The sequence below is a fragment of the Arachis hypogaea genome, chromosome 6 (assembly GCF_003086295.3).
Source record: "Arachis hypogaea cultivar Tifrunner chromosome 6, arahy.Tifrunner.gnm2.J5K5, whole genome shotgun sequence".
In the NCBI taxonomy this organism is placed as follows: Eukaryota; Viridiplantae; Streptophyta; class Magnoliopsida; order Fabales; family Fabaceae; genus Arachis; species Arachis hypogaea.
Genome location: NC_092041.1, coordinates 5384306 through 5436318, shown reverse-complemented (window position 1 = coordinate 5436318; position 52013 = coordinate 5384306). Strand labels below are relative to the sequence as shown.

General features: G+C 35.4%; 5 protein-coding genes and 2 long non-coding RNA genes across 7 annotated transcripts; all 7 read left to right on the top strand.

The window, feature by feature from the left end:
• The first annotated feature begins 526 nt into the window (after positions 1-526).
• LOC112695562 (putative pectinesterase/pectinesterase inhibitor 22) lies at positions 527-3378 on the top strand. Its single transcript, XM_025747940.3, has 2 exons — positions 527-1725; positions 2440-3378. The coding sequence occupies exons 1-2, from the start codon at positions 780-782 to the stop codon at positions 3108-3110; spliced, it is 1617 nt and encodes a 538-aa protein (XP_025603725.1). The 5' UTR covers positions 527-779; the 3' UTR covers positions 3111-3378.
• A 7581-nt stretch (positions 3379-10959) lies between these two features.
• Positions 10960-13905, top strand: LOC112695561 (pectinesterase). Its single transcript, XM_025747939.3, has 2 exons — positions 10960-11954; positions 13198-13905. Exons 1-2 carry the CDS (start codon positions 10997-10999, stop codon positions 13875-13877), a joined length of 1638 nt encoding a protein of 545 aa, XP_025603724.1. The 5' UTR covers positions 10960-10996; the 3' UTR covers positions 13878-13905.
• Positions 13906-19196: 5291 nt separating this feature from the next.
• LOC112698059 (pectinesterase-like) lies at positions 19197-21171 on the top strand. The gene is made up of 2 exons (XM_025751477.2): positions 19197-20164; positions 20453-21171. Exons 1-2 carry the CDS (start codon positions 19198-19200, stop codon positions 21145-21147), a joined length of 1662 nt encoding a protein of 553 aa, XP_025607262.1. The 5' UTR covers position 19197; the 3' UTR covers positions 21148-21171.
• A 412-nt stretch (positions 21172-21583) lies between these two features.
• Positions 21584-24071, top strand: LOC112695560 (probable pectinesterase/pectinesterase inhibitor 21). The gene is made up of 2 exons (XM_025747937.3): positions 21584-22793; positions 22871-24071. Exons 1-2 carry the CDS (start codon positions 21743-21745, stop codon positions 23734-23736), a joined length of 1917 nt encoding a protein of 638 aa, XP_025603722.1. The 5' UTR covers positions 21584-21742; the 3' UTR covers positions 23737-24071.
• A 712-nt stretch (positions 24072-24783) lies between these two features.
• On the top strand, positions 24784-33466 carry LOC114927802 (uncharacterized). Its single transcript, XR_003818910.2, has 3 exons — positions 24784-25358; positions 25475-25709; positions 32985-33466. It is a non-coding gene; the product is annotated as an uncharacterized lncRNA (long non-coding RNA).
• A 1339-nt stretch (positions 33467-34805) lies between these two features.
• On the top strand, positions 34806-37430 carry LOC112695559 (uncharacterized). Its single transcript, XM_025747936.3, has 6 exons — positions 34806-35179; positions 36030-36105; positions 36180-36242; positions 36824-36868; positions 36954-37010; positions 37102-37430. Exons 1-6 carry the CDS (start codon positions 34974-34976, stop codon positions 37192-37194), a joined length of 540 nt encoding a protein of 179 aa, XP_025603721.1. The 5' UTR covers positions 34806-34973; the 3' UTR covers positions 37195-37430.
• A 772-nt stretch (positions 37431-38202) lies between these two features.
• Positions 38203-42202, top strand: LOC140173558 (uncharacterized). Its single transcript, XR_011862805.1, has 3 exons — positions 38203-38462; positions 38557-38744; positions 41934-42202. It is a non-coding gene; the product is annotated as an uncharacterized lncRNA (long non-coding RNA).
• Positions 42203-52013: the final 9811 nt, after the last annotated feature.

Sequence of the window (52013 nt, the reverse complement as noted above, 5' to 3'; positions counted from 1 at the left end):
ACCCACTGCTTATTATCAAAATTATATGTTGATTCTTCCGTTGTAAAAGTTCCATTTCTACAACTATCCATACAAGAATGATGTTATACATAATCTCAAAATATATCGGTGCAGGGGACTGTTATCCATAATTATTTTAGACCTGGTAAAAGACGACTCCAGATAATTAAGTTTCATATATTAAAAAATCTGAATTGGTTCCAATAGTAGGAACTAGATTACTTAGGCAGAAATCAAGCTATGCAATGCGAAAGCAGCTAAGAACCAGATGCAGCTCGAGTTTTTACGCAACTACGAAGCAAAGAATACAAGTATACAACTTTCGGAATGCCTTCACCTATCATTTAAAAATAAAATCATAGAGTATAGGCCTCAACTTATGTGCTGTCCCAACGGGACCTTAGCTTGAGAGAAACATAATAAGGTTGGTTATTCATTTAACTGTTTATTTTGACTTATGGTTGCACCTTGATACAAAAGAAGCCACGGCCTTGTATAAATAATAATCGATGAAACATCAAAAAGTGAGAAGCTCCAAACAATCACAAAACATGTATGGGAAATGGGGAATACCATGCCATGCCTCCATCAAAAGCAAGCTTTGGAATTACTTGGCACTTTTGTCCAGAGAAAAAAAGCACAAAGTGAATGTGAATAATATTACTCTCAAGAAAAGAACTTGAACTCCGAAAGCAAAAACTCGTGTATAAATAAAAGTTGGTTCTGAACAACACAAACACATATACCCTACTACCTTTCCACTACTCTGGCAAATAATAATGGCTTTGCTTAATCTCTTTTTCATCTTCATGCTTTTACCCTCATCATTTGAGGCTTCACTTTCATCAGGCATCGAAACCCAAGACCTGAACTCCATGATTGCACAAGCCTGCATGAACATCGAAAACCAAAACTCATGCCTCGCCAACATCCAAAACGAGCTCGTCAAGATCGGCCCTCCAAGCCCCACTTCCGTGTTGAGCGCAGCACTCGGTGCCACGATCAACGAAGCCAGGGGGGCCATCGACAAGATCACAAAGTTCACCACGTTCTCGGTGAGCAACCGCGAGCAACTAGCCATAGAAGACTGCAAGGAGCTTCTAGACTATTCCGTTTCGGAGCTGGCATGGTCCATGGGAGAGATGAGAAGAATCCGTGGCGGAGATACAAGCGCGCAATACGAGGGAAACCTGGAAGCTTGGCTAAGTGCAGCTCTGAGCAACCAAGATACTTGCATTGAAGGGTTTGAAGGTACGGACAGGCGCCTCGAGAGTTACATAAGCGGAAGCTTAACGCAAGTTACGCAGCTTATAAGCAATGTGTTATCCCTCTACACTCAACTCCATAAATTACCATTCAGCCCTCCCAGAAAGACTAATACTCTTAATGTCACGACGGTTGTTGATGAGTTTCCCGACTGGATGAGCGACGGTGACGAGCAGCTGCTTAAGGCGAAGTCGCCCCCGCATGGTCGTGCGGACGCTGTGGTGGCGTTGGATGGGAGTGGGCATTTCCGGAGCATCATGGAGGCCGTTAATGCGGCTCCGAGTCATAGTAACACGAGGTATGTCATATACGTGAAGCAGGGGTTGTACAGGGAAAACGTTGATATGAAGAAAAAGATGACCAACATTATGCTCGTTGGTGATGGTATTGGCAGAACCATTCTCACCAGCAACCGCAACTTCATGCAAGGATGGACCACTTTTAGAACTGCTACACTTGGTAAGTAACATAAGATCTGATACTTTTTTAGAAATTAAATAGTTTACGAAAATTTTCAAGTGTATCCTTATATCAGTATTTTAATAAATTTTAATTTTGATTTTAATTATAAAAAATATATATAATATAGGAAGAGTTTTAAGTATATCAGTAACACCAGTATTCTAGTTGTTATTTTAACTCTGAATTATAAAAAATATATATAAGATGAGTAAAGCCAATGACGTATTTATACAATGTGTACAATGAGTTATTTATTTGGCCTAATATGAGTTAAAAAATAAACATCCAAAGTAAAATATAATACACTCATACTATTCAGATATCACAGATAATAAACATCGAACATTTCTGTACTCTCATTATACACATTGTATAGATACTTCATTGACTTCTTATACTTTCTCATATAATATATATTAATTGAAATCAATAATTAAAATAACTAGAATATTAGTGTTTTAAATATGCTTAAAATTTTTTTTATAATATATACTTGATATATTTGAAAATTTTTTAATAGTTTATTATTGGTAAAAACTCAGTACAATTAATTTTATATTGATAGTTAAATTTGTTAGATAAAAATTTAGTTAAATCAGTTAAATTATCTAATTATTCTCGGTTATCAACTTCAACTTCACATAAAGTCGATTACACGTACGTTTTTAACTTTATTAATTTTTATGTAAAATGACAAAATTCACAATGTAGCTGTATCCGGGAAGGGATTCATTGCAAGGGACATGACATTCCGCAACACAGCTGGACCAGTGAACCACCAAGCAGTGGCACTTCGTGTGGACTCTGACCAATCAGCGTTCTACAGGTGTAGCATCGAAGGATTCCAAGACACACTTTACGCTCACTCACTGCGTCAATTTTACCGCGAATGTGAAATTTACGGTACCATTGACTTCATCTTTGGCAACGGTGCAGCAGTGTTGCAAAACTGCAAGATCTATACGAGAGTCCCTCTCCCGTTACAAAAGGTTACCATCACGGCCCAAGGAAGAAAAAGCCCACACCAAAGCACAGGCTTCACAATCCAAGATAGCTTTATTCTAGCAACTCAGCCCACTTATCTGGGCCGGCCCTGGAAGGAGTACTCAAGAACAGTTTACATAAACACCTACATGAGTGCGCACGTGCAGCCTCAAGGGTGGCTTGAGTGGTTTGGGAACTTTGCATTGAACACATTGTGGTACGGTGAGTATAGGAATTATGGGCCTGGGTCAGCCCTTGGTGGAAGGGTCAAATGGCCCGGGTATCATGTTATTAAGAATCCTGCTGCAGCTAGTTACTTTACGGTTCAGAGGTTCATTAACGGTAACTCATGGTTGCCAAGGACAGGTGTCAAGTTCACTTCAGGCTTGACCAATTGACTCATTTCTAATTCCACCTCTATACTGCTTAGCTAGCTATTTTACTATAATAATCTGGATATGTATCAATGGTAATACTAATATGTTTACCATTGTTAGGTTTTAATTAGGTCAATAATTTTACCCTTTTTCTTTGACTGTTGAAGGAAGAATAGGTTGTTTTTTTATTGGGGGGGATCATAGATTAATGATGATTGTAAAAAATGGTCAAATTTGTTTGGTGAACTATGTAACTTTTTGTCCTTGGTATTTTCAGGTAATTTTGTTATGCCTTTGGCCTTTCCCCCACTTTTATTTATCGCAAAAAAATTTTCCTTTTTTCTAATTGATATGACATGATTAGTTAGCTGTTTTCCATATTATATTCAATTAACCCGCTTCCTCAGCATGAAGAACAAGGCAAATTCTGCGGTGTCTATAATTTTAGTGTCGAAATTGTCGAACTTATTTTTTATAGTAAGATTTAAATATTAAAAATTTTATTTACTTTTATATTTTTTAATTTAAATACTAACTCTTATCTTTTTTTAATAAGTTAGACAAATATATATAAGCACCATAACATACACCGAAAAACAATAATCGTAAAGGCTTCTTGGTAGATAATAATGATAAAGGATTTGATTTTATAAACTAAGAGCGTAGAATATTAGTTTAAGCCACACAATTTAAAATAAAATATATTTTTTATTTTTAAAATTTTGTTATAAATTTTAAAAATTATTTTATTTTATTTTTTTATTTGTGTCAAATTTATTTCTATTCGAAAAATTTGACCAATTTAAGATTAATTTTACAAAAATAACTTTTAATTTAAGTAAATCAAATATATTTATTATATATTATTATTAAATTAATTTTAAATTTTTTTAAAAATTTAATTATCAAAAATATATTTAATACAAATAAAAAAATTTAAAATAAAATTTAAATATATTTTTAAAATTTTTAACAAATTTTAAAAATAAAAAATATATTTTATGCCGTCATTTATCATCTAACAGTGAAATTAAATGGATAGACTTAAGAGGTTGCCAGGTAGGCCTTATTGTAATCGTGGATTCCACTAAAGCTGAAAGAAATTAACTTGTTCACACATTGTCCGCTATTCACTCAAGTTCCGAGTGGTAGTTGTGTCTGATGGAAAATTTAAATAATCAACTAATGAATGGCCACACTAATCATTTTCAAATTTCAAAGAGTGACTATTTGTTGCTTCAAGTAATTAACTATCTCACGTGGCTTTCTTTCTGTTTTGAATTTTGGCAAAATAATAATTTTGCATAAGGCGACAGAATTTTAGATAAAAGACAAGGACAATTTTGGTGAAGAAAACAGTATTTAATGAAGAAAATTTTTTACTCGTATTTGATAATTAAAATGAATGTATAAGATAGGTGTAATTTGAATGTAATTTACAATTTAAAAAATATAGGTAAGTAACCACTTTTTTAAATAATATGTAAACCATGTGAATTAATAAGGTTAAAAAAATAAATTTAATTAATAATATTAATATATTATTACAGATAGTCATTGTTTACCTAATATTTCCTCTTACAATTTTGATCAAAGTTCCGGTGTCCAACGAGATTAAAATTGATTGTCAACAGACAATTCCTTACTTAGACCTCACGCATGATAGATAGAAGTCTGGGTGCAATTAAATTTCGGCCAGCTCTCTTTTTTTCATACAAAATTTAAGGATATATGAGTTTTGTTTACGTAACTTTAAACGCGTTTGTTTAGGTTTTAATTAAAATTAGTACATTTTTAAATAGTTGGATTTCTCTACTAGAAATACTAAATAACCAATAATTATTCAACCATCATTTAGTCAATATGATATAATTTAGTCAATGATAAAGGTTTACGTTTTTTATTATTTTATTACGCTTCTCTCCTATAAAATACAGATATTTTTTTTATTTGTCATGTTCCCGTATCAGACATATTTTAGATATGACGCATATTAACATTTGTCCGATACGCATATTATTTGTATTCAATCGTATCTTAATAAAAATAAAAAATCCTTTTTCAGGTATATTTTGACACACATAAATATCATCACGTATTAGTGTGTCTAATCTTATTCTTAACATATATTCTTAAAATGAGTTTAGAAATAGTATATATTATTAATTATTAATACAAAATATATTTTAAATATTTTATATAATTAAAAAATATATTAAAAATAATTAAAAAATTAATTTATATTTTAATATTATTAAAATATTAAAATATTATTTCAATTTATCTAAAAAATACTTTATATATATATATATATATATATATATATATATATATATATATATATATATATATATATATCGTGTCCTTGTATCTTATAAAAATTTTAATTCGCGTGTTTACATATCCTGTGTCCCATATTTTGTGTCCCATATTCGAGTCAATGTCCATGCATCGTAACTTTTATCTTTTAGACCATAAGACCGAGAATGAAACCTCACAAAAAATAAAGATAGGACAATATTCTTCTACGAAAATTGGGAGCGAAGATGGAGAATAAATCTAGGGCAGAAACGTGAAATAGGGAGGCATCTTCTTTCTCTACCTTGCCTCATTGTCATCGCCACATTACTTTGGTAAAATTTTTATTTTAAAAAATTGTAGTAATTATGACGCCGGGACGTCGCTTGGGCCACCAATCTTGGCGAGGTTAACAACCCACTATGGTGAAAATAGCCAAAAACCCACCTTGGTTGGCTAAGTCAAGGATGCACCTCTTACTCTCAAAGAGTTTAGAGGAAAATAAGCACACAGCTTATTTAAATATATAACTCAATTAATTCAACTCTGATGAATAAAAGGGGTACATACGCATATTTATACTAGTAGGGAAGGGGGAGCCTTCATGACTCGGGCGATGTGGGACTAACTCATAACACAATATAATAATATATGCTAAACTAGACTACTTTAATTAATATTTCTAATAACCTAATAGATGCTCCTGCATCATTCTCCCTGGGTTGGAAGGGGCTCGATCTTATCTTCTATTGACTCTGCATCTTCTTCATAGTAAGGTGACAGATCAGCCACGTTAAAAATGTCAGATACTCCATAGTCTCTTGGAAGCTCAATCTTGTAAGCATTATCATTAATGCGCTCTAAGACTCTGAATGGTCCATCTGCTCGAGGAGATAATTTCCCGCGAGACTTAGGAAATCGTTCCTTTCTCAAATGGATCCATACCAAATCTCCGGCATTGAAAATATTTGGTCTCCTATGTTTGTTGGCTTGGGTCTCATACCGAGCAGTCTGACGCAATATCTTCTGTCGTACCTCCTCGTGAAGCTTCTTGATTTGTTGAGCACGTTCATCGGCATTTGCACTATACTCTCGAGGAGTTGGTAGCGGCGGAAGGTCTAAAGGACTCATGGATCGCTTGCCATATATATACCACCTCGAACAGACATCTCCCTGTTGTTTGACTAATGGAATTGTTGTAAGAGAACTCAGCTTGTGGCAAAACAAGATCCCACTGGCGAGGGTGTCTGCCCACAAAACTTCGTAGCAGATTTCTCAGACTTCTGTTGACCAACTCTGTTTGACCATCCGTTTGCGGATGACTAGCAGAGCTAAACTGTAGGTGAGTCCCCATTTTTCTTCATAAAGTTCTCCAGAAGTGACTCATGAACTTCACGTCTCGATCTGAAGTGATTGTTTGAGGGATACCATGCAAGCGCACGACCTCTTTAAAGTATAGATCTGATACGTGGGAGGCATCATCTGTCTTATGACAAGGTACAAAATGAGCCATCTTTGAGAATCAGTCAACAACCACCATAACAGAATCCTTTTTCTTCTGTGTCTTAGGTAATTCCACAACAAAGTCCATACTAACATCTTCCCATGGGTCCTTTGGAACAGGCAACGGCTTGTACAAACCAGTGTTTTGATTTCTACCTTTTGCAATGTGACAAATGTGGCATCTCTGAATGTGTCGAATGATATCCCGCTCAAGTTTTGGCCAATAAAATTTCTCTTTTATGAGAGCCAACGTTTTGTCCCTTCCAAAGTGTCCTGCTAATCCTCCATTATGGGTCCCCCAGATAATTGATTGGCGTAGTGAACAACAGGGAATGTACAACTGATTGCCCTTGAAAAGATAACCTTCTTGAATGAGGAATTGTTGATAGGGTTGTTGCAAGCAGCACGTCCAGATTTCTCCGAAATCTTGATCTCCCTCATATAACTCCCTTACAACCTCAAAGCCAACAACATTAATTTGTAAAGTGGAAAGAAGAGTGTGTCGTCGGCTTAAAGCATCGGCAACCTTATTTTGAGTCCCAGATTTGTGCTTAAGGAGAAATGGAAAAGATTGTAGAAACTCACTCCAAGTTGCATGGCGTCGATTCAACTTTTGTTGGGAGTTAATATGTTTAAGAGCCTCGTGATCAGTATACAAGATGAACTCCTTAGGCAATAGATAATGGCTCCAGTGGCTTAATGCTCGTACGATCGCATAAAACTCCTTATCATAAGTGGAATAACTTAATAGATGCTCCTGCATCAAATTATATTTGATAAAATCAAATTAAAAATAATTTTTAATAACTACAAATAATAATAAATAATATATTTGATAAAATCATTTTTAAAATTTAAAAAATAATAATAATAAACATAAATATAAAAATAAATTTAAATATTTATTAAAATTATATTTAATTTTTTTATTTTTTATTAATACAAACTAATTTTAAATTTTTTAAATATTTTTAAAAATTACAAATATAAACACATAATCTTTTTATTTATTAAATATAAAATAAAATACTTATACTTTTGAAAAAAAGACCAATATCTCTTTAAAAAGATTTATAAAATCAAATTTTAATTTTATATATAAAAATATTATATATATATATATATATAATAACCGTTAAATTAATTATTATATATTTATGTATAAATATATGTATAATTTAATTTATTTTTTTAATATATATTTGATATTAATATTAATTTTAATAACTTATTTTAGTATATTCTTAATAGGGCAAAACACTAAAATAAGCCAAGGGAAAGAAATTTTTACGCAAATCCGCCAAACCAAAATTTATTTCATGAATCAACCAATGCATATTTATATGTAGTTCGAATCAACTAGATTCGAACTCAATCTACACATAATTCGAATCATATTGCTTCGAATTATACACAAAACTCACACACACACTAATTCGAATCAACTTGATTCGAATTACACACATACAATAATTCGAATCAAGTTGATTCGAATTACACCCTGATTTATTAAAAAAATTAATAATTTATTAAAAAAATTATTAAAAAATAATAATTTAAAATTAAAAAAATATATATTTTATTTCATGCATTAAAAAAAATCTAACAAAATATTTAATTACGAGACTTTTTTTAAATATTAATGAGCTATCAATTCAAATTCCATACAATACTCTTTTGTCCATTTTTAATAGCTCATGAATATTTTTTAATAAATTTTTTTAAATTATATGGTGAGATATTACATGATTCGAATTACGCATGGAAAGTTCAATCACTCTGATTCGAATTATATGGTGAGCAATTCGAATTCTATACAATACTCTTCTGTCCATTCTTGATAGCTCATGAATACTTTTTAATAAATTTATTTTAATTATACCACAAAAAAATATTTTATTTTATGCAAAATAATTTAAAAATGGCTTAAAAGATGTTAGGAGTACTATAAAAATTTGTAATGACTTAGGACATTAATAATTTAGAAATTAAAGAAAATATATTTTTATCATGTATTTACGTAAATCACTAGAATATTACAAACTTTTATAGTACTCGTAACATTTTTAAGCCATTTTTTTAAATTATTTTGTATAAAATAAAATATATTTTTTAATTATTTTGGATGGAATAAAATATTTTCTTTAATTTTTAAATTATTATTGACTATCTAGAGTATTTTATTTAAAATTTGTGTACATGCATGTATTTACCTAAATCATTAGAACATTACAAATTTTTATAGTATTCCTAATATTTTTTAAGCCATTTTTTAAATTATTTTGCATTATTTTTTTGTGGTTTATATAATTAAAATAAATTTATTAAAAAATATTCATGAGCTATCAAGAATGGGCAGAAGAGTATTGTATAGAATTCGAATTGCTCACCGTATAATTCGAATAAGAGTGATTGAACTTCCCATGCGTAATTCGAATCATGTAATATCTCACCATATAATTTAAAAAAATTTATTAAAAAATATTCATGAGCTATTAAAAATGGACAAAAGAGTATTTTATGAAATTTGAATTGATAGCTCATTAATATTTAAAAAAAGTCTCGTAATTAAATATTTTGTTAGATTTTTTTTAATGCATGAAATAAAATATATATTTTTTAATTTTAAATTATTATTTTTTAATAAATTTTTTAATAAATTATTAATTTTTTAATAAATCAGGGTGTAATTCGAATCAACTTGATTCGAATTATTTTATGTGTGTAATTCGAATCAAGTTGATTCGAATTAGTGTGTGTGTGAGTTTTGTGTATAATTCGAAGCAATATGATTCGAATTATGTGTAGATTGAGTTCGAATCTAATTGATTCGAACTACATATAAACATGCATTGGTTGATTCATGAACTAAATTTTGGTTTGGCGGATTTACGTAAAAATTTCTTCCCCTTGGCTTATTTTAGTGATTTGCCCTTCTTAATATGATTGTTTATTTTTTTTTTCTTTCACCCATGTAAACCTTCCAATTCCCTTCCCTTTTTATTTTCTTTAGTAAACTCTCGTCATCATGTTTTGTACTTCGTATTTTCTTTCACGCCATTTCATCACCGTTTTACTTTTTTTTGACTAATTACATCGGCAAGTCATTCCACATCCAAAATAACTCATAACTAACAAAACGTCTTCTAAACACATTTGAAACTCATTCACATTCAAAATAGCTATAGGTTGACAAAATGCCTCGTAAACACAGTCGAAACTAATTTCACATAAAAAAATAGAAAAAAAAATTAAGAGTAGTCAACATTACACAACTAACATTTAATATAAAAAATAATATATAAAACTCAATTAAAAAAATATACAAAATCAATACAATTTAATCTTTTGACCAGCTATATAATACCAAAAAAGAGACCAAATATATTAGTAGAGCATGTGTGTATTGACTAAAATTATCGAGCAATATAAAAAAAATTCAAAATCTAAACTTAACAAACTTATTTTTAATAGAATTTAATCGACTTATTAATAATTATTAGTTAAGCAATAATAGCTAATGGATGTTGATTACCTAGCAGCAGTATTTTGCTAACAAGTCATTTGAGAGTTTATTTAACCAAACCCATGAAGGATATGCTTAAATATTAGCTTATATGAGTCTTTTAAGTTTTAACAACTTGAGATACTAGGACAATTGGACAAATATAATATAGTAGGGAAGCCCCATATGCATATATAAAGTCCGTTATACCAAAATGAAATAAAAAAAGAAACGGAATCCCTTCATTAGTTCTTGAAAATTGGATTGCCTGGCCGGGACTCATTCTCCTTTTCTTGCGTTTTCATATAATCAATCCGTGTTAGCTTTCTGACTTTGAAGCTTAATTAACATTGCCTTTAAAAGCGAGCTTGAACTTTTCCAGTTATAGGTAACACAATTAAAGTAGATCATAATAAGAAGACCATAATGTTTTAGCAATTAATTTAGGGTAGGGTTGACATCCTTCTTTCTATCTAACCTCTTAAACAATTAACCTAATTGGTTTATTTTAATTAAACCGAAATATTCCATCATAGCTAGGAAGCTATATATATAAACGGTCTAATTATTTTGATTAACCGAATATCCACACCACACCCTCATGGCAATAACTTCAAAGATAATGTCCCTAACATTATGCATGTTTTTATGGCAATTTGCATCTCTTGCATTATTATCAGCATCATCAACTTCTTCCTCCATAGACACAATTTGCAACCTCACACCTTATCCAACATTTTGCAAATCCAATTCCCCTTCTAATGTCCAAGGAGGTGACATTCATGAGTATGGCCGCTTTTACACAAACAAGTCCCTGTCATCATCAAGGGATGTTCTCTCATTACTCTCTAGCTACTTACAATCTCCCTCCAAATTCTCCCAGTCAACGATTCTCGCCCTTGAAGATTGCCACCTCTTAGTTGACCTCAACATAGATTTCTGGACCAAGACTCTACAAACTGTAGACACCACAAACCGCACCCTTAATAGTTCCGAGGCTGAAAACCTTCTTACCATGATTAGTGCTACATTAACCAATCTCGATACCTGCTTAGAAAGCCTTAAAGAAGCCACGTCATCAACCCCTGATGACAACCTAGTAAGCCATGTTTCAAACGGAACCATGTTTTCCAGCATATCTCTTGCACTCTTTAAACGGGGTTGGGCTTCAAGCATAACCACACAACAGAGTCGAAAGCTGTTTTCTGATGCTTACGCGTGGGAACAGAGGGTTCACGAGATAATCAGAAAGAGAGGGAGAAAGCTGCTTCAGAGTGCTCCTGACGGTGTTGTTGTGAACCAAACGGTGGTGGTGAATCCTGATGGCTCTGGAAACTTCACAACTATCAACGATGCTGTGGCTGCGGCACCCAACAACACCGGTGGTGTCAATGGTTTCTTTGTGATTTATGTGGTTGCAGGAGTGTACGAAGAGTATGTATCTATTCCAAAATACAAGCAGTACTTGATGATGATCGGTGATGGTATCAACCAGACCATAATCACCGGCAATCACAGCGCCGGTACTGGCTACACTACCTTCAATTCTTATTCATTTGGTAATAACCTTCAACTCAACCTACCTTCTTTTGTTTCATCAATAAATTACATTCATCTATATAATTTTAAAATTTAATTTTAATATATTATTAGTGTAAAATAGTTTAATTACGTAATATTATTTTAATAAAAATAATTATTTTTTATATTAATTGTAATAATCGTAAAAAAAAAAAAAACTAATTGGAAAAAAACAAATGCAATTGGACTCGTTAGATCTTAAAAGACATAATACTCATTAGTATAATTTAAGTGAATCCATGTTTTTTCATTGGGAGGTATAACTTTCTCACCACTCACATGCATTTCATATTAAAAAAAATATTATTTATACACCAAAATTAACAACTAAAATCAATCACTAATGTATTTATGTATAAGAGGAGTGCTAGGAGACCAGCACTTTTGCTAAATTCTGGCCAACACTTAACCATCAAAGGAAAATTGAATGATTCTCCACCATTAGATGCAATCTTACACCATTAAAAATATCATTAATGGCTAATTAATGGCTAAAAACCTCAAAATCTGCTGGCCCCTAGACTTTCTCTATGTATAAATATATGTGTGGTTTAATTTATTTTTAATGTGCATTTTGTATTCTAATATGTATTTTATATTGGTGGCTGACTTTATTTAGTGGTTGATTTTAGTATACACGTAATCTTAAAAATAATAATATTTAAAGTTTTGAACTAATCTTTAAACACTTTTCATAGATTTTTTTATAGTAAATATATAAATACCAATAAATAATATAAACATAAATTTTTTATTTTTTGTTTTTTATTTTTTACTTCTCATGAAATCATTTTCAGTAATTAATAAAAGGTGTATGAGAGTCACATATATAAAAAGAAAAAAGTTTAAGAATAAATAATTTCAATTTTTATTAGTCTACAGTTTTAGTTAACAGTATAACTTTTTTTTTAGTTTAACAGACTAATTCTATATTTTTAGTTTATATTCTTAAATATTACTAATTAATTACCGATTAAAAATAATAAATTATCCTAATTTTATAGTATTACCCATATAAATATAGTAGTGCATATATATAATAACATCACAGCAACATGTGTATAGCCACGCGTAATGAAGAATCATATATATGTTGAGTAAAGAATTTAAATAATTTAAGCTACTTTTAGTATAAATTTTAACTTCATATGAATCATGTAGCAAGTGATCATAAATTATAGTTTAATTTATAGCTGATTTACGTTTTGATATGTGACACAGCTGTGGTTGCGCAAGGATTCGTGGCTATGAATATAACATTTCGCAACACAGCAGGAGCAAGCAATCACCAAGCGGTGGCTCTCAGAAGCGGAGCAGATCTATCCGCATTCTACAATTGCAGCTTCGAAGGGTACCAAGACACTTTATACACACATTCAATGAGACAATTCTACCGAGATTGCGACATTTACGGCACAGTTGACTTCATATTTGGCAACGCAGCAGTTGTGTTGCAAAACTGTAACATTTTGCCACGCCTACCAATGAGTGGCCAGTACAACACCATCACAGCACAGGGCAGAACTGACATTAACCAAAACACAGGAACATCTGTACACAACTGTACAATAACCGCCGCCACCGACTTGGGCACCACTAAAACGTATCTTGGGAGGCCATGGAAGGAGTATTCAAGAACGGTTTACATGCAGTCTTTCATGGACAGTTTGATTGATCCTGCTGGTTGGGCAGAGTGGTCAGGGACATTGTATTTGGACACTCTTTATTATGCGGAATATGATAATTGGGGTCCTGGATCTAACACTAGTAATAGGGTCACTTGGGCAGGCTACCATGTCATTAATGCCACTGATGCACAGAATTTCACAGTTTCTAATTTCATATCCGGTGCTGCATGGTTACCTCCTACTGGAGTCCCCTACTTTCTTGATTTAATTTGAACTCCATCCATACAAAGTTTGATCCTTATTTGTTGTTGTAATTATGTTTTCTTTCTTTGATTCTGCACTTGTCCTATTGGACCACCATTTTATCATATGTAAAATCTTACCATTGTTTTAAAAAAAAATATTCAAGACGTAAAAAAGGTACGGAGTTAGAACTGACATATTTAAAAATTTTTAACTGTGCAAAAAAGTATTATATTATTATTATTATTATAAAAGAATTTTTTATTATTATAAAATTAATTTCCAAATTATTTAACTAATTAACACATAAAAAAAATAATAATATAAAACAATAAAAATAAGATTTAAAATTTTTTTATTTTTGTTTTATATTTTTTTAAAATATAGAATAATCTTTTGTCATCATACAATCAAGTTCCTTAATTTTAAGAAAAAATCATTCAAAGTGAAAAAAAAGAACTCAATTAGTGTTGAATTTATCATTTTCATAATATGCGAGTCTTGTTATCTTAACTCAAAGTTGATTGTTAATAAGGTGCCAAAGAATAAAAAAACCTCAAAAGATAAAATTAAAGTAACTGGATCGCATTTTTAATATCGAATATTAAAATTAAACCTTTTAAACTTAAATAAGGTATATAAAAAGTAATTCAATATTCACATACCACTACAACAAATCCTTAAGATAGCGACGGTTATTTTGCGGCGGTTTTGTAAATGTGCCGCGAAAAGACAAATTGCGGCACATATAGCGGCGGTTAAAGGTTGGGGCTGCAATCCGGACGACATTTAGCGGTGGTTTTGCTAAAACCGCCGCTATATTGCTGTAAGGTTAACATTTCGCGGCGGTTTTCTTCAAACCGCCGCTATATTGCCGGTCAGGTTTGTATTTCATGGCTTCTTTTCGAAAACCGCCACGATATGTCCGCCGGTGACTTCTTGTTAGGCATTTTGCGGCGGTTACTTTTAAACCGTCGCAAAATGCGTATTACCACATATTGCAATGTTTTCTTTAGTAATAATCATTTAGGTATAATCTAGTTAAGTAAATACTACTATCTTAAACTATATATGTTTAAATCATTGTTACTTAAACTTGTAACACTTTTTCTACATTCGTTTTACATAAATAAAAATTTCACAAGTTAAATAAGCTATATATGTTAACTCATGTGAACAAATTTACCAATAAGAGTTTTTTATTTACTTTATTGGCATTTAAATTTGCATTCAAATATGGATGTAAAAGAAGAAAATAAAATCATATTCTGGACTAATTAAAAATCAAACATTTTTAAAAAATAATAATTATATATATCTTCTATAAAATATTAAAAATAATAATTAAAAATATTTTCTACAAGTCATTAAAAATTCAAAACGTTATAATTTTACAAAAATTATAATTTTAAATTATCATTTTTTTATTTTAATAATTTGTTGGGCATTTATTAAAATAAAAAATTTAAATTTTTTTTAAATAACAATCTTAGCTTGTATTCTTAGATATAAGAATTCATAATAACTAAATTTAAAATAAAATAATGTTTTATCAAAATTAAATACTAAATAGAATAAAAATATTTTTATATGAAAACCAATCAATTATCTACATATTATTATGGTTAATAGATTCAATAATGCTAACTGACCAACAAAATATAATATTTTTGACAAATATTTTACTAATTTTAAATATTAAAGACTAAATTCTAAATCTTAATAATTTAGTCCTCCATTTGATTTAATTGTGAATTTTACCCAATATATAAGGTGCCTATAATAACAATGATCAGATATATAAAGTATACAACAAAAATCTATGTGGCAATTAAATGTGTTCATATGATATATATAATTATTAGCGCTATATACATCGAAGAGACATTTGGCTTGGTGGTAACATGACATTGTTAAAGCTTTTCTTTTCTCCAGGTTCCAAGTTCAAGCCCTACCTTCTTCGTTTGTGGAAGGCTTTGCAAACCCTACCTTCTTCGTTTGTGGAAGGCTTTGCAAAATTAATATTTTACAGTGATCCACACGTTGTGGGTCTAATGGTGGAATCCGGTCCGATTCTAATAACTATGAACGGAAATACTAAAATTTGGCGGCGGTTTAGAACCGCCGCAAAATAAATGTTGTTTTCGTTTATTTGTTATTTAGCGGCGGTTACAAACCGCCGCAAAGTTGATAGATGTTTAGCGGCGGTTATTCCAGCGGTTGACTAAACCCGCCGCTATCCGTTTTGCCGCGCCCTATCTTCCGGCGTTTCAGAAAACCGCCGCTAAACGACTCCAGGAACCGCCGCTAAATGGCGTTTTTGTTGTAGTGTACAGCTACAAAAATAATTGTTGAGATTTTGAAGTTGTCTATATATATATATATATATAAATATTATTTATACACAAAAAATTAACTAATATATATTTATATATAAATATATATTGTTTAATTTATTTTTAATTAGTATTTTATATTTTAACATATATTTTATACAAATAGCCGATTTAACTGGTGATTTTTTTTTGCACCACCTAATATAGTTAATATTATGAAATGTCTTAAAATAGTACTAATAAAGTAATTGAGTTCTAATGTAACCTTTAGAGTTTTTTACATGCTCTACTAGAGTTCTAGCAAAATAATCCTAATTTTTACAAATCTGTGTGAGTAGTGTGAGCTTTCAATTGTAAGTCAACAGGTTTTATATGATTTGAAAAGAAACAATAATAAAAAGATAAGAATTCAAATTAAATAAAAAAATATATTAAAATTAAATAAAAAATAAAATAAATAGATCCAAATGGAATAAAAAAGAATTACTTTACTTTTTACTCAATTTCTTAATGCAACAAGAAAAAAATTCATCAATCTAATTTATACATGTTATAGTTTAGGAATTGAATCAAAGGGACCCCTCATGAAAGGATTGGATGATTTTTTTGGGAGGAGGAGAAGGATTTCTGTTAATAAGATGGCAGATGAAGATGAGGGTTGATTTTTTTTGTCTTTGGTAGAAAGAATAGGGACTTATAAAAGGGTATTCAGTGGTTGGAATTTGAGAGTCTTCTGAGACATGAGTAAATTCTACCAATTGATCAATATTATTACCAAGAATTTTCTTTAAACTAAAGGGTAATCGGTCTATGCCTAAGGAGGTAGGATGATGTATGAGTTGTGAAGAACTTGGAGAGTCTATAGGGTTCATGTTTAGTGATTCTCTCTTACTTGCTTTTACTAGTAATACTTTCTTCTTCTTCTTATAAACTTGACGCTCTGATACCACAGGACTCGGGCCTTTTATAGGAGTAAGGGGCCTGTAGTGGCCTCTTCTTCTTTTTCTTATTCCTCTGTCACCTAGTATAATCTTCATCATCAGTGTCACTCCATTAGTTAGCACAGTTATTGTCAGAATCACACATAGAGGGATCAACATCCCAGATGAAGTGGCCATTTATATGAGAAACATAAATAGGTTTTCCATTTTCATAAAAATGTACATGTGGATCATCTTAATCGTAAGTTGTTTGCATCTGAACAGGAGAGATCATATTAATCCTTCTAAAAGATGGTCCTTGCAGTAAGGTTTGCTTGATTATTCCAGGTCTCTGAAAAACAGTATTCACCGTTCCATCACTATTATGGGTAATAATTAGAGGTGTTGTAGTATGAATATCAACCTGTTCTTTTGAAAAAGTTTTCTCATAATCGGTAATCCATTCCAATGGAGTGATAGAAGAAAGTTCATCAGTAGTAATCATTCTTAGAATGTTTACGATTGTTGATCTTCTAACATTATCTGTGAACATAAATAATGCTTCTCCTGTAGTGTTTGGGAGATTGAGATCTAAAGCATGGTCTTGAACTCTATAGAGAACTTGGTGATGCAAGGTGGTCTGTTCAATATTGGAGTCTTGAATTACTTTAACTAGCTGGATTTGAATTTTTAGCCTTTAACATATCGTTGGATTTAATAATTTCATAGTAAAATTAGAAGTTATAGTAAAAATGATACTTCTATTTGAGAGTGTAATTACTAATACTCTAATCAAGGCATGTTAGTATATAACATTTTTGTATATTTTTTATTTTTAGTGTTAAAAATGATCGATCAAAAGTGAAAGAGTATAAAAGAATTATTTTTTTATAATATAAAAATATAAAAAGAATATATAAAAAATAGAAGGGCTAGAACGAAATACATTGGATATGGCATATACATCATAAATTAGAGATTATAATGAATAGGACAAAGTTTGAATCAAATTCTAATTTTATTAGCGAATTAAGAATATTTTAATTTTAATCTTATTTGTTCTTAACTCGTAGATATTCGATCATATCTATAAGTTATTAAAAAGATATAACATTATTATATAATCTAATAATAATTTAAAATAAAATTAATTTTTATTTAAAAAATGTATTAAATTATTAATTAATAATTTTTTTAATGATTAAAGAGTTTTTTTGTATTTAATGAAAATTTAATATCTATTTAAAATATACTTTTATATAAATATATAACATATACATATATAAGATGTAAGTTGGTCGATCCTATCTTAAATATGTGTTGAAACATTCGTCGATTCATATAAAAAAATAAAAATATTAGACTAAACATAACATTATTTGCAAAAAAAAAGATGATAAAATTTCTACCATAAAATAAAAAAAATTACTTACTCAATTAATATAATTCAATTACATCTGAATATGTTTCCAAATTTATCTTATGTGTAATTTCTAGTGGATCATTTATTTCATTTCATTACATTAACGAAATATTATTTTCAATAAAAAAATGAGTGGACTTTATTCTATTCGCTGTGAATTAGATTAGTAACTCTACCCAATTAAATTGAATCAAATTGAATATCCAATGATAAAATATATATTGCCGCCCTGTCAGAAACATGCTATGATTCTATCTTGCGTTTGCATTCTCTCCTAGTCTTTTAATTTTGGACTTTAAATTATAAGCCGACTGGTATTGTGTAAACACGTATACATAATACAGAGATATGAAGTAATCATTTGCCAAGTCGGTGGATATCACCTATTTCGGTCTCCCATGCATGATGCATGACAATTTATCACCCTACTAACACTTTTTCTATTTTTTTTTTCCATGAATTTTAAATTAACTAAGTCAAGAAAGCAAAAGTGTTCTTTTGAGTACAAATTAAAATTGGAATATCGCAGCCTATATTAAAAATTAGAAGAAGATCCCATTAACCAAAATTGTTGTATAATCAAACTACAACTACTTTTTCTATAGCTCGCTCCATGCACATATTTATAACGTTATGAATATTATTCATCTCATCAAGCTAGGTAGTTCTCAATGGCAGCTTCAGATCTATCTATAAGCTTATTATTATTCACTGCCACTATTATTTTCTCCAACTTGGCTTCTCTTGCATCTTCATCTTCCTCCATTTGCGACCTCACACCATATCCACCCTTCTGCAAATCCAATTCACCTTCCAAAGGCCGCAGTGACATACATAGCTATGGTCGATTTTTCGCACGCAAATCCCTCTTATCATCTACTAAGTTTCGCTCATTAGTCTCTAAGTATCTCAAACCTCGTTCCAAAAACAAATTATCTAGGTCCATGCTTCTTGCCCTTCAAGATTGCTACCTTCTAAGTGACTTCAACGTAGATTTCTGGACCAACACTCTCAACGCCATAAATTCCACTAACACACTCAGTAGCTCAGAGGATGAAAATTATTTGCATAGCATGATTAGTGCTACTTTAACCAACCACGACACATGCTTAGATAGCCTCCAACAAGCCACAACCACACACACTGATGAATTACTCATCAGCAATATCTCCAATGGGACCAAGTTTTATAGCATATCCCTTGCATTTTTCAAGCAAGGTTGGGGAACCAAAAAAAACACACACAACAGAAAATTAACAGAGAGGATAGTAAAGAGAAGTAACATTCATCGCATGTGGGAACAGAGGCTGTATGAGATAACAAAAAGAAGAGGAAGAAAACTGCTTCAGTTAGATCCTGAGGCGAATGTTGTTGTGAGCCAAATGGTGGTGGTGAACCCAGATGGCTCTGGAGACTACACAACTATTAATGATGCAGTGAATGCAGCACCAAACAACACCCTTGGTATCAATGGCTTTTTTGTAATTTATGTGGTTGCAGGGGTGTATGAAGAATACGTTTCCATTCCAAAAACCAAGCAGTATTTGATGATGATAGGTGATGGTATTAACCGGACTATAATCACCGGAAATCGAAGCGTCACTGATGGCTGGACAACCTTCAACTCTGCCACGTTTGGTAATGACGAATCTTACTTTTAATTTCAATGAAAAAGACTCAGTTGCAGTTCATATGAAATTAATAGTTGAGAATTATTATATAATTTAATATGCTTAACTAAATTATTATCTAACAGTTCTCAGCTTTATATAAAGACAACTGCAAGTGAATTTCTATCTTTAAATCTTCTTTCATAACACAATAAAATGATGCTTTATTTTTTCTTTGCTACCTTTTCTTGTTAATTAACTTTCCATGTTTAGTTACTTAATCACCAAGTGACCTTATTAGTTTTTCTTCTTTCAGCTGTGGTTGCAAAAGGCTTTGTCGCGGTGAACATGACATTTCGGAACACAGCCGGAGGAATAAACCACCAAGCAGTGGCGCTTCGGAGCGGCGCAGATCTGTCTGCATTTTATAGCTGTAGCTTTGAAGGATACCAAGACACATTGTACACGCATTCTATGAGGCAATTCTACAGAAACTGCGACATTTATGGCACTGTGGACTTCATATTTGGCAATGCAGCGGTTGTCTTCCAAGATTGTAACATCTACCCAAGACTACCAATGAGTAATCAATTCAATGCAATCACTGCACAGGGCAGAACTGACGTGAATCAAAACACTGGAATCTCCATACACAATTGCACCATAACGGCCGCAGCCGATTTAGCTGCTAGTAACGGCACCACAAAAACGTACCTAGGGAGGCCATGGAAACTGTATTCAAGAACAGTTTACATGCAATCTTTCATGGATAGCTTGATCGATCCAGCGGGTTGGGTTGCTTGGTCTGGGGACTTTGCCTTAGACACCCTTTATTATGCTGAATATGATAACTGGGGAGCCGGATCAAATACCAGTAGCAGGGTTACTTGGGCAGGTTACGATGTGCTTTTGGACAGCATAGGTGCAATTAATTTTACAGTCTCCAATTTCATATTTGGTGATGTTTGGCTTCCCGCCACTGGAGTACCTTATTTAGCTAGTTTATACTGAATTTTGCATTATTATTATATAACATATCAGATAGGAATTAATTCATATGTATGCATGTCGGTCATAAATAAAATTGCCTTGATCCTTTATTTATTCATCGCATAATTTCTCACTTTTTTTTTTCTATCATTCTATCGATTGCCCGTTGTACAACATAATGTTCCCATTATTATTAGCTTGTTATTACAATTTCAATGTACATTACATCAGAGGGCGTGTTTTTAGGCAGGTAAACCCATGTGTGGATGAAAATGCGCATGCATCCCCTTGGTAATAACAAATTAAGGTTTTTGTCTATATGTGGAGGGTTCTAATTATAGAAGAAAGATAACTACCACACAGGTATCTCTTTTGACTCCAAACCTCGCATTTTCGCAACATTCGCGTCTAAAAAAGCACATAGAGAAACATATATATTGAGGGAGAGTAAGTAACGAAAAACGCACTCTCCGAACAGGGGCTAGCGAGCTCTGACAGAAGATAATCAATTGCAAGCTAAGCCCTCTGCCAATCAAAGTTGCATTCTAGCGAGCAGCTCCTGCTCCATCATTTCATCAGGTGGTGAATAACCAGGAGCTGCTTAATTCAATTGAAAATGGCAGGGGGAGACCCAGAGAGGAATAAAAGATTAGTCCTTATAGGAGTCTCAACCTTCTTATTGGTGGCCATGGTGGTGGCCGTCACACTCAGCGTCACCTTGAACAAGAACTCCAGCGATGGTTCAAAGGCAGAAGACCAGAGCCATGTTGCATCGTCGGTGAAAGCGGTGAAGACCCTCTGCGCCCCTACAGATTACAGAGAGGAATGCGAGCAGTCATTGTCCGCAGAAGCCGGCAACACCACGGATCCAAGGGAACTCATCAAGATCGCATTCAACATCACCATCAAGAGGATCACCGATGGCCTTGAGCAGACCCAGATGCTTCAGGAATTGGAGAACGACCCCATGGCCAAGCAGGCTCTCGACTCTTGCAAGCAACTCATGGACCTCTCCATTGACGAGTTCAACAGGTCCCTCGACAAGCTTGGAAGGTTCGACCTCAACAACATCGACAACATTCTCAGCAGCTTGAAGGTCTGGCTCAGCGGTGCCATCACCTACCAGGAGACCTGCCTTGACGGCTTCGAGAACACCACCAGCAGCGCCGGCGAGCAGATGAAGGAATTGTTGAGGACCGCCATGCACATGAGCAGCAATGGCCTCGCCATCATCACCGAGCTCGACAAGACCATGAGCGCCATGCATTTCCCCTCCACCCAGCCCGCCGGAGCCCGCCGCCTGATGTCCGAGGACGACGAGGACCAGGACCAGGATCAGGAGCTCCCCGAGTGGATCGAGGACCGCATCGCCGTCCGCAAGCTTATGGCTACTGTTGGTGGCGGAAGAAGGATCAAGGCTCACGTGACAGTTGCAAAGGATGGTTCTGGTGATTTCCAGACCATCGCAGAAGCCTTGAGGAAGGTTCCTTCAAATAACAAGAAGCCCTTCATCATCCACATCAAGGAGGGTGTCTACCAGGAGTACCTTGAAGTCCCCAGGAACTTGACCCACGTTGTCTTCATCGGCGATGGTGGTCACAAGACCCGCATCACCGGCGATAAGAACTTCATCGATGGCGTTAACACTTACAAGACCGCCACCGTTGGTACGTAATTAATTCAATTCAATTCAATTATATTCCTGTCTAGCTTGTATATTAATTAATGTTGCATGGAAATGCAGCTGTTCAAGGAGACTACTTCGTTGCCATGGGAGTAGGATTCGAGAACTCAGCCGGAGCAGCGAAGCACCAGGCAGTGGCTCTGAGGGTGCAAGCAGACAAATCCATCTTCTACAAGTGCAGAATGGACGGATACCAAGACACACTGTACGCCCACACCATGCGTCAGTTCTACAGAGACTGCGTGATCTCAGGCACCATCGATTTCGTGTTCGGAGATGCAGTGTCAGTCTTCCAGAACTGCACCTTCGAGGTGAGGAAGCCATTGGCAAACCAACAGTGCATTGTGACAGCACAAGGCAGGAAGGAGAGGTACCAGCCAACAGGAATTGTGATCCAGGGTGGTTCCATCGTGTCCGACCCAGAATACTTCCCAGTTAGGTTCACCAACAAGGCCTTCCTTGCTCGTCCATGGAAGAATTACTCAAGGACCGTCTTCTTGGATACCTACCTTGATGACTTGGTCACCCCCGCCGGTTACATGCCATGGCAAACAGCCGAGGGACTCTCCGGCATGGACACTTGCTACTACGCTGAGTTCGGCAACCGTGGTCCCGGAGCTGACAACACCAACCGTGTCAACTGGCTTGGTATCAAGAAAAACTTCACAGCACAAGCAGCAAACATGTACAACCCAACCAACTTCTTCCGTGGAGATGAATGGATCAAGGTTACCAAGATTCCCTACAACCCTGGCCAGCCCGCTCCCGCCAGTAACAGTAATTTTGCCGCCGCCTTGTTGCGCCGAGTTGCAGCTGCCCCTAGAAGCAGCCCTTCCTCCTCTTCCCCTGCTCCTGCTTCTTCTCCGACCGGGGCCGCCACCACCACTGCCACCTCCTCCCCTGCTCCTTCCCCTGCTAATCTCTAAATGAATCCGGTTTCGGGTGAGGGCGAGGGCGAGGGTCAAAAACGAACACTAGTAAATTAGATAATAATTTATTCATGATCATGAAGATGATGAGTAATGCTTGTGATGTTCCTTCGTTCCTTGGCATGAACTTGTCTATCCATTATTCATTCATTGTTTTATTCCCTCTGTGTATACGTACATACATAATACCCTCCTCATTTTTCCATAGTTCTTAAGTTGCAGGTCATCGATCTTATTTGTGTGTTCAATACAAGGAGAGTGCTTCTTGCAGGATACTTATTAGATCAGATACACAATTACGCAAGTTAAATAAAATTTTCCCTTTTTATTTATTTTCTTTTCGCGCTTTCCTCTTAAAATAATAATTCGTCCTGTTTGATGTATTGCGTACAGCTTTTTTTTTCACCTCTCTCAAACTAAGGTTCCAGAATAAAAAGAAACCATTAATGAAGGATACACAAACTTTATAAATGATTGTGTATGCACTTATTATTAATAATTGAGTTTAAAAAATTAAAAATAAATAGCGTTAGCCCAACTAGAATGTTAGTGGAATAATAATGGAATTCAAAGTAAATATGATCAGTTAACATACGAGGTTAATTTTTTATCTCCTCCATATGTTTTAAGGTGAAGGCTCGCTTTTCATCTTAAAATTGATAATTAAAAATTATTAGATAATAATTTAATTAAATTTATTAAATTATTTAATAATTTTTAAATATTAATTTTATATAAAAATTTAATTATATACGAATTTTCATCTTATTTTTAACTGTACTTTTTTTTTTGTTACCACGGAGAACTAGAATGAATTTGATGCACAACTTTTGTGTTTTTTTTTCTCAAATGCATATATATATATTTATTTATTTATTTATTTATTTATTTATTTATCTGGCCAAACATATATATATTTTTATCAAAGGTAATAGAAATATTTTATTCAATAAAAAAAATAAGTGTCTAAATTATAGGACTACAACATATAAAAAAAAAAAGAGACCATTAGTAGAACTAATAATTTCAATAAAGGCAAACATAATTGCTAATAGACGAAGAAAGAAATAACATGAAAAAGAGAGAGAAAACTCAAGGATCATAAGCGCACTTCGCTCTCTGATATGACACCGATGCGGTAGAGACGACCAGCTGCTCTCACTACCTTCATGGGATTTGATTTGGTGTTCTCAAAAACAAAGAAGTTTTTTTATTTTCACACACTCCAACAAAGATTAGCCAATAATTGTTGATCCCTCTCCCTCTTCCGTTGCTATTTCAAGTTGGAGATAATTGATTCCCATCCTTGCATGAAATTATTGAATGGATTAACTTTTAGAATTTGGTTTAGTTGGCTACTTTTTCAATTTTTTTTTTTAATTTAGACATGTGAAAATACAATGGTTAATGGTTTCAACATCAAATTGGCATCTGGGACAGGTTGAATTGGTATTTGAGAAGCGATGGTAAAGTAATTTTATCACTGGGAGACGTTCATAGAGAACTTTTCATATGAAGATTTGAACTTTGTGTGGCACTTGAATATTTCAAATACTCTTCCATTCTTCAGGGTGTTGAGCTGTGTTTGGATTTAGCTCAAAGGGCACATAAAAAAATTGGTATGCAATCCTGTATTGTGAAGCTACATCATATTGTTTTGACTTGTTAAGAGTCCACTGTAATTCATCTTCGCTTCCATCTAGTATAATTGAGAGTATTTTGTTATTGATTTCAGGGGGAACAAATCTTCAAGCAGATTTTGATTCCAATTCAGATTATCTCTAAAGAGATTTTTAACTCTGTACACAATCGGACCTGAAGGCGAATTAGAAAGACCAGCATTAACTCCAAAAGCGTAAGGTGGCGGCAACCAGGGATCTTTGAAGACACGGGTTGAAGCACCATTCCCAATTTTTCAAACTAACCTCTTCTCCAGAACACGACGTCCCTCCAGCAGACTCCCCAAAACGGTAAGTGACCTATTTCAGCATACATTAAGTCACTATATCTAAAATATTTACCTTTTAAAATCTTTGCAATAATTGAATTTGGCTGATTAATGATTTTCCAACACTATTTGCTTAGTAGAGCTAGGTTTTGAGCCCTTAGGTCCTTAAAACGTAAATCACCTTCTTTTTTAGGTTGTATCATTTGATTCCAACTTATCCACAATATTCGTCTTTTTGAGCCCTTCTGATTCCACCAGTAATTATTGAGAATGTTATGAATTTCCAAAATTAATAAACCAGGCAAACAAAAACATGATAAGGAATAGATAGGAATTACTTCTCTCACCGCTCTGAGCATAATTTGTCTTCCTCCTGCTGATAAATAGTTTCTTTATCAGCTTTGGACTTCCTTTCGAACTAATTCCTTGATTTCACTAAACGTAGTCTTCTTAGACTTATGAGCTAGGGATGAAAGTCCTAAGTATTTATCTTGAGCTCCATTATGAGTAACATTAAATCTGTGTGCAATATCTGTCTGAATTTACTAGGACGTATTCTTATCAAAAGATAAGGCTGATTTGTTGAGATTGACTTTTTGACTACTGAAGCTCTCACAAGTCTCTAAAACAGCCATTATCTTATCACAACTATTGTTAGAAGCCTTACTAAATAAAATTGAGTCGTCAACAAATAATAGATAATTTATCTTAGGATTTCTTCTATGAATTTGAATTTTGAGGATTTGTCTATTTTGCTCTGCCTTGTGTAGCAAAAAAAGATAAACCTTCTGCACAAAATAAAAATAGATATGGGGATAGGATCTCTTTGTGGAATTTTCCTATTTGGTTTAAAAAAACCAAACGGTTGACCTTCCACAACAATAGAGTAAGAAACATTGGTCATTAGTTTCCAAACCCAATTAATTAATCTCAAACCAAAGCCCAATTTTTCCATAATAAACTATAGAAAATATCATTCTACCCTATCATATGCTTTACTCATATCTAAATTCAAAGCCATTTCAGTATCTAAGCCATTCTTCTTTGTTTTTACATAATGCATACATTTATAAAAAATAAGAATGTGATTTAAAATAAGTTTCTCCTTAATAAAAGCACTCTGATTAGAGTTCACAAGTTTACTGATACATAGTTAGAGTCTACGAACCAAGACTTTAGATATAATCTTGTACATAACTGTAAGATAAGCTGATAGGTCTTACCTTTATCATATTACTAGCGTCTGGTATTTTAGGAATAAGACAAATATGAGTGTGATTGAAACTCTTCAATATCCTCCCTCCATAAAAGAAATTTTGAACTGCTTTAAAAACATCCTCGCCCACAATATCCCAGAATTTCTGAAAAAATCTGGCTGTCATTCCATCATATCCTGGGATACTCATGGGATGAACACTAAAAGTGACTCTCTTGACTTCTTCTAGTGTAATTGGTCTTTTCAACCTTCAATTCATGTTAGTTGTAACCTTAGGAGCAAAATTTGTAAAAAATGGAAAAGGATCCTCATGATTTGTGGAAGAAAAAATCCCTTTAAAATAGTTCTCAGCAATAACCGTAATGCCTTGGGGAGAAGAGGATGTCACACCATTCTGACCATGTAAACGTCATATTTTGTTACGTCGTATTCTGGACTTAGACGTCCTATGAAAAATTGTGTTATGGTCCCCTTCCCATAGCCATTTAACTCGGAATTTCTGTCGTCAAAACCGTTCCTCATTAAGCCAAGCAGTCTCGAGTTTTTCTTCCAAAATTGCCAGCTCCTGACCTCCATGAAATCCCCCTCCCCAGATTTCATCTCCTCAATCTCTTTTTGAGAGTTTGATTTTGCTAATTGCTGCCATTGAACCAACATGTACCTACTGATTTTGATTTTTTGAGTCATTTGAAACATTGCGGATTCTTGTACTAGGATTTTTCGAGATAATTTGCCTAACCTCATCCTTGTCACACCAACGTTCTTGAAACTTGAAACATCACTTAGTTTTCTCTAGCGGAGAGTTAGAGTACCCCAATAATGGAGGCATAGTCCGAACCTGTCTCTAAAAGTCTCAAAACCATTTGATTAGGGTATAACTGCAACCAGTTGTTCTGAGCCAGAATCCTGTCCAGACATTCTTGAATAAGATCAGCCTCTCCTCTTCTATTTGACCAAGTAGAATGTCTTCCTACTATTCCAAGTTCATCCAAACCATTATCACTAATGAAACAGTTGAAAGGCGCCATAGAAGATGGAGATTTGTCACCACCACCTTTCTTTTCTTGTGGGCTTGTAATTGCATTGAGATTTCCTATCAAAACCATCCTCTGATCACTTTGTCCCATCAATAAAGACAGAGTTTCAAATCGCGCCAATCTGACTTGTTCATTGCAGCTCAAATAAACCCTATTAGAGTCCATTCTTCATGAGACATAGGATCTGAAATCGTAATAGGTATGTAGAAGTTGGTAGAGCTAGAAATAACCACCTCCAAGTCTTCCTTCCATGCCAAAATTAGATCTTCAACTTAGAAATTGCAACGGGACAGGGCGGGGACGGAGAATGCCTCCTTAGCATAGTTTTCATCCCTGCATTCTATTCTTCTCCCAACTTGCTCAACTTTTGTCCATTCACCAATCCAATTTTATCAAACATTATTGGTGTTAGCGTGTTCCAAGAATTTAAAGCAAGTTTTAGATTCATGGCCGATTCTCGCGCAATAGGTACAGAAAATACCTATGCGTTCATATCCCAAGCCAATTTCTTTAGTACTGCCTTCTGGACCAACAACACGCAGAGAATCTCTATGACGTTTACTTGCGTCTAGCTCCACCTGAGCCTTGACAATCCTTTATTCTTTCCCTTTTATCTAAAAAAAAACATGTTTCAATTACCTTTCCGAGTCCATCTCTAATCTTCCGACCAGCCTCCAGCATTTTAAAGTTCTCTAGCATACTCCAGTACTGAATCCAAATTGAAAAAGTATATATCTAAGCATTATCACTCTGGTCATTCTCTTTCCAACGTCGAATATGAAGCACAAAATTCTTGAAAAGCCAAAGAGATTTTTTTTCAATCCTCACTTCATCGAAATCTCTATCAAAGAAAAATTGAAAATGGTTGCTCCCTTTCTCCGATATATGGAGTCTTTTTGGCCTATCCAAATCACGTTCATTTCATTATACATGATAAGAATAACACTTAGTTTATTTGATGTTTAGCTCAAGATTTATTAATTAGTCTAGATCTTTCTATATTCTTGATGTTATAGTGTAGTTATATATTGACTACAGGGGAATACAGGGGAGTACGTCATGATTTGTTTTACCAAATAGAAAATTTCCTCTTTTCTCTCTCTTTTGATATTGTTATCAAATTTCAATAATCTCTTCATGGTATCAAGAGCCTCGTTTTTGTACATGATCCATGGCTACTAGTGCTGTTAATTCAGATTCTTCAGTAACCTCTTCCTCTTCTACATCATCGTTCACTCCACGATCTTTTGGTCATCCCATAGGTGACAAGCTCAATGAAAATAATCATAAAACTTGGCAACAACAGGCTTTGGCTGCAATCTTTGGGCACGCCCTTGAGGATCATCTACATTTTGACAGAAAGCCCTCACAATTTGTGTCCGAAACTGATCGAGCTGCTGGTATTATATCAACCGATTACAAACGATGGAGGCAAGAAGATTACAATATTATTTCTTGGCTTCTTGCTTCCATGGATGAATCCTTCAAGAATAAAATGATAGGTTGTGTTTTTGCTTCTGATATCTAGAACAGAATTGAAGATTATTTCTCAAAATCGATTCGATATAGGGTCAAGCAGCTAAAAACTCAGCTGAAACTTATAAAGAAACAAGGTCTTCCTGCTGCTGACTATGTCTCAAGAATCAAGAGAATTGTTGATTCTTTAGCGTCTTTAGGTTTTCCTTTGACTACTGATGACCATATTGATGCTCTTTTGGAAGGGCTCAATGAAGATTACCAAAACCTAATTACTACCGTTTCTACTAAACCTGAGCTGTATTCTCTTCAAGAGGTTGAGATGTCAATTCTATCACATGATGATATGCTTGAGAAATTTCGCAAATCTGATCCATTTCTTGCTCAAGCACATCTCACTCAGTCTGCAATCCCTTCTTTATCCGCTGCTGGTAGAAGTGCTGGGGGTAGAAGGGGGCGAGGTGGAAGATTCTTCAGAGGTGGTCGTGCCTCTTTTGCTAACAATAATCGCCCCCAATGTCAAGTATGCGGCCGATTTGGTCATATTGCGTGGTATTGCTTCCAACGATTCAATCAAGAACACCCTCCCCCTGCTCAGATCTCAAGATTTTCACAGCCCAATGCCTCCTCCTCTTCTGCTTCTTCGCATTCCGCAACTCCACCCCCCCCATCATCATCTTTCCATCATCCCTCTGCCTATATGGCAGTTCCTTCCTCTGTTTCTGATCCAGCGTGGTTTCCTGATACTGGGGCCTCTCATCACATTATTCCTCATCAGTCAAATCTGCTCTCGTGTTCTGAATATTCAGGTCCTAAACAGATTCATATAGGTAATGGAGCAGGTATGCATATTAAACATATTGGGAATTCTTATTTGCATGCCCTTGATTCTGAAAGATTTTTCAAATTGCAATCTTTAATTCATGCACCTGATATTACTAAAAATCTTGTGAGTGTCTCTAAATTTGCAAAAGATAATGCAGTATTTTTTGAGTTTCATGATGATTTTTGTTTTGTGAAGTGCAAGCACACCAAAAAGATTCTTCTTCACGGTTTTAATAGTGGAGGGCTCTATCAATTTCACAATGTTGCAATTCCAAGACTCACTACACGTTATCCACCTGCTCTATTTTCTGTTTCCTCTTCCAATTTTCAGTTGTGGCATAAGAGACTTGGACATGCCACTACTAACACTGTTAAAACTGTTCTTCAATTGTGTAACTCTATACAATTTTCTAATAAAAATAATGATTCTATACCTGTGTTGTGTAATGACTGTGCCTGTGCCAAAATGCACAAATTACCTTTTCCTGATTCACTGACTTCTTATACTTCACCTTTACAGCTCATTTATTCTGATATTTGGGGGCCTAGCCCCATGATTTCTCATTTAGGATATCGCTATTATGTAATTTTTATTGATGCATTCTCTAGATATACATGTCTTTATCTCTTAGTGAATAAATCTCAAGTTTTTGATGCTTTTCTGCAATAAAAGTCTTACATTGAAAAACTAACTGGTCACCATATTAAATGTTTACAATCTGATAATGGTAAGGAGTATATCTCCAATTCTTTTTCTTCCTTTTTGCAGCAGTCTGGGATTGAGCATAGGTTCTCTTGTCCTTACATTCATGAGCAGAATGGAAGGGCAGAGAGAAAACATCGCCATCTCACTGAGATGGCTTTGGCGATGCTCTCTACTGCACATATGCCATTAATATACTGGGATGAAGCAGTTTTAACTGCTGCTTTCCTTATTAATAGACTACCCACTTCTATTTTACACAATAAGTCACCTTTTGAAGTTCTTCTAAACTATAAACCTGATTATACTTTTCTAAAGGTTTTTGGCAGTTCCTGTTATCCTAATTTAAGGCTATATAACAAAATCAAGTTTAGCTATAGATCTCACTAGTGTGTGTTTATAGGCTATGCTCAAAATTATAAAGGGTATAAGTGTTTGTCACCATCTGGTAGAGTATATGTTTCACGAAATGTGTTATTTGATGAGAATATCTATCCATATCCTCTGTTATTCTCTGGGAGCTCTGAGTCTCTCAAGAGTACTACTAATGCTTCTACAAATGAATATGTTCCTAGACCTTACGCTTTTAGGCCTCCTGATCCTGTATTGCAAGGTGACTCCATCCATTCCTTACAGTCTAGTGATGTTGTCCCTGATATGTCCACTGATGCTCCCAATCCATCTCCTATCAATACTGCTGTGACAACTCCATCCATTGTTTCCTCACAACCAATTCCAATATCTAGCGTAGAGATTTGTTTACCACCCGTTCAGCCTGACCCTGTCTCTGTCCCTACAAACACTCATCAAATGGTCACTAGGTCCAAGGCAGGCATTCTTCAACCTAAAGCACATTTTTCTTGCCTAAACTCTCAAGTCATTGATGTAGCATTGCCTAAGAATGCTAAATCTGCTTTGAGCATTCCTCATTGGTTTCAAGCAATGCAAGATGAATATCAAGTACTGATTAGGGCCAACACATGGACACTTGTGTCTCCACCAGAAGGTGCTAAGATCATAGGCTGTCGCTAGGTGTTTGCTGTCAAAAGGTTGCCAAATGGACAGATTCAGAAGTACAAAGCTCGTTTGGTGGCCCAAGGTTTTTATCAAAGTGAAGGTTTTGACTTTGAACAGGTATTTAGTCCAGTGATTCGACCATTAGTTCTTAGTGTTGCTTTGTCCAGAGACTTGGTACTTCGACAATTTGATTTTAATAATGCATTTCTCAATGGAGAATTGCATCAAGAAATCTACATGACACAGCCCTTGGGATTTGAAATGGATGCTGCGACAAAAGTTTGTAAGCTGAATAAATCCCTTTATGGTCTAAAACAAGCTCCAAGGGAGTGGTTTTTAAAATTAAGTACTACTTTACAAGCCTTTGGTTTCTACAATTCAAAGTCTGATATGTCATTATTTATTTGTACTTCCTTTAAATCTGTTATTTACATCCTTTGTTATGTTGATGATATTATTATCACTAGAAATGATGCTGTTGAAATTGATGATATGATTAAGAAACTACACAAAATATTTTCGTTGAAAGATTTAGGAAACTTAAACTATTTCTTGGGCATCGAAGTAGTGAGGACTGCTGATAAGTTGTATTTGTCTCAATCTAAGTATATTACTGATCTTCTTTCAAAAGTAGGTATGCAATGTGCTAGTCCTATGCCAACTCCCATGCTGTCCTCTTTGCAATTCACAAGCAGGCTCTGAGGATTTTGAGGATCCCAAACTGTATAGATCTGTAGTTGGATCTCTTCACTATGCAACTATTACTAGACCTGATTTATCGTTTGCTGTTTGTAAAGTGAGCCAATTTATGCATGCTCCTAAACTGGCTCATTGAAAATCAGTAAAGCGGATCCTTCGGTACTTGCAGGGAACAAAGGACCAGGGCCTGGTTTTTCATAAATGTCAGGACTTCAGGCTCTATGGTTTCTCTGATGCTGACTGGGCTTCAGATCTTGAGGATCGGAGATCGGTGTCTGGTTTTTGTGTATTTTTGGGAACTAATCTTTTGTCATGGACTTGTAGGAAACAAAGTACAATCAGTAGATCCTCCACTGAAGCAGAGTTCAGGAGTTTAGCTGACTGTGGAGCTGAGATTGTTTGGTTCACAAATCTACTGAGCTGCGGATTGGCCTGGCTACAGTATTCTGTGATAATTTCAGTACGGTCCTTCTCACTGCAAATCCAGTTCTTCATGGAAAGACTAAGCATTTCCAAATTGATATCCAATTTGTTCGAGACTTGATTAGGCAAAGGCAGCTGCATGTTGTTCATATTCCAGGAAATGACCAAGTTGCGGATGTCTTGACTAAACCCCTGTCTGCAGCCTCTTTTGTCATGTTTAGGTGCAAACTGAGAGTTGTTCCAAGACCAACTATCAGTTTGAGGGGGGCTGATAAGAATAACACTTAGTTTATTTGATGTTTAGCTCAAGATTTATTAATTAGTCTAGATCCTTCTATATTCTTGATGTTATAGTGTAGTTATATATTGATTACAGGGGAATACAGGAGAGTACGTCATGATTTGTTTTACCAAATAGAAAATTTCCTCTTTTCTCTCTCTTTTGATATTGTTATCAAATTTCAATAATCTGTTCAATACATACTCCTTGCTGAAAAAATCAAATATGAGAAAATTCTTCCGACAAGATTATTAACGCAAGCTTGGTTCTCTTTTCTGATGTATTTTTCAATTAGTAGAATCACTTATTTTATTTTCTCATCACTATTATTCTGATCCAACTTACCTCCTCCATCTCTCGTTGTCATACGTTGAAAATTAAGTGAAAATTTTGCTACAAAATTAATACAAATTGCAAAAGAAAAGACCTAAAATAGTTATGAAAATTTTTGAAAAAACTGCTTCTAAGGAGCACTATTTACCTTAACATAACACTATTAACCCTAATGTGCCACCACTGATTACACATATGTTATTTATATACTTTGTTCTGTTTTGATGATGTTAATTTTATGGGAGATAATCAAACTAAAATAATAATTTTATGAAACATTTAGATCAAATTTTTTCACTTAAAGATTTAGCTGAATTAAACTATTTTTTAGCCATTAAAATTCTAATATTTTCATTAATATATATATATATATATATATATTAATTAGTAATTTACTAATTTTAGAAAAATAAATCTTGAATTTTAAAAGTTTAATTTCAGACGATAAAAAAAGTTTATAAAGTTTGTTTTTTTTGTTTGTATGAATTTTTTTATTGTTCTTATTATTTTTTTATGGAGATTTTTTTACTTTGTATTATAATTTTATTAATTCTATTAAAAAATTAAATAAAATAAAAAATTAATATAAAAATAATATTAAAATTATAAATAATAAAAAATAATAACTAAAAGAGTATTAAAAAGTAATAAAAATACTAAAAGATAAATATTAGAATTTATTTAAATATTTAAAATAAAATGATAATATAATATAAAATAAAATAATTATTTAAAAGTGAAGACTTTCGTATAACGGTTTTTGACTATCATCTTCACATAAAAATAATTTGATATATTTTTTCATATTATTTAAATGAATTTAATTTTGATAGACTGTTCGTAAAGTAGTTTTATGCATACATCTAACTACGTAATGTTACATTAACAAAAATAACTATCTTTTATATTAACTACATAAATAATTATCCAAAAAAACGAATATAGTTATACAATTTTATACTATTAATACATCAAAATTGAACTTTATTTAGATTTATATTTTTTCAATAATTTTTAAATAATTTTGAGTAACTACAATTTATTTTAATATTTTTTTTGGTGACTACAATTTATTTTAAGATAAATCATGTAAACACTAACTTATTTTTAATCAAAAATTAATTTTACAAAATCAATTTGACGAAACAACTACTTATAAACTTCAATCCAATTGCACTTATTTTAGTTTTGGTATAATATTTGTGAGTGGAGGTTGCGTGAGGTTTCCCTAATCTTTGGGTAATTGGCAAACCCTCGCAATTACAAGTTATTCATTCATGGCGGCCTCTTCTTCTCTCTCTTCCTCTTCCTCCTCCGACGACTCCCACCGCCGTAGGCGTCACCACCGCTCTCGCCGAGACCGCGACAAAGAATCCCTCAAGATCCAAAAGAAGACCAAGTCTCATTCCAAACGACGCCGTAGGCACCACCACTCCTCCGACTCCGATTCCTATTCTTCCGATTCCGTCTCTGATTACTCCAGGTTCCTCTTCAATCCCTTAGTTGAGTCCCTTTCCATCAATTATGTGGTCGATCTGTACGTAGTGTCGTTTTGATACAGTTTTGACTTCGCATATGTTCTACGGTTCATGAATCTCGATTAGTGTTGTTTTCTGGAAAATATCTTATATAGTTCAATTCGGATCTCAGTATATTATCGCCGAACATGGTTGATACGTTTTAATGATTGTGTACAAGAGCTGTTTCGAATTATTATTGTAGAGAAATTCTGTCAATGCTTTGTGGATTTCCAAGTTTCACCGTCTTTGCAGAAGCAAATGCTTCCTCTGCCTCAGAAAGAACAATTTTCTCGGGGAAGCATATAGAAATAGTTAATCAGAGCTTTCGCTCTGCTTTATGTTTACAGAATGAACTTTTTCTTTGGTACATGGAAGTTGGAAGTGATATTTCTGGAATGGAACCATGGTTGTAGCCGATGCAATTTGAAAATGAAAATGTATCTGATAATTGATATCATTAAAATTGACAAAGCACTCTACCTGTCTTTTGGTCAAGTGGCAATTGACGAGCATGGTGTCCCAGTGTCCCCTTTAGCTCGTTTGTTTTTCCACTATTCTGATCGTATATTATTCTTTTGTTCATGTTGTAGTGTCTCTCTTGTCCTAAAGATTAGGAAACCTAGCTTTGTTGTAATGTCTAATGATGTTGATGAAGTGTATTGAATTATGAAACTCAATAATTTGCAAGAGTAGTACAATGGAGTGTTGCGCTGTGGTTGAATATTGATCTATGCCATTGATGTTAATAATTCAATACATGTATTAGTCTGGTTTATGTTATAAAAGATTGTTCGTTTTGTTAAATTACTACAGGAGTGAGAGTTCTGATTGTGAGCATGAATCGTCTCACCGTTCAAAGAGGCACAAAAAGAGTGACAAACCAAAAAAGGTTATTTGTTGGTACTGCAGTTTTTTTCCCTGTTTATTACCTTGCCTATTCTTCTCACTTTCTTCTTCATCTAGAGTAAGGAAAAGGATCGAAGTAAAAGCCACCACCATAAGCGGCAGAAGCATAAAGTAAAAGAGGTTGGTCACCTTCTTACTGTGTACAAAAGAAGAGCGTTTCATATGTTGGGCTTAAATATTTTATATTCTAGATGTTTGAAGTTTCTAACTCAAATACTTATATTGAAGTATCTAGTATGTAGGAGAACTTATGTAAGACAAACCACTAGTTTTTTAATTCAGAACCATAAGTATACTTGCCTTGCTTACTTCTAATTGGCAACTTTCGGAGGTTTGCTATTTGGATCCTCATCCCAAACATGACCTGTCAACTTCAGATGTTCATATTACTGAGCCTTGCTATCCATAAAATTCATCTTCCCTGGCTTCTAAATTTTGATTAAACACTGTTGGCCCTTAACTAGAAATGCATTGCAGAGAGCAGAGAATGATCATTGATTTGCCATGAACATTGAGAATTTTTTCCAAATTCATAGAAAAGATTTATACATTCTAGTCTGAGATGCTTATGATACCTTCTGCCTATTTTATGCATTGGCTCTTTGAAATTGGAGCTGGGATCTGTGACATGTTTTGGTGCTTGATTGTCTTGGATGTTGTTTATTGGTCGGGTTTGTCCTGGCAATGGGAGCTCTATATAGAAGAAGAATGATGAGAGGAGCAGCAGCCCTGTGCAGCTTTCCAAGGTATCTGCGCTAAAAGCTAAAATTTCATTTCTCATACTAGACCATATGCTTATTTATGTTACTAAATCTCTTATAATTGATACAGTTTTTAGGGCGTGACAAAGATGATGGAGTTCGTCGTAGTGCTGTATCTGGCAAGAAGGTATTGATGCAACTCTCCGTGTTTATGTTATTCCTATTATGGATAATAGTAACAGTAAGCTTGTATCTCTCTTTTTTCCTTATATCTTCAGATTCTTCTGAAACTTGATAAATCAAAGGAAGATAAGGCGGCTGAAAGCAGGAGAAATGAACTGCTGAACTTCTTGAATGCTAGTTTTGATTAGCGTTTGAGGGGGAAGGTATGGATTTGTTTGGGGATACAAGGTAGTCAACGAAGAACCAACCAAGCTTACCTGGGTGCCTAAAATATCTTGCCATTTTGAGAACCAACTAGCCTACCATCTAGGATGGGAGTGAAAAATGAGTGAATGGTGAAAGGGTGGAGTTCATTTAAATTATAATTGAATGAAATTTTGTTCAACATGTATGGTTCCGGATCAATGGATCGACATTTGTATTCTTTTTCTGTTCCGGACATGTTCCATCTTCCCTATACCCTGACAGGAAAACTATAAAATTATTAGTAGAAAATCATAAAATATTATTGATATAAGGCTTAATCAGTTAATCGTGCCAGTCTAAAACAAATTAAATGATCTTTATTGAATTTTGCAGGAAATTTACCGGCCGTTCATTTCCACACATTTTGTTACCCCTATTGGCTATTATTACAAGATCTATAAACATTAAACAATGAATATGACATAAGAAAATTATTCTAAAGGATTGTTAGGAAGTTTTAATTATTTTTTTTTTCAAAGATAAAAACTTTCATTAATAGTAAAGAAAGTACAGATGTCCATTATTGCTAGGACCAAACGAAAGAAGATAGGGTCATAACCCAACTAAGTCTTCAGTAATTGAAGGTAAAAACTAGCGTTTTTTAAATAAAGAAATAGGGACCAATATTATCAAAATTAGGTAAGAAGGGAGCTTGGAAGTCGCAGGAGTTTATCATGGTGCTTGCAGGCTGAAGAGAGGACTTCCATGGGGGATCTCCATTTGTGTTAAAAAATTCATGAGTTTCTTTCCTTCCACAAGAACCAGAGAAGAATAGCTCAATTGGGGCTAGATTTGAGGGCTTCCATTGATGAAATCCACCATTGGGTAAAAATACCAGAAGGGGATGTTGTTAGCAGGTATGCGAGTGGACTTTGATTCCAAACTTCTTTAGCATATTTGCATGTCACCAAACAATGGAGCATTGTTTCATCTTCTTCTGAGCAACACGGGCAGATTGCAGATGTTAATGGGAAGCGATGGTAAAGGAGGTGGTAGACCGGGAGACCTTGGTGGATGCTCTTCCAAAAGAAAATTTTGATTTTGTGGGGGAGAGCCAGCTTCCACAGGGTGACCTATACATCCCTTTGTCTCATCAATTGGGGACAAAACTCAATTGGATCATAATTGAATTGGTATGCCACCGAATAGCCGGATGCAGTGTCATACATTCCACCCTTGTTCAGTACCCACTGAAGTTCATCAGCTCCAGGTTCAATGTTCAGAGTCAATATTTTATAAGCAACATCTGCCGAAAAATTTTCATAAATCAATGTCTGATTCCACTGTTGGTTCTCTGTGAACAGGTCTTTAACCCAGAAAAGAGGGCGTCCCAGGTTTGGGTGGTGCGGGCTGCGTGTGATAGTGAAGGGGTACGGAGGAGGAAGCCAAGGGTCTTCATAGATACACAGCTGAGATGCTAAGCCAATTCACCAAGTTATCCCTTTTTCAACTACAGAGTGCCCCTCTAAAAGGCTTCTCCAGCCCCATGAAGGTGAGCTTCCTATCTCAGCCTTTAGTGCATCTGTATATTTGTAGTACTTTCCTTTGAGTATTTTGGCTACAAGAGAATTAGGTTGTGTTAGGATCCTCCAAAATTGTTTTCCAAGTAAGGCTAGATTTTGTGCTTTAAGGTCTTTAAAACCCAGTCCTCCTTCCCTCTTCGGTCTGGTCATCGTATTCCAGCTTATCCAAGCCATTCATCTTTGACTCCCTTTTTGTCCCCACCAAAACTGTGTGAGAATGCTGTGAATATCTGAGATTAGACTATCTGAAAGTCTGAAGCAGGATAGAGTATAGATTGGAATGGCTTCGCCCACTGCCTTTAGAAGGACTTGTCTTCCCTCTGCCGAGAGGAGGCTGCGCTTCCACCCTTGAACCTTGTTTCGAACTTTTTCTTTAACGAAACTGAATGTTGCCTTTTTAGATTTAGACACAATAGAGGGTAAACCAAGGTACTTGTCCTGAGCCCCGATGTGGTTAATGTTCAATGCCTCAGCCAATTGAGTTCGAACTGAGGTTGGGGTGTTGTTACTAAAAAATATTGCCGACTTGGCCAAATTAACTTGCTGCCCGCTGAAGCTCTGATAGGATGCTAGTAAATTAAGAATATTATCACAACTATCCATAGAAGCTTTACAAAAGAGAATAGAGTCGTCAGCAAATAATAAATGGTTTACTCTAGGACATCGCCTAGTGACTTGAATTCCTTGAATAGTACTGTTTTGTTCTGCCTTGTGTAGCAAGAAGGAGAGTCCTTCTGCACAAAATAAAAAAAGATAGGGGATAGAGGGTCGCCTTGGCGAATGCCTCTATTTGGCTTGAAAAAGCCAAAAGGTTGTCCTTCCACAACGACAGAATAAGAAACCGTAGTTACTAGTTCGCGAATCCAGTTAATTCAAGTATCATCAAATCCCAGCTTGTTTAGCATAAACCATAGAAACTACCACTCAACCTTATCATAGGCTTTACTCATATCAAGTTTGACGGCCATTTCTGCTGCCACACCCTGTCGCTTAGTTTTCAGATAGTGCATGTATTCATGGGCAATGAGAATATTATCGGATATAAGTCGACCTTTAATAAAAGCACTCTGGTTAAGATTTATTAGTTTAGGCATCATTCCTTGAAGTCTATGCACCATGACTTTAGAGATAATTTTATAGATAACTGAAGAAAGACTTATCGGTCGCACCTGATTCATAGTATTGGCATTTGGAATCTTTGGGATCAAACAGATTTGAGTGTGATTAAGGCTTTTTAGAATTCTTCCACTTACAATAAACTTCGAACCGCTCTAAAGACATCTCCATTAACAATGTCCCAGAAATCCTGAAAAAATTTAGCCGTCATACCGTCTAGGAAGCTTTAATTATTAAAAAATACTTTTAATACTAAAATTACTAAAATTATTAAGAAGGATCAAATTTTTTTATAATATTTAAGAAGAAGAATTAAACCTTTTTATAAAGAGATAAATATATTTTTAATTTTTTTATTTATTTTTTATAATCTTTATGTTTATAAATTTTATTTCTCTTAAAATTTTAAGAATTTTTATAATTTATTTATTTATTTACTTTTTTTATTTTTATGATTTTTATCCAACAAAAAAAATAAAAATCATAATAAATAAATAAATAAATAATAAAAATTACTAAAATTTAAAAAATAAAATTTGTTAATATAAAAATTATAAAAAATAAATAAAAGATAATTAAAGATATATTTGTCTCTTTATAAAAAGATTTAGTCATTGTTAATAATTTTAATACTAAAGATTCTTTTTAATAATTAAATCTCCTTAACGGTTTTTTAGAATAATTTTTCTTAAATTAATTAACTAATTAATACCAAATGAATATTTATATATATCAATATAGTGTTGAGAATCAAACAGTATATATTAAATATTATAAAAACATAAATAAAAAAATAGTTAGTCTCCTTATAAAAAGATTTAGTTCTTCTTCTTAAATATTATAAAAAAATTTAGTCCTTTTTAATAATTTTGGTATTAAAGATCTTTTTTAATAATTAAATCTTCTTATCGATCTTTTAGAATAATTTTTTCAAATATAAATATAAAATATGTTTAAAAAATGATTGAAAGTCTTAATTTATTTTTAAATTTTTGAATTAAATAGTTTTTATTATTTAAATATTAAAAAGTAATTAAGAAGATAACATAAGAATTTAAATCATTACTCAAATAGTCACAAAAAAAAAATATCATTACTCAAGTATTGTTTTTCTGGGAAAGGAAAAGTATGTGGCTATTTTTTTTTACATGAGGATCACATGTGAGCAACGGTGAATTATGGAAGTTTAGGGGGATATATACTGATGTGACGACATTGCTTTTTTGAACTAAAGGGGAAGAAATCACCGTTCGATTTCTTTGCAAAGAGAGAGAAAAACACAAATCGAACAGTTTGATTTGTGTGAAGTAGAATTTGTTGTGGACTGAAATTGGACCCAGCGATTTCTTGACTTGAAAAATTTTTTAATTCGAGTGAACACTAATCAAACGGTCTGATTTGTGTTCTGTAAAAAAATTGAAATGACCCAAGCGATCGGACCATCCAATTTATTTATTTATGTATACATAAATCAAATTTTCAAGAACTCTCTACTTCTTCATCGTGAGTTTCAAATCTTAGATCATATTCTTTCTTTTCTCTCGTTTTTCTCTTCCATTCTTTCAGAAAAAAATAATAGTGAGATTGAGAGGGTTTAACATACGTATATTATCATGGATGATAGAGTTATCTTGAAAATATATTGTTATGGACGGATTTTATTATAAATATATGAGGGGGTTCAATTTGTATATGAAAATTCATTAGATGTTGTTATTCCATTTACATTGTTATTTGAGGAATTAAAATGTGTGATTTGTGAGAAGATAGATTCTCAAATATCTAGGAGAGTATCGTATATTTTGTACAGGTATCCTTTATTTGTATTTGGTGGGTTCGTTCAATTTCAAACTAAATACGTGACGGATGAAGCGAGCATGCATGAATGTTTTCAATGTATATTGAAAATCGCCACCAAATGTCGTGCATCGAGTTGTATATTGAGTTCGAGCAATCTGAAGCGGACCGAAATATTGAATTGAAAGATTATAATAGTGATAGCGAGGAGGAATTTGAAAGTAACTATGATATCATTGGTTCAGGTGAAGACGAAGATGAAGCTAGCGGCACTATAAACGCAGATGTGGTGGAGGTTGCAAATGCACTAGCAAACCAACATTCGTTTTAGGAGCCTTCTTTCATGTAATCGTTGGATTTGAAAGCTATGTATGCACTGAAATTTCCTCAATATATGAATGCATGTATGTAAAGAAAGATAGTTATGTAATAGTTTATAGTAGATCAATAAGGTCAGATGAATAATATATGTGATCTGTGGATTATAATTTATTATCATAGTATTTGATTATTGTATTAATTAATAGCTCTTTATTATGGATTATATTTACTAGTTTTTTATGTAAATAAAATAGCTAAAATATATACTATAATTATATTTGTTAAAGTGTATTTATCAATTGTTTATATAATAAATGATTTATTACTGTATATATAATAAATGATTTATTACTTATAATGTATAGAAAAATTTTAAGTGTTAAGATATATATTTAATAATTATTTATGAAAATATATATCTTGCGGTGTGATTGTAGCAGAGCTTCTTCTTGTGGTGGATAGTGAATTCACGGTGGAATGAAATTCAGTTCGAGTGAGACAGTAATCAAGACGTACAATGAATATCATCAGTCAAGACTATGCGATCTTTCAAACCCCTAAACCACATCAATTTTATAAAGCTTATTCTACGGTTCGTCTTCCTTAGTGCAACCTCAAACTGGTGCAAGCACTCGGCCTCCAAGGCTTCAAAACTACTCATGGTCGGTCTTGTAACCGGAAGACTATTTGTCGGTAGACCAAGAATTATCGCCGCATCCTCCAACGTCACAGTACACTCACCAACCGGAAAATGAAACGTGTGAGTCTCAAACCGTCATCTCTCAATTAGAGTATTAATCATTGCTGACTGACATTGGATGGCTCCAATATGAAAAACATGATAAAAATCGGTCTCCCATAAATACCCCTCAACAATTTAGTTGTACGGATCCGACGGCATTAAGTGGTCACATATCAATATCCGTGATCCCTACAATATTACATTTCCGTTATAATTACCAGTATAATATAATTATATTAACAATAACATAATTATGTTCACATGTCCTTTATAACTATCAATATAATTATATTTCAAACATACATATTAAATCTGTTATACAAAAATCCTACATTTATATTTATTAGCTTATAACAAAAATTAATTAACCTTAACTAAATAACCAAAATAATTTCAATCATGATAAATTATTTATAAAACTTATATATATTTTTTCTTCTTTACATAACCTCTAACATTATTATTATTATTATTATTATTATTATTATTATTATTATTATTATTATTATTATTATTATTATTATTATTATTATTCTTCGTAAAACAATATATTAAATTTATATTTTAAGTTTAGTGTTTACTAATTTATTGTCTAAATTATCCTAAATTATGTTAAATTCAATTATTAATAATCATAAATAATTTATTAAATTCATATTCTTTTACTTTACTTAAACTATCATAAATTCATACTTCTATTTTTAGTATACAATTAAAAAAATATATTAATTAAAATTTTATTCTAGCACATAATAATAATAATAATAATAATAATAATAATAATAATAATAATAATAATAATAATAATAATATCTACATATTTTATAAATTAATTTCATTCCAAAACATATTAATCAATAATCATAAATTTCATTTCAAAACAAAATATATTATTAATAAAAAATATTGACAAACTTTATAAACTAACTAATTCTATTTTAATTTCTATTTCTAACATCTAATAGTAACAATATTATATATACATATCTAATCTCTATTTAGTGCTACTATAATATTACTACTAAAATCTAATATTATCACTATTATTTTTATTAAATTAAAATATTAAATAATAAAAATTTATATAATTTAAATGTTTAAGATAATTAACGATGTAAATCTCTAGCTGATTTACTTTTTTAATTTTTTATTTTCTTGACATTGCATTTAAATTTTTTTCTACTACTTTATGATCCAACAATAGTTTTTTTCAGTACGTAAATCGGTCCGATTACACTTTTTTCGTCAAATTGTCCAATTTGTTTGGCACAGCCATCACAATCCGATAAAATACTACATACCTCCTGTTCATACCCTAGCCCAAGGCAAAGGCCCAGGTCCAATTAAAAGGCCTGATCCAAAGGATTAAAGCCTAGCTAAGCGCCGCCCTTCACATAAGAAGTCGGTGCCATTCACGACTTGGTCTGAAGAGGTCGGATGTGAGATTAGCTGGCAGATCAACACTCATTCAAATGAGTAACCGCTCCTAAAATCTCTCTAACCGCCTCTTAAAGCCATATCTTAACCTCCCCAAGATAATAGGGACGGTTACCACCCTAAAGATACGGCACTACACCAACGGTGGTTATTGGCTCACCACTATAAATACACTGACACCCCTCAGGTATCTCTAAGTCCAATACTCTCTAGACCTGCTCACACTCTTGCTAACTTAGGCATCGGAGTGTCTTTGCAGGTACCACCCCCCATTCACGCGCGAGCACAAGTCGGACGGAGCCTCCCGAGTTGCGGACCTTTCCGGAGTTCTCCTCTATCATACACTTGGGCCGCCAAACGCCATCCGTCGTATTAATCTCCGGTTACCCACCGTAACATTGGCGCCGTTGCCGGGGACCCGAGAGATCATCCATCGATGGCGGAAAGATCCCATGAAGAAGGCCATGTGGAAACAGATTCTGAACAAGAGAATCTGGATGTGGGCAATGACAACGAGGACAATGACCAACACAGAGAGGGTACCTCTGGAGTAAAGAATCCGAAGGTAAATTCCTCAGATGGGCGCGAATCAGAAAAAGGCGGACCAGCTCACGTAACTGAACTAATGGGATTGGTCCATAGCCGCCTGGAGCAATTGGAACAAGAGCGGGAGAGGCAAAAGGAAACCGAAAGGTACCTTAAAGAGGAGATGGAACGGCGAAAAGAGTTAGAAAGAAAACTCTTGCAGCTAGAATCCTCCCTTAAGAACTCCCGCGATGAAGGAGAAGATCAACTCCCGGGCGGAGAAGATCCTTTCAGCGAGGACATAATGAGGGCAAAAGTTCCAAGGAACTTCAAAAGCCCTGATATGGACCTCTATGATGGAACTACGGATCCAAAGCATCATCTTAGCAACTTCAAAAGTCGGATGTATCTAGCTGATGCCTCCGACGCTACGAGATGTAAGGCTTTCCCGACCACTTTATCGAAAGCAGCGATGAAGTGGTTCGATAGCCTCCCCCCCGAGATCCATCGCTAGTTTTGAAGACCTCTCGAGGAAATTCTTGATGAGGTTCTCAATCCAAAAAGACAAGGTAAAACATGCACCGAGCCTCCTGGGAATAAAACAGGAGGTCGGAGAGTCTTTGCGAGCCTATATGGAAAGGTTCAACAAGGCATGCTTAGAGATCCAAGACCTGCCCACAGAGGCAGTAATAATGGGGTTGGTCAATGGACTTAGAGAAGGTCCCTTCTCACAGTCCATATCTAAAAGACACCCCGTTTCCCTAAGTGATGTACAAGAAAGGGCGGAAAAGTACATCAATATGGAAGAGAACGCAAGGCTAAGAGACCCGAGTTCACGGCCTGGACCTACTTCCTCCTCTAGGGAAAGAGAAAGAGAAGTCAGGAAGAAGGAAGAACCCGGTCTCGAAAGGCCCAGAAAGTATCACTCTTATACTCCTCTAAAGACTTCTATAGTGGACGTATACAGAGAGATTTGCAACACTGAAAGATTGCCACCCCCAAGACCTATTAAAAATAAAAAAGGGGGAAGCCGCAGTGAATATTGCGAGTACCATAAAATATATGGTCACTCCACCAACGACTGTTACGACCTCAAAAATGTGATAGAAAAGCTGGCTAGAGAAGGTCGGCTTGACAGATATCTCATGGAGAGGTCGGACACCCATGGAAAAAGAAAGCGAGACGATGTGGATAGAAGAGATCCACCGCCACAGACCCCTGAGAGACATATCCATATGATCTCAGGAGGATTTGCGGGAGGTGGAATCACTAAATCCTCTCGCAAAAGACACCTCAAAAGAGTCTATCAGGTCGGGGAAGAGACACCCGACCTCCCCACTATCTCATTTACCAAAGAAGATGGGCAAGGGATAATTCCCGGGCATGATGATCCCGTGGTAATAACCATGATCCTAGCTAACGCCCATCTCCACAGAACCCTGGTAGACCAAGGAAGCTCGGCGGACATCCTCTTCAAGCCCGCCTTCAACAAGCTAGGGTTAGATGAAAAAGAATTGAGAGCTTACCCCGACACCCTATATGGGTTAGGGGATACGCCAATAAAGCCACTGGGATTTTTACCCCTTCACACCACCTTTGGAAAAGGGGAAAAATCAAGGACTCTGAGCATAGACTTCATAGTCATCGATGAAGGGTCAGCCTACAATGCCCTAATTGGCAGGACTACCCTTAATCGTCTCGGAGCAGTGGTATCAACTCCCCACCTTTGCATGAAATTCCCGACTCCAGGAGGAATAGCAACGGTAAGGGGAGATCAAAAATTGGCAAGGAAGTGCTATAACGAAAGCCTAAATCTGAGAGGGAAGGGCAAAGAAGTCCACACCATAGAGCTAGGCGGCGCAAGAACCAGAGAAGAGCTACGACCCCAGCCGGGAGGAAAAACCGAGGAGATACAAGTCGGTGAGGAGGAAGGAAAAAACACTTACATAGGAGCCAACCTAAGGGAAACCCTAAAACAAAGGTTGGGTGAACTCCTAAGAGCTAACTCCGACCTCTTCGCCTGGAAGGCTTCCGACATGCCCGGGATCAATCCCGAGCTCATGTCTCACAGGCTCTCGGTTTACCCGGGGTCCCGACCTGTACAGCAAAGAAGACGTAAGCTCGGCCCAGAGAGGGCCTCAATAGTAGAAGAGCAAGTACAGGCGCTCCTGGAAGCCGGCTTTATTAGAGAGGTCAAGTACCCAACGTGGCTAGCCAATGTAGTGCTAGTCAAAAAACAAAATGGTAAATGGAGAATGTGCGTCGACTATACCGACTTGAATAAGGCATGTCCTAAGGACCCTTATCCCCTACCGAGTATTGATACCCTGGTAGACTCCAGCTCAGGGTACCAATACCTATCATTCATGGACGCCTACTCGGGATACAATCAAATCCCGATGCATGAACCCGACCAGGAGAAAACACATTCATCACACCAAAAGCCAATTATTGTTACGTGGTCATGCCATTCGGACTAAAGAATGCAGGAGCCACGTATCAAAGGCTGATGAACAAAGTGTTTTCCCCCCACCTAGGGAACCTAATGGAGGTATATGTCGACGACATGTTAGTAAAAACTAAGCAAGAAGTCGACCTCTTAACCGACCTCTCACAAGTCTTCAACACTATAAGGTTGCATGGGATGAGACTAAATCCCGCAAAATGCGCCTTCGCAGTAGAAGCAGGAAAATTTCTAGGCTTCATGCTAACACAAAGAGGGATTGAGGCCAATCCCGACAAATGCAGAGCCATCCTAGAAATGAAAAGCCCGACTTGTTTGAGAGAGGTCCAACGGCTCAATGGCCGACTTGCAGCCCTCTCCAGATTTTTGGCAGGATCAGCACTAAAGTCCCTTCCACTATTCTCCTTATTAAGGAAGGGATGCCAGTTTGAATGGACTCCAGAATGTGAGGAGGCGTTCCAAGAGTTCAAAAAATTCTTAAGCCAACCTCCTATCTTGACCCGACCAGTACCGGGAAAAGACCTCGTTCTATACCTATCCGTCGCAAACAGGGCTGTCTCATCAGCCCTGATCAGAGAAGACGAGGTCGGGCAACACCCGGTCTATTTCACCAGTAAGGTTCTACAAGGTCCTGAGCTAAGGTATCACAAACTAGAGAAGTTTGCTTACTCCTTAGTGATAGCCTCACGAAGGCTACGACCTTACTTCCAGGCTCACACCATAAGAGTCCGTACGAACCAACCCATGAAGCAAATCCTCCAGAAGACGGATGTTGCAGGGAGAATGGTTCAATGGGCAATAGAACTCTCCGAGTTTGATTTGAGATACGAAACTCGGACCGCAATTAAAGCCCAATGCCTCGCCGACTTCATTGCAGAATGTGCAGGTGAACAAGAGGAAAAACCAACTACATGGGAACTCTATGTAGACGGATCCTCCAACAAGTCGGGGAGCGGCGCAGGCATAATATTGGTAGATGGAAAAGGAACCCAGATAGAGGTCTCCTTAAAATTTGAATTTCCGGCTTCAAACAATCAGGCAGAATATGAGGCCTTGATTGCCGGATTAAAGTTAGCAGAAGAAGTTGGCGCTGCAAAGGTGATGATCTACAGCGACTCACAAGTGGTGACTTCCCAAATAAGTGGCGAATATCAGGCGAAGGACCCCAATATGAAGAAATACTTGGAAAAAACCTTGGAACACCTTGGGCACTTTGCGGAAACCGAGGTTAAGCACATAACTCGGGATCTAAATAGCAGAGCTGACGCCCTGTCCAAGTTAGCAAGTACCAAACCCGGAGGGAACAACAGAAGCCTGATTCAAGAAACCCTCCAAGAGCCCTCGGTATCAAAAGTAGAAGATGAACAAGAGGTACTTGAGGTAGTCGGCCTAAACCTCGGATGGATGAATCCCTTAGTCGAATACCTGAAATTCGACATCCTCCCCAAAGAGGAGAAAGAAGCTAAAAAGATCCGAAGGGAAGCACAACATTATACTTTGGTGAGAAATATCCTTTACAGAAGAGGGATATCAACACCATTGCTGAAGTGCGTACCGACCACAAGAACCGCCGAGGTGTTGGAGGAAGTACACAGTGGGATCTGCGGAAACCATCTCGGAGCAAGGTCGCTGGCCAGAAAAGTGATCCGAGCAGGATTCTATTGGCCGACCTTGCAGAAAGATGCCACAGACTTTGTGAAAAAATGCCAGCCATGCCAGATGCATGCGAATTTCCACGTGGCTCCACCAGAAGAGCTCATTAGTATAACTTCCCCCTGGCCTTTCGCAAAATGGGGAATGGATTTGTTAGGTCCTTTTCCCCAAGCACCAGGGCAAGTCAAATACTTGATCGTGGGGATAGACTACTTCACAAAGTGGATAGAAGCAGAACCATTAGCCACCATCACCGCTCAAAGAAGTCGCAGGTTCCTCTACAAGAACATCATAACAAGGTATGGGATACCTTATTCCATCACCACAGATAATGGAACCCAATTCACCGACGCCACCTTCAGAAGCCTAGTAGCCAGTATGAAAATCAAACATCAATTCACCTCGGTAGAACACCCACAAGCCAATGGGCAAGCCGAGGCAGCTAACAAAGTCATACTGGCAGGTTTGAAGAAGAGATTACAGGAAGCAAAGGGAGCTTGGGCTGAAGAGCTCCCTCAAGTACTGTGGGCTTATAGGACAACCCCCCAATCCGCCACAGGAGAAACACCCTTCCGACTAGTATACGGCGTAGAAGCCATGATTCCTATAGAAATCAATGAGCAAAGCCCAAGGGTAATTTTCCATGATGAGGTCGGAAATGTACAGGGGCACAAAGAGGAGCTCGACTTGCTCCCCGAAGTCCGAGAGAACGCCCAAATAAGAGAAGCAGCATTAAAACAAAGAATGACTACCAGATACAACAAGAAAGTCATTCGAAGAACATTTGCTGTAAAAGACTTGGTCTTAATCAGAAACGACATTGGAGTCAACAAATCAGGAGATGGAAAGCTCGCCGCAAATTGGAAAGGGCCATACAAAATCAAAGAAGTGTTAGGGAAAGGTTATTATAAAGTAACCGACCTGGACGGCACTGAGCTACCAAGGTCGTGGCATGCTTGTAATATGAAAAGGTACTACAGTTAGAAGCGAACTCTACTCCCTGATGTACTCTTTTCCCAGCTTCATGATTTTTCTCCCAAAAAAGGGTTTTTTCTGGAGAGGGGTTTTTAACGAGGCATCATAGTAGAGACTAAGGGAAACACACTGTCAAGACCCTTAGTAGCAAAAAGGTACCTTCCAAATTAATAAAGATCTTTTCATTACTATATTTCTCTTAAATATCCTCCTTTATTTTTTTATAAGTCTTTCTACGAAACGCGCCGACTTAAGCTCGACAAAGCGTGAAAATCCCATGAACCGACCTAACATGGTCGTCAGGATGAAACGACGAGGTACAAGTCGGTGTAAAGAGGTTATATGAGTTGATCGTATTAAACTCGGGAATTATCCGACTCCTAAGTCGAAAGGAATCCCGAGTCAGGCAAACTCGAAAGAGCTCCGAGTAAAAGAAAACCGAGCTCCGAGTAGATGAAAAACGCATCACAAAAATAACCTAAGTCATAAAAACTCACTAAAGCAAAGTTGAGTATAAAGGATAAACAAAAGAGATATGAAAACCTGAAAAGTTTAAAGTTTGCATACAAGCCTTTGCACGAAAAAGGCTCAAGAAAACAATGCAAGCTAACAAAAGGTTTTTTCGAAAAAGATCAAACATATCCAAAACAGAAAAGCATGTGCGCGCGCAAGGTAACTTAAACCCTTATCCAAAAAAGGGCATTTATTTTGTTTAAAAACCCTTATCCAAAAAAGGGCGCAGATTGGAATGTTTTGTTTACGGCCTTAAAAGGCCAGAAGGAAATTGTTCACGACCACCAGCAAATAAATAGAAGTTTAAAATAGGGGGGACCCACAGGCCGGGCCCCCATATAGCCATAAAAATAAAGAAGTCATTTTTTGGACGGAGTAGAGGAATCACCACCACCAGGAGGAACACCACCAGGACCAGGAGGAGGAGCCGAAGAGGAAGTCGGGGCGAGGATTGAAGAACTCGGAGCGTTTTTGGAATGAGGAGGAGACTCTATAATCCTCTGTCCCCGAGTCTTTAGGTCTGACTCGGAAACGACCTCGGGGATAGGAGGATCAACAATAGCGCCATCAATAACTACCTTGTCGGGATGTAAAGGAGAAAGGTCCAAGTCGGGAGCGATGACTCTGACTTGTTCCAAGAAAATTCTCCAAGACTCCTCGGCACCCTCGGCGATAGAGTCCTCCAACTCAGTATAAGCATTCCGAGAGTTCATCAAATCCTTCCTCACCTCCACCATATCTTTAAATAAGCTTTGATAACTCTCCTGGACTGCCTTCCTCAGATTCGCCTCCATAGTGCACTGGGCTTGCAGCTGGCTCTCCTTCTCCCGGAGGACATCTCTCTCCTTCCTCAGTTTGTCCCTCTCCACCTTCAACTCCCTCTCATGTTTTTCAAACATGAGAAGCCTCTCCTCCAGCTCCTCAACCTTTGGGGAAGTCCCCAAGGAGCTGAGGGGAGTCTTCTCAAAAATGTCCAAAAGTTTGCCACAAACTCCCGCCGCCCTAAAGCTTTCCTCGTCCAGAGCGGTAAGGTGGTCCCGAACAGAAACATCATCCATATTTATAAGAGGATAGATGTTCTTTCGGACGAATGCAAGAGCATCCGCCTTAACCCCACCTTCCCAAGAAGGGCCAGACTCTGAAGTCTTGCGCTTCTTCTTCTCCGGCTCGGAAAGTAATTGGGCAGAAGGGAGTGGTCGAGCCAAACTTGAGGAGGAGGAAATAATAATAGGTTGAGAGGGGGTACCCACATTTCTAGGAGGAGGAGGAGGAGGAGGAGGAGAGACGACCGCCTTGGCACCCCCGGACCGGGCCCGGGACTTCGCTTTAGCTTCCTGCACCCGTTGGTAAGACTCCTGAGCATTCTTCTTTGCCATATCTACAAAAGAAACAACCAAGTCACAAGTCGGTAAAATATAAGTCGGCGAAAAAGAACTCGGAAATAAGAAATGCATGCACTACCTATGCAAGACTGAACAAAAGTTGACGTCCCCTGAAGGATTTTTCTCGTATCCAAGTATGGGGCCCTCCCCCATGCTTCTCGGAAAAACCCCACAACGGCCGCCTCCACCTCGTCTAGGTCATCTAGACCAATCTTTTCGCAAGGGGAGGCCAGCAACCAGTAAAGGGGAAAGCGGGGGGAGGAATGCTCATCCAGGAAAAAGGGGTGGTGACCCTCTACAGCCTGAACCTTGA

Coding starts and splice junctions, on each gene's coding strand:
- LOC112695561 (XM_025747939.3), top strand. CDS start 10,997: ATGGCAATAACTTCAAAGATAATGTCCCTAACATTATGCATGTTTTTA. Junction 11,955..13,197: donor CTTCAATTCTTATTCATTTG/GTAATAACCTTC, acceptor TATGTGACACAG/CTGTGGTTGCGCAAGGATTC.
- LOC112695562 (XM_025747940.3), top strand. CDS start 780: ATGGCTTTGCTTAATCTCTTTTTCATCTTCATGCTTTTACCCTCATCA. Junction 1,726..2,439: donor TTTTAGAACTGCTACACTTG/GTAAGTAACATA, acceptor TTCACAATGTAG/CTGTATCCGGGAAGGGATTC.
- LOC112695559 (XM_025747936.3), top strand. CDS start 34,974: ATGGCGGCCTCTTCTTCTCTCTCTTCCTCTTCCTCCTCCGACGACTCC. Junction 35,180..36,029: donor TCCGTCTCTGATTACTCCAG/GTTCCTCTTCAA, acceptor AAATTACTACAG/GAGTGAGAGTTCTGATTGTG. Junction 36,243..36,823: donor AGAAGCATAAAGTAAAAGAG/GTTGGTCACCTT, acceptor AGCTCTATATAG/AAGAAGAATGATGAGAGGAG.
- LOC112695560 (XM_025747937.3), top strand. CDS start 21,743: ATGGCAGGGGGAGACCCAGAGAGGAATAAAAGATTAGTCCTTATAGGA. Junction 22,794..22,870: donor TTACAAGACCGCCACCGTTG/GTACGTAATTAA, acceptor ATGGAAATGCAG/CTGTTCAAGGAGACTACTTC.
- LOC112698059 (XM_025751477.2), top strand. CDS start 19,198: ATGGCAGCTTCAGATCTATCTATAAGCTTATTATTATTCACTGCCACT. Junction 20,165..20,452: donor CTTCAACTCTGCCACGTTTG/GTAATGACGAAT, acceptor TTCTTCTTTCAG/CTGTGGTTGCAAAAGGCTTT.